The 60948-nt window shown below is 44.7% G+C and overlaps 2 protein-coding genes across 3 annotated transcripts; one reads left to right on the plus strand and one right to left on the minus strand.

The window, feature by feature from the left end:
- Positions 1-16128: 16128 nt before the first annotated feature.
- On the minus strand, positions 16129-44182 carry EPDR1 (ependymin related 1). The gene is given in 4 exon segments (XM_060632239.3): positions 16129-17797; positions 19190-19398; positions 43533-43849; positions 43852-44182. Coding segments are annotated over 4 exon segments (1020 nt in total). The 5' UTR covers positions 44149-44182; the 3' UTR covers positions 16129-17600.
- Positions 44183-47850: 3668 nt separating this feature from the next.
- SFRP4 (secreted frizzled related protein 4) lies at positions 47851-60628 on the plus strand. 2 transcript variants are annotated; one of them, XM_060632236.3, is made up of 6 exons: positions 47851-48590; positions 49939-50019; positions 50122-50187; positions 52312-52510; positions 55595-55658; positions 58030-60628. In XM_060632236.3, the coding sequence occupies exons 1-6, from the start codon at positions 48146-48148 to the stop codon at positions 58213-58215; spliced, it is 1041 nt and encodes a 346-aa protein (XP_060488219.1). In that variant the 5' UTR covers positions 47851-48145; the 3' UTR covers positions 58216-60628. The 2 variants fall into 2 exon arrangements, with proteins under 2 accessions (XP_060488219.1, XP_060488220.1); XM_060632237.3 differs by lacking the exon at positions 58030-60628 and adding an exon at positions 56449-57336.
- Positions 60629-60948: the final 320 nt, after the last annotated feature.

Genomic DNA, 60948 nt, shown 5'->3' on the forward strand with positions numbered 1-60948 from the left:
CTCATCTCATGCCATTCTTTCATTTTCCTACCTCCAACTCTCTTTTCCAGCCTGTAATGGAAGCTTTAATAGAGCATTCTTTTAGTTCCTGTAATGAATCACGTTCTCTTGTACCACAGGGCCTTTGTAAATGCTGGTCCTCTGCGTGGAATACTCTTCCCCTAAAGTGCACTTTAATTGGTCCTTGCAATCCCAGATAAAGCATCATTTCCTCTGTGAAGCCTTTCCTGACATATCCAGGCCAAGCCAATTCCTTAATTATACGCTATAATAAAATCATATTTCTTTCTATTCTAGAACTAATCTCAATTTATAATTTTTCATTCATTTGTGTTATTTGATAAAAATATTTCACCCACTGGATTGTAAGCTTTTTTTAAATTTTTTAATTGTTTATTTATTTTTGAGAGAGAGACAGAGCACAAGTCGGGGAGGGACGGAGGGAGAGGGAGACACAGAATCTGAAGCAAGCTCCGGGCTCTGAGCTGTCAGCACAGAGCCTGATGCGGGGTTCAAACTCACAAACTGCAAGGTCATGGCCTGAGCCGAAGTCAGATGCTTAATCAACTGAGCCACCCAGGCACCCCAGATTGTAAACTTTTTGAATGCGAGACTCTTAGTACAGCCCTCAGGATTTTAACCAAATAGCAGTTATGGCCAATCATAATCATGTCTGGTGTGGAAAGAGACTTTATGTATTCTCTGACCATTAATATATGCCTAAGCAACCCCATCAAAGTCACCATGGTGTTTCTCCATGATTTGGTACTCAAGATACACCCTGGCACATCTCCAGCCTATGAACTTGCTGGCTCGGCTGATACAAGATAAGCCATAAAGCTGATTTTCTAGCCACTAGCTTTTAATCTTTGGAAGGGCTATAGACTCCTTTAAGAATCCAGTTAAAGCTATGGATATTGCAGTGGGTTGAATTGTGTCTCCTCCAAAAAGATATGTTGGAATCCGAACCCCCAGTTACCTGTGAATGTTATCTTATTTGGAAATTAGGCCTTTGCAGATGATCAAGGTTAAAATGAGGCCATTATGATGGGCCCTGATCTAACATAACTGATGTCCTTATAAGAAGAGGAAATCTGGACACAGAGACAGACACATACAGGGGGAAATGATGTGAAGACACAGCAAAAGCAGCATCTGTAAGTCAAAGAGTACCTGAGGACCCCAGAATCTAGGAGAGAGGCTTCTAGCCCCCAGAACTACAAGACAGTAAATTTCTGTTGTTTAAGTCACCGAGCTTGTGGCCCTTTGTTAAGGCGGCCCCAGGAAACTAATACAAAGCCCCTGTATCACACAACTCTGCACGTAGCTTCAGGGTGGCCACAGACTCACTAAAGCCCAGGTTAATAGTTCCTGCACAGACATTGTAATATTCCTGCACCCAAATCCCCTGGGATAAGGGCAAAGAAAGAAGAGAGAGAAGAAAATTGGCATCAGTAACTGTTTGCTACATGTTCAGCCTTAGTTAGACACTTGGCATTTGTTTCTCCATTGAACCCTCGTAGCCACTCCGTGTAGTAGATGTTAGTATGCTCATTTCAGATGGAAGGAAATCGAGACCCTGGGAGACTTAACATCATGCACAAGTCCACGCATCTAGAGAGCAGTTGTGCTGGGAATATGGCCTGAGTTTGTTTTACCCTGAAACCAATGCTTTTTCCATTCTTACCCTGCCTCTTAGCATGAGTGATATGTGAGATCCAAAGCACATGATGTGTGGTTTCCGGGGTTATGAGGCTACCGAGAGACCAGGGTTATACATGTGTCAGTGGCTTCGAGGGAAACAAGAGAATAGCTTTTTTAAAAAAACTAAAGAAAGACTCTTCCTTTCTACTGTTTTCCTTTCGTTGTGTGCCACTATAATTTCTTTTGAAATGAGGATTTTGGTGTAGAAGGATTTTTGCCTTGCTAGGCAAAGATAGAGACAACAAAGGACTGATTAAGTCGTACTGATGGTAATTATCAATAGGAAGTTTAGGATTTTTAGGGATGGGACAGTAGTATGGATGAGACAGCAAAGCAAGTCAATCTCTCATTCATCAAAAAACTCACCCACTCAGTGGCTGGCTCCATGTTCTTCAGACAAAGTCTGGCCACACAAAGCCTTCCATCTAGAGGGGGAAACCAAGTCATAGCAGTCAATACAATAAAGTTAAATGTTGTATTATAAGCAAAAAAGAGTGTACTATATAGCAAATAGTGGGGTAACTACCCACTTCTAGGTGGGTAGAAAACTGGACCTAAGTTTATCCCAACGTCTGAGTAATGATTACCCTGGTACCAGGAGATGAGAGAGAGGTGGTTCCAGGCAGAAGAAACATGTACAAAGGTCCTGAGGCAACAGAGAATATAATACAGTTGAAGACCTGAACACAATTCATCACATCCTGAGTGTGGAATGGGAAGGGCAAAAAAGTAGACAGTGGAGGGGGTTGCAGGAGCTAGACCCTAAAGGTCCCTGAAAGCAGCTGTGTGATAGAGCTGTCTCTGGTTTCCTCCAGAAATCAGGAGCTGTGGGAAGCCATCACAGATTGGCAACAGAGGACAGAGTACTAGAGAGAGGGCTATTGGCTATGGCTAGTCAATTCATCTCTCTGGGAATCAGTCGCCTCACCATAAGAGGTAACAAGGGCCATCGTAGAGACTAAATGACTCGTTCCATGGAGTACTCCGAGAATTATACCTTTGGCAGCATCAGCTCCTGTATTATAATAGTAATACAGGCAAGAGCTGCTAGAGGCCTGTGTCACTGGCAGGTGCTGTTTTCCAAACACGACGCCTTTCATTGCACCTGTCTCCTGAGCACTGCTCCTTGATGGCAAGTGCGGCAGTGGTGCTGGGCCCACAGCCCTGCTGGATCATACACGAGTTTCCAACAGGTGTGGCCTATTGGTCAGAGAGTGAGGTATTTCCTTCTACCATCCTCACAGTCAAGGTCCTAGTTGGTCACAGGCAGGCTGTCCACAGGCAATTCGTTGGGCAGGGGCAGCAGGCCGAGTCCAGGGTATGAGGCATTTAATGGTGAGCTGTGGGCCAGTGGCCCAGGGAGGCCCACACTCTCTGTCAGGTTGGAGCTCACCAAAGCTAATCTCACTTGGGGTTGTGGGATGGTGAGCGTTGTTGTAATGGTTTTGCTGAACGTCTGAACGCATCTGAATCTTTATGCCATAATTCCCTGTTTTGCAGCTTTAAAAAAAAAATGTTTATCGATTTTTGAGATAGCACAAGCAGGGGAGGGAAAAGGGTAGGGGTGGGACGAAGGACCCAAGGCAGGCTCTACCCTGACAGCAGCGAGACTGATGTGGGGCTCGAACTCAATGAACTGCGAGATCATGACCTGAGCCAAAGTTGGATGAATGCTCAACCAACTGAGCCACCCAGGTGCCCCTGTTTTGCAGCTTCTAAAAAAGCTTAAAAGCTTTTGGGTTTTGCTTCATTGAGGCCGGAAGGAAGTAATACTTAAAATTATCACCCTGCTTCACTTGCCGTAGAAAAATGTCAGAAAATTCAGTTTAGTTAAGGCCTTCCCTCTTGTCTCCTTCAGGTGCAATTTTAGAGCCAAAATACTTGTGGGTATGAGTGACAGCTCTTCCAAATGTGCAGTGCCATGGGACATGAAAGTTAAGGTCACATGTATGCTGCTCTCATCTCCAGCATGGGGCATCTGAGAATGGGGATGGAACCCAGAGATGTATGGGAACCAGATAAAGCAGATTCTCCTTGTTCTGAAGATTTATTTCATTAAAGACAGAATCTCATATGTGCTGAGTGCCTGCATGGCACTATTGTAGTTCTTTGCCCAGACATTATCTTTTACTCTGATAAACCGGTCAAGTAATTATTAGGAGTCTCATTTTTATGGCTATGGAAAATGTCACCCTGAGAGGTCGATAGATTGGACCAGAATCTCACATGGGTGGTTTGACTTAAAAGCCCACAGGTTCCCTGTCCCTGGTTGTAGTTCAGCTTCGTTGCTTTAGGCCCAAAGCTCTACATAGTGGTTAGAGCCTGACCTGTGTGAATCCTGGCTTTATCACTTCCTGGCTCTGTGGCCTTGACCTAGCTACTGACTGTTGCTGTGCTTCCAGTTCCTTAACTATAAAATAGATAATAAAAATATCCATCTACTAAGACTGTTATGAGTTAAGTGAATTAGGACTTATAACATTCTTAAGACAGTGCCTAGTGATTAGTAAATGCTATAAACAAGTTGGCCATTACTATTATTATAACTAGAAAGAGTAGCTTCATCAGGGGAAATCATCCATACCTGAGTTCAAATGCTGATTAGGTCATTCATTACCTGGGACAAGTTATTGAAACTCCCCATGAGCCTGAGTTATCTCTATTTACTTCTTTAAAGGGTTTTGTTAGTGTTAAATGAAATCCCATTTATAAAGTGTGTAATAGATGGCTTCACGAGTAATAGGATATTGCCCAAGGTCTCTGGGATAAAAGTAAATAAGTATATAACAAATAAATACATTTTTTTAAAAGACAAAGAATATTCAATATGCAACCATGAAATCTCATTCCAAGAAATCTTCCCTAAAAGAAGAAGAAGAAGAAGAAGAAGAAGAAGAAGAAGAAGAAGAAGAAGAAGAATCCTCCCAGGCAGATACATGAGAACTGTTGGTTTTTAAAAACTGTTTTCCAGTAAAAGCTCATTCCATTATTTGCATCTGTCACACCCCCTCCCATTTCCCCCACAACTTCACTAAGGATAGGGATGAACTGAATAATACCATCTCTGTCCCATGATTATCTACCATTATTATTGGCATCCTGAAGTAGAGTACATCCAGAGAATTCTAAAGAAGACTTACAGTCATTAAAATCTTCAACCTCAAAGTTTATTCAGCTTATCCTCAGCTACAACTGGGATAATGGAAAGATGGGGATTCGGTGACATTCCTTGATGGGGCTAAGCCCTAAATCCTAAATTGTAGCTGTGGTTTTGGGCCCAGAACCCTCTAGAGGCTCTTTCTTCTCAGAGTTTATTGTTTTATAAGGTTAGTTCAATTAGCAAATGTATATTTATCTTTTACTTATGTGAATAACTACAGCGAATGTAAGAAAAGTTTAAAACAGGGATCGCACTTGAGAAAAATGAAGTCTAGCAGGGAATCCGTGAATCAGTCTCACATTAAAAGTAGTAAATGACTGTCCGGGTCTGGCTGGGTGGGGTATTAAAGCCAAAATATTTGGTATTATTACCAAAGTGTCCCTTAAACACTGGCGGAAATGTGATTAAAAGCTTTTCAACATAATTTTATTTTTTTAATTGAGATACAATTGACACGTGACATTATATTAGTTTTAGCTATATAACGTAATGATTTGTTATTTGTACATATTGCAAAGTGGTCACCACATGTAGTTAACATCCATTCTTTTCTTGTGAAGAGAACTTCTGAAATTTGCTCTTAGGAACTTTCAGATACATAATACAGTGTTATTAACTCCAGTAACCATGCTGTACATTACATTCCCATGACGTATTTGTTTTATAATTGGTGGTTAGTACCTTTTGACCACCTTCACACATTTCACCCCTTCAGCCCCCACCCCTGATCTCTGTATCTATAAGTTAGGATTTTGGGGAGTGGGAGGGATTCCACATATAAGTGAGATTATATGGTATTTGGCCTGGTGGAAGGCGCAAGGGATCTCTCTCAGACCTCTTTTTTTTTTTTTTTTTTTTAATTTGTGTTTATTTTTTTATTTATTTTCAGAGAGACAGAGAGAAAGAATGGGGAAGGAGCAGAAAGAGAGGGAGACAATCCCAAGCAGGCTCCACTGTCAGCGCAGAGCCCCATGCGGTGCTCAAACCCATGAACCGTGAAATCATGCCCTGAGCCAAAGTCAAGAGTCGGACACTTAATCTCGGGCCTCTTTTGTAAGAACATGAATCCCGTTCACCTAATTGTGTCCCAGAGGCAACTTCCTAATATCATCACCTTGGAAGTGAGGATATCAACATGAATTGGGGAGGAAACAAATATTCAATCTATAGCAGGCCAATTCTCCATTAGTAAAAGAAGGTGGGGGACGCCTGGGTGGCTCAGTCGCTTAAGTGTCCAACTTCGGCTCAGGTCATGATCTTGCAGTTTGTGGGTTCAAGCCCCATGTCTGGCTCTGTGCTGACAGCTCGGAGCCTGGAGGCTGCCTCGGATTCTGTGTCTCCCTTTCTCTCTGCCCCTCCCCTGCTGGTGCTCTGTCTCTGTCTCTCTCTCCCTCTCAAAAATAAATACAAACATTTAAAAACAAATTAAAAAACAAAAAAAAAAAGGTAGTGGCTGGCTTCAAGTGCTGGTGGCTCTCTAAACTTTGTCCTCAGCACAATTCCATGCAAAGAAAAAAAAAACTCAATTGGATAACCTATTACGCAGCATCACAGGCAGACATGGCCATGCGCATATGTACATTGTAACTAATCAGTGTTCCTTATAGTGCTAATAGTTCACACACACACACACACACACACACACACACACACGCACACACTACTCTTCTAGACCGAGGAAAGATTTTCTCTTGCTTTCTTTATCCGGTTCTCTGAACCTGATATACATTGAATCGTGACCAACACTTGACTAGAATATCCTTGATTCCTTCTTCCTCCTCACCTTCCACATGTAATCCATCAACCCATCCCACTGGCTCTACTTCCAAACACATCCTGACTCTGGTCCCTTCTCCCCAGCCCACCACTGCCACCTCTGTGCAAGCTGCCACCATCCCTCCCCTGGGCAACCACGACAGCCTCCGCTGTTCTCACTTTCCCTCCCACTCCCCTATAGTCCACTTTCACAAAGCACACAGAAGGATCTTATTTTAAAATACAGGTCAGATTTTTTAAGTCCTCTGATGCAAACCTTCCATCAGCTCCCCATTGTCCTTGTAATAAAGTCCACACTCCTTGGGGCGCCTAGGTAGCTCAGTCAGTTAAGCGTCCGACTCACGGCTCAGGTCACAATCTCACAGTTCGTGAGACTGAGCCCCATGTCAGGTTCTGTGCTGACAGTGCAGAGCCTCCTTGGGATTCTTTCTTTCTTTCTCTGCCCACCCCCCTCTCGTTTATTCTCTCTCTCTCTCTCTCTCTCATAATACACAAATAAGAACTTTAAAGTCCACACTCCATGCTATGTCCCCCAAGCATCTGGGATCTGGACCTTGCCTGCCTCTTCAGCCCCATCTAGAATCACTCTCTTTGAAGGTCTTGCCCACAAGGCTGCATCCACTTGGGCCTATACATTTCCTCAAACAAGATGAACTCCTTGCACACAGACACTGGATCTTTCCATGACCAGTTGCTTCTTGATGTTAATATGTCTAGTTAAAGGGCACTTTGTCAGAGTCCTTGGCATGACCATCTGCATTGGAAGTAGCTATTTATTCACTCTGTTCCATCACCCTCCTTTTGTTCTCTGTGTCGTTCTTGTCACTCTCTGGCTTGTAAATGGTCCGTCTGTGCCTGCCTGCCCGCTCACTGCCAGAATGAAGCTCCCTGAGGTGGGACAGTACCTGTCTTGTCCCTCATTGTATCCCACTGCCTGGAAGGAAGTCTCATACACAGGAGGGTCTCAGTAATGCTTAATGAATGAAGGGGTTCCTGATAATTTGGACCAGTGATGCAGTTCAGAAAATAGCTGTTTCCCAGTAGGGGAGACACCAGCTGCTTTCTGACTGATCAGGCCAGACCTTTGGCAGGAGTGGTAGTCATTGGTGGGAACACTTTTCTACCTTATTCATACTTACTCTGTTCTTCAAAGCCTCAGAAGTGAAATGGTCATGACCCTTGCTCAGCCTAGCGCTCTAATGGCTAGTTAGTGGTAACTCTTACACACCTTGGCAAACTCCTGATGGACACTTCTTGTTTCTAGTACTATTGTAACTTTATATTTTTGTTTGTTTGTTTGTTTAAGTGGACATTTGACCATGAAATTAGGGGAAAGAGAAGAAGGTGCCACCACAACCCAGCTGGCAATCAAACAGAGGTGGTAGTGACATAGTTTTATATTCAGCCCATGTTCAAAACTGGTGGTAGAGAATTGTGTTTTTATGTGTTCATATTAGCCTTTTCTTCATTTAATAAATGTGACTCTTATAAGTAACATGCTAATAGCATACACCTACCAGATAAAATAATACTTTAAAATTGTTATCAGTTATCCTCCCAAGTCAAAGGCATTTGAAGTGCACCTCAGTCTTCTCATTTAAGAGATGGGAATAATGGTAATAATAATAGTATCTAGCTTAAAGGTTGTTGTAAAGATTAAATGAGATAATCAGCATAAAACTCTGATGGAGACCCTGACAAAAAGTAAGTGCTGGTTAATGTTCTCTAAGATTGAGGTTAATATTATTTTGATTTTCTCTATCCTTGGTGCATTGTATGTAAAATGCCAAGAACCATGGGAACCATAAATATTAAGAGAAGGTCACTGTTATTTTACAAACTAAGGTTATCATATCCTTAATTGTACCTGAGTGTGGCTAGGGGGCACACAATTCTGCCTGTGGGTATGAAACAATGGAGAATAGACATGTATCTCAGAAAGCAGGCCAGTTAATGGGCCAAGGTGAGCCCCTAGAGGGCACCAACTTCATGGGTCATTATAAACCACATCTAATCCTTTTATGACTTACAAGGTCACAAAAATTTGATTTTGTTGATTCGTGGAGGATTGGTCAGACTCTCAGGGGAAATTCACCAAAGGTGGGAAGTATCTAACATTCTGGGTGCCTATTACTTGCCAAGCCATCTGTTACACACTTTATAAATGGGATTTCATTTAATACTAACAAAACCCTTTAAAGAAGTAAGTAGAGAAAACTTAGGCTCATGGGGAGTTTCAATAACTTGTCGCAGGTAATGAGTGACCTAATCAGCATTTGAACTCAGGTATGGATGATTTCAAACCATCGTCCTTTCTATTATACCACACAGCCTTTCTCAGATGCTGAAATATAGTAAGCAACTTAACTTTGGTAAGAGGCTGGTATATATGTTAGAACAACAATGCATTATTTTACAGTGGTGTTTTCAGCCATTCCAGTGAGTGGAATACTTAAATCTGCCACTTAGGACATTCACGAGATTTCTCGAGAAGTAAATTTCCAACCAGAAAGGAATCCACCAAGGCTGTAAGAATATTCCAGGCCACGAAGTGTACTAAATTCTGCCTGACCCATACACCTGGCTAAATCTTCCTCTTGGTTTTGAGCGTTCTTCTTCGTGCAGGTTGGCTATGGCTCTGACCTGCCAAGGTCTAAGGAAGGTAGCATTAGGCACTGAGGCTGATACTTTCTTCCCATGCTCTTGCTCCTTTCCTTTGGGGCCAGTGGGTCTGCTCTCTATGCCCTTTTGCTCAACTGGGAATGCTAAGATTTATGTGAGCTGCGGTTCCTAATATAGTAGACAGACTTAATAATTTAGTTTGCTCCGGGTTGAAGCTTCTTTGGCTTCTACTTCCTCCAGCTGGTCCAGCCTACTTCCCTAGAGTTCTACAGAAGTACTTGGAGGCCAAATCCCCAGCTCAATAATGGTAATGATTCGCTTGGCCCTGCCTTCTGAGCTCGCTCCTCTGTGGATCCTTGACAGAAAGAAGGAAGTAAAACCTGGGTATTCCTGGATCTTGGCCAAAGTAACAACACATGACTTTAATCTTATACTTGTCCCCAACATTCTCCATGTATCTGCCAGATCCCATCATTTTCTTTCCTGGACACAGTTAGGTAAACACTGCCAAATCCTTGGTCTTTGATTTCCTTTTTTTAATATATATGTATTTTTTATGTTTTTATTTTATTTTTAGGAGAGAGACAGGGCAAGCAGGGGAGAGGCAGAGAGAGAAACAGAATCTGAAGCAGGCTCCAGGCTCTGAGCTGTCAGCACAGAGCCCGACATGGGGCTTGAACTCACGGACTGCGAGATCATGACCTGAGCCGAAGTCGGATACCCAACCGACTGAGCCACCCAGGCGCCCCCTTGGTCTTTAATTTCCTAACTAAATTCCATGTAAACCAACTTCTTTCTGCTAAAACATTTTGTCCTAAAACAAAACGATGACATTCCAGTGCACCCACCCCATTCTGGCAGCACCTGGCGGGGGCTGCATTCCTGTGGCAATCTTGCTTTAGTTGAACTTCATGATTTCTCCAGTTTTTCAGCCCTGGGCAGGCAGACCTTCTCCTTCTGTGGCTTGAATCTCTGAAGAGCTCATTTATCCATTCGTTATGAGTTGGTCCTATTCTTTCTATCACAGAGTTTTAACCTTATTTCCAAGTTGGGAGGCAACTAAGTTTTAGCCCATTTATGTCTGACTTCATTCAGTAAAAGTGTTACTTCTACTCTTCCAGAGACATATGGGATTCATCTAAATGGACAATTTATTAACAAACTTATTTTTTAACAGACTGCCTGTACTGAATGACTATATATAGCAAGAATCTGGAAAAAACTTTATCTCCATTCCAGGAACATCCACTGCAAATACCATACTAAATTCTTTTATTATCCAAACTATATAAATTATCTAAATTGTTTCCCACTTTTCCTAGCCCTTGACTAAGGAAATACAAAGTTCTCACACCTAAACTAGGAAGATAAAGGGGTTAAGGAAGAGTAAGATAGACTAGTGAGTTTTCAAAGTCATGTGGTAACCCGTTGTGATCCAAGAACTGTCTGCATAATAATACAGTTCCATAAAGATTAAACTGAAAAGTGTCCCACTAGGTTCAATTATTGCACATCTGAGCACACCAGAATACTGAACATTAGTTGCTCTTAGTAGACAAAATAAAAATCATTTTACATTTAGTGAACTGAAAAGCAATATTCCCCAGACCAGTAGGTTTTCTCCTTCAAGCTATTTTCCTTCCTCATTAAATGGCAGCATCTACTATTAGGTGCAGAGATCCCAAGCATGGGAATAATTCTGAATTTCTGGTAGAAGGGGCCAGTGGTTCATGGTTCAAGGAAGAACTGTCACTATGGAAATGCTAACTTAAAGGGGAGCTATCTGAACTGAAAATCACTAAAGTGTTGCTTCAGAAATGGCTTGAGCTATTCTCATATTTATTCAATACACATCAATAGCTTTGGATTGAGAATTTATGATGATAAACCAAATGATGTCTCCTCTTTTTCCTCCTCTTCCTTCTCTTCCTTTCCTTTTCCTCTCCTTCCCTTCCCCTTTCTCCTCCTCAATCTATCATTATTTTTCACTTCTCTTTGCTATTTGGGATATACATCGTGTGTGCTAGAATGTATAGGATTTCTATAATCATGATATGTGATGATATTACATAGGACACATAAGGAGTATTGGGACCCATCTGAAATTTTTGCAGTGCTATTGGTTGCTTTTTATGTAGCATGAGTTCTGGTGATAAGAACTTGTGTGTAGTTGCTGATTTGAGGGGAAATTATAAAAGCTGGTTAAGTGAAGGGCAGTTTAACCAAAAAGAAACTTCATAAGAGCATACAGCTTTGTTGGGCTTGAGACATCACTTTGAGTTCATCATCACTTCTATGATGCTAATGTATACCATAAATCATTAAAGTTTCCTGAGATTGTGCAAGACAGACCAATCTATGTATTCACTTTATTATTATTCCCAAGCCCTCAAAGAGGCTAGAGCTACTAAGAAAATGTCGTTTAACACTTTAGGCTCAAAAGTTTCTGCCAAAACAAAGAGCCTTGCTGAAAAGAGACAAACTTACGACCGTTGATCACACATACGTATTGACCATGTGATTACAGAATGTTTCAGAAATAACTTTTTTTTTAATGTTATTCATTTTTGAGAGGGAGTCAGAGCATGACCCGGGGAGGGGCAGAGAGAGAGGGAGACACAGAATCCAAAGCAGGCTCCAAGCTCTGAGCTGTCAGCACAGAGCCCAATGTGGGGTGCAAACTCAAGAACCATGAGTTCATGACCTAAGCAGAAGTTGGACACTTAACCGACTGAGCCACCCAGGCACCCAAGAAATAACTTTTATCTGAGTCTATTGCTCATCAAAAGTTTCAATGTAATTTTTTAAAAACTTGGTTTTTCCTGAAATTCTGCATATCCTGATGGAATTTGATGAAACTTGTCTTTGATGAGAAACTTATCTCATTCCATAAGATAGGACAAATATGGCATGACTCCAAGCAAAGACACCATTTCCACCACAAGGAGTAGAACAAAACCAAGAGACCCTACAATGATGTAATATATATATAATATATATATTAGTTAACTATAAACTTCAGTAGTTTAGGTTGGTGCCTCCTGGTTGGGAAACTAGTACCCAGATTGAGTACAAGCAGATTGAGAAGTTACCAAATGAAGTACCTCAGGTTCAAAAAACCATTTCACAAAATAACCCTTTGACTTATTATTTGTTTTTTTGATAATTTTCTTTGCTGAAACTATAGAGCTCAGCTGAAAATTACACTGATGGCAGTAATGTTTTCGTAAGAAGAGTACCTATTTTGCCATCAAAAATTATCCTAAGAGGGTGCCTGGGTGGCTCAGTCAGTTAAGTGACTGACTTTGGCTCAGGCCATGATTTCATGGCTTGTGGGTTCAAGCCCCATGTCAGGCTCTGTGCTGCAGCTCAAAGCCTGGAACCTGCTTCGGATTCTGTGTCACCTTCTCTCTGTCCCTCCCCTGTTCATGCTCTCTCTCTCCCTCAAAAATAAATAAACATTTTAAAAATTTTTTACAAATTATCTTAAGGAAGGATAAGAACACTTAACTATGTGGGGCGCCTGGGTGGCTCAGTCGGTGAAGCGTCTGACTTCGGCTCAGGTCATGATCTCGCGGTCCGTGAGTTCGAGCCCCGCGTCGGGCTCTGTGCTGACAGCTCAGAGCCTGGAGCCCGTTTCAGATTCTGTGTCTCCCTCTCTCTGACCCTCCCCCGTTCATGCTTTGTCTCTCTCTGTCTCAAAAATAAATAAACGTTAAAAAAATAAAATAAAAAGAACACTTAACTATGTGATTTGAACAAATGCATGTTAAAATAAATAAAGAGTATGCCATTGGGAATAAGGTAGCTGCCGTGGCAGCTTAGCACACACACACACATATGTTCAGATTACCTAAATACTGTGTATGTTGTATTCATTGAAAATTGTTACTAATTTACAGAATAATTATAGCCCACTTTTCAATTGCTGAGACTATATTATGTTTTCCACCATTAAGTATGAAATATATTGTAAATATGCGTTAATTTTTGCTCTAATGGAAACAATGTAAACTTTTAAATTGGGATTCCGTAAAAGTGAGCATCACTTTCCCCCAAATTATAGGCCCAGCCTTTTTTCATCACCTGTAGCTGAGCTAATAATTCTGCTTTAAAACAAATAAAAATCTGGGAATGCAAGCTGGTGCAGCCACTCTGGAAAAGAGTATGGAGGTTCCTCAAAAAACTAAAAGTAGAACTGCCCTACGACCCAGCAATTGCACTACTAGGCATTTATCCAAGGGATACAGGTGTGCTGTTTCAAAGGGACACATGCACCCCATGTTTATAGCAGCACTATCAACCATAGCCAAAGTATGGAAAGAGCCCAAATGTCCATCGATAGATGAATGGATAAAGTAGATGTGGTATATATATATATATAATGGAGTATTGGCAATCAAAAAGAATGAAATCTTGCCATTTGCAACTACATGGATGGAGCTGGAGGGTATTATGCTAAGCGAAATTAGTCAGAGAAAGACAAAAATCATATGACTTCACTCATATGAGGACTTTAAGAGACAAAACAGATGAACATAAGGGAAGGGAAGCAAAAATAATACAAAAACAGGGAGGAGGACAAAAACATAAGAGACTCTTAAGTATGGAGAACAAACAGAGGGTTACTGGAAGGGCTGTGGGAGGGGGGATGGGCTAAACGGGTGAGGGGCACTAAGGAATCTACTCCTGAAATCATTGTTGCACTATATGCTAATTTGGATGTAAATTTAAAAAAATAAAAAATAAAATTAAAAAAATAATAATAATAAAATAAAGCAAATAAAAATGTATTTTGGTCATTATCCTAGCACAGTTCTTGGTAGAAAAGATTATTGATGCCAGAATATCCATATATAAAGCCAAGTTTGTCTTTTAAAGAGATGCCTTTAAATCTCATACATTATTCATGAGACTTTGAGGCAGCTCTTTGCCTTCTCCAGCTGATGTCATTTTAGCTCAATGAGAACAGCCAGGACACCATTCCTGCATTGAAGTTGCTTTCAACTGAAGGAGGAAGACAAGATCTACATACTTGGAAAAAGTGAAGAACACCCTTTGTATTACAGGTGAACACACAGGCAAAGAGATTTCAAATCACAGAGGGGTGGGGCGCCTGGGTGGCCCAGTCCGTTGAACACCCAACTCTTGGTTTCTGCTCAGGTCATGATCTCACAGTTGGGCTCCATACTTGGGATTTTCTCTCTCTATCCCTGTCTCTCTTTGCCCCCCTCCTGTGCTCGTGCTCTCTCTCTCTCTCTCTCTCTGTCTCTCAAAATAAATAGACTTTTAAAAATATATAAAAATAAAATCACAGAGGGAACACTGAGCGGGTGGAGTTTATAAAGGAAATGCAGCAAGAGGTAAGTAAATGACCTTCCAAAGGGTGTGGAGTTTAGGTGCGGTGGCAAATTAAGAGTACTTTGTCAGAAACACCCTCAGAGATCCCAACTCTTTGGCCTTCTTGACACATTTGAATAATTTTAAAACGTGCCCCAACTTTAGGAAGTGCAACATTATCTCCAAAAGCAAGACTTCCTGCCAGAAAGTCACCCTGATAAGGGAGCAGTGGGGGACAGAGAGGCCAGGCCTCCTCGCCTCCCCGTGGGCCAGCAGGAGCAGGAGGGCTGGTTCTGACTGGGGATGGGCCTTCCGAGTAGAAGCCAGAGGGTAGAGAACACGCCAGCACTTTCGTGGGTCCTGGCAACTTGTCTCGGGAGACGTAGAAGTGGCTCCCAGGTGGCCTGACCGTCAGAGACACATGACACAGGGTGTGCCCAACATGGCGCCGGGTCCTCCTCCGGCTCGTCTTCAGCAATGCCATGTCGACAGATGAGACCCTCTTGTTTTTGACTCTGATGTCCCAGAGAGTGGTGACTAGGGAAGGCCTCCTGCCACCCAGGGGGACCCAGGCCTTGCTTCTCAGGCTCGGGTGGCAGTTGGGAAAGAGAGAGCAGTGTGAGTGCTGAGGCTGGGAAAGGAGGGAGGCCGGATCCACGGGGCCGGGGGCACCACACTAAGGAGCCTCCCCCTCACTTTAACACAGTGGGGACCCAGAGGACGGGGCACCAACAGAGGTGAAGTCAAGTCCCGCAGATGTAAAATCCTTCTGCAAGAGGGCCTTTGTATTCATATCGGCAGAATGGCCTAACTACTAAAAAAGGGCACCCGCTTTGTCTGTCCCTGCACAAAGTAAAAGGAGTTCCTTTCCTTTCTCCTGCCAGTGGGGATGTGCACTGGGGCGGGCAGAGACAGAGATCCCGGGCTGAGAGGACATGGGCAGTTCGGCAAGGACTGGGGACCATCCTGTGGGTGGAGAGATAAGAAGTGGGCAGACGCTGTGACAACGGCTTTACCAGGCTGGACCGGCTGGAAGGCAGCTAGAAGTCCCCATCTGCGCATTCCAGATGCCGGCCTTGCCCGGGCTTCGCTCTGCTCTGAGACTCCAGGGGCGTGGGCCCTGGAGATAACGGGGTCTCAGTACCGCCTTGGAACTGACTGATTGATGGACTGAGCAGAGGATGGCTTTGAAGAGAAAAGAGCAGGGCAAGACAGAAGCTATGAAGATCTCGCAAAGGCCAGTGAGCAGAAGAACCTGGACCTGGATGGAGGCCGAGGGCACGCGCAGGAGCTACGCTGACAAGACTGGGGACACTGATCGCCTGTGAGGATAAAGGAGAGAAATGGGCCAAGAACGCCCCTGAGGCTTCCAGCCCAGGCAACTGGGCTTTGAGGGGAAGAGCAAGCCTCTGAGAGAGGATAACGATCACTGGAAGCACGTTATTCATCAGAGCAGAGTTTGAACCCCCGAATAACCAAGAGAATCCACATATATGACAAGAGTAAATATATGAAAGAACACGAAATGCGATTAAATCTGTTTATTGAAATAAACTGTAGTACAGATTGGTTTCAGCATGTTATAGATGTCACATGTTTCTCCTACTAACAGATGATAGCCAGATGAAACACGATAGCAGAAGAATCTAGAATAATAAATTTTATTACTGAGACCCTCCCCAGAGGTCAGCAAACCCAACCCAACCCTTGAACAGATGAGGAAACTAAGGACCAGACAGGCTGGCATCGTCCACTCTACAAATGTTTAGGGCACTGACCATGTGCCAGGCACTTACTCGGTGCTGGGCATATAAAAGCTAACACCACGTGGTACCCGTACTCAAGGAGCTCGTAGCCAGGCTAGTGGGCAATAGTGTCCAGTAAGCAGGAAATTAACACACGGCCGAGGCAGTGTTGTGAGAACAGCGTGCTCAAGCTATCGGGGGCACCCGATCCAGGCTCAGGAGCAGCTCTCTGAAGGTCAAGTGCGAGCTGAGCTGGCAGGGATACACGGAGCTCAAAAAGACAAAGAGGTTGTGAAACAGTGCCCCGGGAAGGCCCGGGTGAGGGAAAGCACAGTGCGTTTCGTTAACCCAAGGAGTTCAAGTACAAAGGAACTCCACTCCTGGATTTTGAAGACAGCAGTCTCCTGACTTCCAATTCAAAGCTATTTGGAGAATACTATCCATCTTTCTAGGTCCCCTGACAAATATGTGGTGATTCGGCACATACATATCAATACTCTTGCATAGAAAAAGCATACGTGGCTCATGCTTGCCCAGGTAAGATTTTCAAACCCTCTTGTTTACAGTGTCTCTTGGAGGAATCATTACTTTGCATTACAGCCTCTCATTTCCTCCCCAAATTTCCATCAGTGGGGTCATGCCATAAAGCCCTTACGTCTGGAAGGGATTTTAAGGAATCACTTTGTCAGTGGCCATGGGAGCAGGAGGCGGGGCTGGGGGAGCAGTCACCACCCCGGTGCGGGCAATAAAGGAGCTGTTATCTGTAGAGCACATAAAAATTTATAGTAAAGCTGACCAAAATCGTCCTGCATTTTATTACCACCACGTGGCAGCAGTCCAGCAGTCCTCAGTCAAGTCAGTAGCGAAACACTCCTCCCTGCCAAGGCAAAGTGCTCCTGCTGACCCCCGCCCGTGCACGCCAGTGCGCTTGGATACACCTGCACAGGCAGAGAGCACACTTAAATACACCTGCACACGCAGAAGCACACAGCGCCCGCACAGGCTGTGCACCTGTCTGAAACCCCCAGGGTTGCCCTCTCTTCCCATTCTTGTCACCATTCTCCAGTCCACTCCCTTCTGTAAACAAAGCTTGAATCGTCAAAAAAATCATATATACAAAGAACCCCTTATCGATGTGCATCTTCCTACAATGATGACATTTATCTCCAGTGAAGGTTCTCGTTTCTCAAAAGCCTCAAATCCCTCTCAAGGTGGGGATGACGTCGGAGGCCACCACTTCTGTGCTCACGGGCTTACCAGGAGCAATCCTCACCCATCCTTTCCGGCTGGGCCATCTGGCAGGTGCTCGGCGGGATAAACACCGAGGGGTCTTTAATACCCAGCTGTATGTCAAAAAACCGCGTGGACAATATCACACTGTAATTTTTGGTGAAGGTTTCCTGGACGGGATAGCAATCCTTGACTGTATAAATGCCAATCCAGGTTTCATCTGTAAGAGAAAGAGAGGGTGACTTAAAAAATTTTTTTTTAATCTTTATTTTTGTGAGAGAGACAAAGTGTGAGCAGGGGAGGAGTAGAGAGAGAGGGAGACACAGAATCCGAAGCAGGCTCCAGGCCCTGAGCTGTCAGCACAGAGCCCGGCGCGGGGCTCGAACTCACAAACCGTGAGATCACAACCTGAGCCAAAGTAGGAAGCTCAACTGACTGAGCCACCCAGGCGCCCCCTGGGGGTGACTTTTTAACGTAGAAGGTAAGGCAAAATGCCTGTGTTGTTTGCTTTCTTTTTCTCTCGTGGGAAAATATACATAAAATTTACCATTGTAACTATTTTTAAGTAGTTCAGTGGCATTAAGTACGGCATTAAGCCATCACCACCTCCATCTCCAGAACTCTTTCATCTTCCCCAGTTGAAACTCTGTGCCCTTTGACACTAACTCCTCATTCCCCTCCCCCAGCCCCTGGCAACCCCCGTTCCACTCTCTGTCTGGGGGAATGCGACTATTCTTGGCATCTCATGTAAGTGGAATTATATGGTGGTTTTCCTTTGCTGACTGGCTTATTTCACTCAGCGTAATGTCCTCAAGGTTCATCCACATGGTAGCGTGTGACAGAATCTCCTTCCTTTTTAAGGCTAAATAATACTCCATTGTCTGTTTACACCACGTTTCGGGGATTCATTTACCTGCTGGGGGACACTTGGGTTGGTTTCCACCATCTGGAGGAATTATTATTCATTCATTCATTGTCATTAAGTATGCTGCTATACACATGGGTACACAAATATCTTCTTGAGTCCTTGCTTTCAGTTCCTTCGGATATACACTCAGAAGTGGAATCGCTAGGTCATATGCTAATTCTACGCTAAACTCAGCGGCGGGGATGGAGGGAACTGTTTTCGCACTGTTTTCGACTGTTTCCCGCAGGCACCATAAAGCCTGTGTATTCGAAACAGCTTCGGGGTGGGCATATGGAAGCACCACCGAGAACAGCTTTCCGTCTATACGCAAAAGCAGACACTCAGAATGACAGGAGAAGATCTGGTCACTGTAACTTCAGGAAGTGATATGGGGACTCGAACGTATACCTTAGACAGACATCTTCTGTGTCCTAGATCTCAGGGTCATTAAACGTCAGAGCCAAGGCTAAGCCCCTAACAGCCAAGGTGGCAGAAAGGTACAGGTGGTGCTGGAAGGCAGAGGTGTTTCAAATGTGATGCGTATACCCTGGAGCTAAACCACTAGCAGATTAAGCACGTGGGGGGGGACATTAAACAATTTGATTAAGCTTGTCAATTTCCTTAACTACCTTCCTTAGTGAACTTAACCTTTTTTCCCATCATGCTTTCTGGGACGCAGCACTTGGATAGTTTTTGAAGCCTTACATGATCTAGCTGACTTTCTGTCGGACCACTCCTGGACGGTGATCTGCTCCTGGGGTCCCCCTATGGAGTACTGGTCCTCAAAGGTGGCATTCTGAGGAATGTCTAGAGGGTCCCAGGGGTCTGTCAGGGTGATCTTGGAGCACTGCTTGGTGGCTTGTTCAATCTGAAACATCACTCCATCCTTATAGAGCAAAATATATTCAAATAATCTGAAAGACAGATATAGAGAGACCATATCAGGACTTTATTGTCAGTCGTCATGCCTTTTGTCAGCACACCGTCCAAAGGGCTGCAATATGAATTACTCTTGGAATAGAACAAGCAGAAAAAAACAGTTTGGCTTGTTAATAAATAAATAAAAAACATTTATTTATTTATTTATTTATTTATGAGCACTAGACACTTTGATAACCTAAATACAAAATAATTAAAACTAAGAGTTCAAAACTGAATATTGAATAACTGAGCACCTATTATATGCCAGACTCTGTGCTTAGGCTACAAAATGGGGAAGACGGGGCCCTGGGTTAACGGCTGGTTTGTGACATTGTAGCACAGGGACGCAAGAGGATTTGACCCTTGGCTTGGTTCAGTTCTCCTTGCAGCACTGAATCTGGCATTACTGGGGTGCCCTATGTAGGGCATCAAGAAGATGCTGAGGTCAGACCACACACCTGTGCCCCATTGTCTCAACTGTCAGTCATGAGTAATGGGTTTTGGGGTGAGGCACAGCAGTGTGAAAATGGGGCCCTCCTCCCACATCTGGAGGAGGCTGAGACAAGCAGGCAGAAGGTGAGGGGACCCCAGAACAACTGGTTTCCACACAGTTTGTCCACATGCTCTAGGCCTCGTCTCTCCTGCCCACATGCACGCCCCATGTGTGGAGCGAGCCAGAGGTGTTCCCAGGCTGGGCCAGGAGTCTGCAGACGCGCCCTGTCTCCCAGCACACGGCCTTGTCACCAATCCTGCATCAATCTTAAAGCTAAGCAATCCTGGTGCTGGGTGAAGCCAACGGTGGGGGATGGGGGGAGGGGGGGTCCTCTGAAATGTGTTTGATCATCAGTCTGAGACTCGGGCCACTGCTGCTGGTCCAGCAGAGTGAGGCTGCAGGCCTTGAACTCACACAGTGAAGAGCCTACAGAGGGTGCTTTCGATGGGCAAATAAAAGACAACCAACATATTATCTGTGGTATGTGAGGCTCACTCCACATCACAGCCTACGTCTGCCTCCAGGGCAAATGTTCACCATCCCAAGTCCGAGCTTAAAAAGCATTTTCTAGAAAAACTATTATAAATGATCACTGTCTATGTGGTCAAAAAATAGTACCACTATTTTAGCGTTATGCTTCCGTTTTCTACTGAGCCAGTATGGAAATGTACACGACCTCATTTTATAGATTTAGGTATACTTATCCTGCTTCGTTCCAGGAAACACTTGAAATGGCTTATGAGGGTCAAACCCAAGCACAGACTTTTAGAAATGGGAGTGATCACAGAAAGAAAAGGAAGTGTTCATTTGCTCCGACAGTGCTCCCATAAACGTGGAGCCAACCTCTCATTATAATACACATGCAGGGTTCACACCCTACTGAAAGCCCTTCAAAGGAGATGGGGTTGGACTGTCACTGTCTTCTCAGGCCCAGAAAAATCCCTGGCACATCAGTCTAAACATTCGCGTAAGGACACCCCGAGTGCCTGAGTGACTCAGTCTGTTTAGCCTCCGACTCTTGATTTCTGCTCAGGTCATGATCTCGTGGTTCATGAGTTTGAGCCCCGAGTCAGGCTCCACACAGAGCATGAACCTACCTGGGATTCTCTCTCTCTCTCTCTCTCTCTCTCTCTCTGCCCTCCCCCAGTTGCACATACTCTCTCTAAATAAATATTTATTTAAAAAAAAAAAGGAGTACAAAGACATCCGTATCAATTTTAGAGCACTGTCCATTCATAAACACGGGACTCTGTACAGAGATCCTGTTCTACGATCCTCTCTGACAGCGGGCCCCACAGAACACCGTGTGCCCTCAGAGGTGACTGTCTTCTTTATTCTTCTCCTCACCATCAGCACCCGCCCCTTGTGCCTTCCCAAGTCCCAGGCATTAGCCTAGACAGCCATTCGTCACTTTTGCTGAAACCCCGATGGCGTGCTTCTCAAAGCGTAGTGACTGCCCCCTGGAAGATATGCACCATGGGCGGAAGAGGTGCGGGGTCCTTCCTGAGAACAGCCCTTAGCTCCCAAACCCACAGGTCGCAGAAGGTGGGAGCCTGGCAGCCATTCTGGCCATACATGGGCGGGCTTCCCTCCACGGAGCTTATGGGACCGGAGGTGAACATCCCGCCCAGGGCAAGACCATCAGATCCTCACCCACAAACATGTGGAATTGCGCCTGCACAGGTCATATGTAAACTCAGAAGCTCTGGGAGGCTTTTTCCAACATGTGAACTGAGCAAGAGGGAAGAATGAAGCAGAGAGAGGCACCAGGAAGCGGGGATTCCAACAGCTGGTCCCCCCGGATGCATTCCTGTGTCCTCTGTTGTAATAAACTTTCCTTTCTTCTGCTTGGAACTTTTTGTGTGACTCATAACCAGGACTCATCTCTAAGATAGTTGAGGACTCCGCGGTTTCCACCTAGAGCCCTGGAGAACAGCCACTGGGACAGCTGTGTTATGTGTCATGCGGTGTCATGGCGGACCCCTGGCCACCTCCGCCTGCCCGGGCAGCCACCAGCTGGGGAAGGGAAGGGGCAGCGGGAAAGGAATTCTGCCAGCTGCGCCGTTGTCCCGAGGCCAGCTCTGCCCATACACACACAGAGGTAAAATTTAATTTCAAAATGAGAACTCTAGACTTGAAGGAATCGTTACAAAACGTTAACCTTTATTACTTCTGGGTGGTCTGAACACAGGTGTTTGTTACAGTGTTCTCTGTAACTTTTCTGCTTTCAAAATATTTAGTATTTTAAAAAGAGGCCATAATCTGATACCGAGGTTATGTTGACAGTGCCTTAAGTAAGACAGAAAATATTAATTCAACGGGAAACCAAATACAACCGTATAACTGTTTTTTTGTTTTTTGTTTTTCAAAATCCCATATGGGTAGAAAAGCGAGTACTGATCCATAGGCAGTTTTGGAAAAGAAGCTTTTCACAGTGCTGTTGTGGCTTGGGTGTTTATGGGAACACATTCATAGTTCAGACGTAAAGTTCTCCGTCGCAAATAGGATACAGGCTCCGGAGCCTGATAGAGCCCTTAGGTCAAAATGCAGAGATCAGCCAGGGTTGAAATGAATCATCTGCCTGGGATGCTGTGCGGGTTATTACCTCCGGAGACCCAAAGGACTGACTGTCTTCAACAGAAACTCGATCCCAGGAAGCAAGATCAAAGCCTGGCTCTAAAGCAAAGGAAGTTGTAAGGATGGGAGTCACAAATGACACCCCCGGGGTGCAAGCAAGGTGAGGTGCTGGAAAGGGCTTGGAGGACAAGGCGGGCAGGCCAGGCCTGGGTCAACAACAGCCTGCAAACTCCTCCTTGCTGGCCAGACCCCAAGCAAAGCACAGTTCCCGGGAGGGCCCTGCCAGGCCTGGGCTGTGAGCGAGGTCAGGCCATCCAGGCCCGGCCAAGGGGTCAGCAGGCTGAGCTCTCACAGCAGCCTCAATGCAGACGCAGGGCCCAGGCAGGGCTCCATTCTGCCGCTCGCCTCGTGGGACCAAGGATTTTTGTTGCTTCTGACAAAATTCTCAGGCTACATTGACCATTTCTGTTGTTTCCTGAAAATCCATTTTCCTAAATATTAGCCTCTACCACCCGCATGTTCTCCAAAACACTGAAAACCTGCAGAAGTTTTAGATCTTTTGAAAATGGATGTCTGGTTTTTGTAAAACGATTCACATTCAAAGTTAAAAAAAAAAAAATCCAAACAGTACAGAAATGGAAAATGAAGTAAAAATTGCCCAGAAACTCGAACTTACAGAAATAACAACTCTTTGCCTCTGTGGCTAAACATATAGTGATATTTTCACTTAAATTTCTTAAAATTGTGGTAAAATAGAACATAAAATTTACTATCTTAAGCATTTTTAAGTGCATAGTTCAATAGTGTTAGGTACATTCATATTGTTGTGCAACCAGTCTCCAGAATTCTTTTCGTTTTGCAAAACTGAAACTCTATGCCCATGAAACAGCTCCCCATTTCTCCCCCGCCCAGCTCCTGGCAACCACTCTTCTCCCTTCTGTCCCTATGAACTTGACTGCTCTACAGACTTCCTACAAGTGGAATCATTCAGTAGCTGTCCTTTTGTGATTGGCTTATTTCACTGAGGATAATGTCTGCAAGTTTCATCCATGTGATAACACGTGTCAGAATTTCCTTCTCTTTTTAAGGCTGATATTCCATTGAATGCATATAGCACATTTTGCTTATCCATTCATCTGTGGATGGATCCTGGGTTGTTTCCATCTTTCGGCTATTGTGAATGATGCTGCTATGAACATGGCTGTGCAAATATCGTACTGAGTTTTCATTATGTGTACTAGACACGTTTTACAAAAATGAGTGAATCTAATGTCTTTTTTAATGGGCGAATATAATGTTCTCTAACCTACATTTTACCTTAATTTCTTTTATTTTAATGTTTATCTTGAGAGAGAGAGAGAGGGAACGCAGGGGAGAGGCAAAGAGGATCCGAAGTGGGCAACAGACAGCAACAGACCCAACGCAGAGCTCGAACTCACGAATCATGAGATTACGACCTGATCCAAAGTCGGATACTCAACCGACTGAGTCAGCCAGGCACCCCTGAAATATTTTTTAAATGCAGAAGAGTTGAAGGACTAGTACAATGATCACCTTTGTGTCTACCACTTAGATTCAATAATTGTTACATTTTGCTATATTAGCTTTTTCTAAGTATTTGCCGAAAACAAGGACTTTCTGCCTTCTGGCCACACTACCACTATCACACCTAAGAAATTAAAATTCATTCCCAGGGGCGCCTGGGTGGCTCAGTCAGTTGAGCGCCCAACTTCGGCTCAAGTCATGATCTCACGGTTCGTGGGTTCGAGCCCCGCATTGGGTTCTGTGCTGCCAGCACAGAGCCTGAAGCCTGTTTTGGATCCTGTGTCTCCCTCTCTCTCTGCCCCTCCCTCGCTCGCACTCTGTCTCTCTCTGTCTCGAAAGTAAATAAACATTAAAAAATTTTTTTAATAAATAAATAAATAAAATTCATTCCCTAATGCCAGCTAATATCTGGCCCATATTCAATTGTCCCCCAAAATGTATTTTAAACTCTTTTTTAAAAATCAGAATGCAGGGGCGCCTGGGTGGCTCAGTTGGTTGAGCGGCCGACTTCAGCTCAGGTCATGATCTTGCAGTCCATGAGTTCGAGCCCCACGTCGGGCTCTGTGCTGACAGCTCAGAGCCTGGAGCCTGTTTCAGATTCTGTGTCTCCCTCTCTCTGACCCTCCCCTGTTCATGCTCTGTCTCTCCCTGTCTCAAAAATAAATAAAAACGTTAAAAAAAAATTAAAAAAAAAATAAAAATCAGAATGCAGTCGGGGCGCCTGGGTAGCTCAGTCAGTTAAGCGTCCGACTTCAACTCAGGTCACGATCTCGCGGTCCATGAGTTCAAGCCCCCCGTCGGGCTCTGGGCTGATAGCTCAGAGCCTGGAGGCTGCTTCTGATTCTGTATCTCCCTCTCTCTCTGCCCCTCCCCCGTTCATGCTCTGTCTCTCTCTGTCTCAAAAATAAATAAACGTTAAAAAAAATTTTTTTAAATAAAAATAAAAAAAATCAGAATGCAGTCAAGTCTCAAGCAATATATTTGGTTGTTACATTTCTACTGTTTTAAAAATCTGGAACACTACTATCTTTTTTATTTTTAATGTGGCCTTTGACTCTCTGAAGATTCCAGATCCGCACATATTCCCCATTCTACATTTTTGTCAGTTTCCTAATTTAACTTGTTCCTCTATATCCTGTCATTCCTCCAAACTAGGCGTGGATTCTAAAGTCTTGATGTGCTTTGGCTAAAGATTCTTGGAAAGAAATTGAGTGGGCTGTGTACCTCCTGGTGCATCACATCAGAAGACAGGTGATGTCCCATGCCACTATCAATGCTACCAACTCTGATCACCAAGTCCTGTCCTTACTCCAGATGCCTTCAGCATAGAGGTGCTTCCCTTCGCAGTTAGCAAGTAATTGATCAGCAATACTTGGTGAAGCTGGGGAACAGCCCATTAGCCAATAATTGTCACCTCATGGTTTTAGGTAAAACCATTTCCTGAATCAATTGTCGCTGGAGATTGGTAGATTGGTACCAATGGTATAACAAATGACATCTATCTATTTATCTATCAATCACCACCCAGGACGCAAGGATTTTTATGTACTCAATGCACGACAAAGTCATTATTCCATTTGATGCTCAAATTGTCCCAAGTTCCCTCAGTGGGAGCTGCTTCCAGCTGGTATTTGTGGCTTTGATGTGCCCCCTTAGTGTTTGAATGCTGTGTATACATATGCATGTATATGTGTGTATATGTATGTGTATATATATATGTATGTGCCCGTGTATAAATATGCATGTATATGTGTGTATATGTATGTGTATATATGTGTATATATGTATATGCTTGTGTATATATGTATATATGTGTGTGTGTTTGTGTATATATGCACATGCATCACATGTGTGTTTATGTACACACACACACACACACACACACACACACACCATGTTTTGCTTTAGTGATCTCCTACTCGTGATCACTTAGATTATTTCCACAGTTTGTTAATATTAACAAAGCTGAATATAAATTGTAGGTAAACCCTTTTGGCTTTCTCTGTTTACAACTCTATGAAAAGTTTATAGACTGGAATTGTTGGATCAAATAAAATTCCCATTTTATATTTTACAAGATATTGTTTCCCAAAAGGAATTTTAACTGGATGTAGAGCTTCATTCGTTTTTTTTTTTTTTTTTTTTCATTAGAAAGGTACTGGCGGGCGGTGCCTGGGTGACTCAGTTCAGCATCTGACTTCCGCTCAGGTCATGATCTTGCCGTCTGTGTGTTCGAGCCCCGCATCGGACACCTACTTCGGATTCTGTGACTCCCTCTCTCTGCCCCTCCCCTGCTCATGCTCTTTGTCTCTCTCTCTCTCTCAAAAATAAATAAACATTAAAACAAATTTTTTTAATTAAAAAAAAAAGTACTGAAAATTTACCCAACTAAGAGCACCTGGGTGGCTCAGTCAGCTAAGCGTCCAACTCTTGGTTTCGGCTCAGGTCTTGATCTCAGGGTTTGAGAGACTGAGCCCCACACTGACAGCATGGAGCCTGCTTAGGATTCTCTCTCTCCCTCTCTTTCTCTGCCCCTCCCCTGCTCTCTCTCTCTGTCTCAAAATAAATAAATAAACATTTTTTAAAAAGTTTGCCCAACTATACTAAGGCAGGGGAAAATCTTTCTGTCTAGTTCAGGGTAAGGTTTACAGACAGCATGAACTGCACTGTAAAAAAAGCTGAGGTGAAGAAATCCAGGTTCCCAATCTACTACTGGTGACCTGCGATCATAATTTTAATCTCCCTGTTTCTCATATGTAAAGAAAGACCAAAAATTTGAAGCTCAAAGTTTTTTATGAAGATGATTTGAGACAGCAGATATAAAATTGTTATCTAAATGCAAGGGATTATAGCTTTGTAGAAAAGTCTGGCAGTGGGTACGTTTACTATCACCCGTTAATGTTTAATAGGGAAACTACGCATTTGACTTGTGTACGTAAGACCAGATCGGCTGTGTAACAAAGAAGGTCTAGTTCATCCAGGTGGGGTGAAGGATGAAGGGGAGACCAATCTTGAATGCGATAGCGGACCCCTCTGTAGCAGCCCTGCAGGCATCTGACCCTTTCTCTCTTGCCTGCCTCTCAATATAGAGGTTGAGGAAGTACACTCATCTACTCACTTCCTTAGTTTCCCTTGGAGCTGGGGGTACAGTTGGTTCTGGCCTTGGAGATATAAAAGGAAGTCTGTTGGGTGAAGAAATGCCCTGGAGATTTCTCTTTTCCCAAAAAAGCAGACTCCCTGTCCTGCTCTATGTCCTTCATTTCCTGTCTTTGAACATAAGGATATAATGCTTAGAGTGGAGATAGCCATCTTAAAGCCATGAGGCAATAAGTCAGTGCGCCATCTTGCAACTTTGAGCCAACATTCTAGAGTAAATGGATGGAGAAGAACCAGGGGCCTTGATGATACTGTTGAGTCAGACCTAGGAACAAGTATCACCAGAATTCTGAGGTAAACTACAACGATCCTCATAGTTTAAGCCCCCATTAGTCAATTTTCTGACACGTGCAGCTGAAAGCACCCTAGATGAAATAAGTAAAATCCACTGCTTTATAGTTATTATCTATCAGATGCTTTTTTTTAACAGCTCTCTGGGAGCCCTTCATTCCAGAATGAGCAGGGCCCAAGGATTTGGCTAATCCCAGGACCCACAATACCAGAGCCTGACCTGGGTGTGGACAAACCTTAATAGTTACTGCCCGTACAGCCAGGAGGCAACTGTTTTTCTGTCTTGAATCAGAGTAGTCAAGGGGAAAAAAATACAGTCTGAGGCAGAGGTTACAGACTGGCAAATTCAGCTGGCTGACACGTTATTAGCTTTTTCCTTTCTTTCTTTTTTTTAACCAGATGAGAAAATACGAGGCTCAGAGAATAACTAAGTAGTAAATAATGTGCCGGGATTGGACTCCAGGTCTGATCTCCTATCAGATTCGTCCTAATTCACTAACACTGTGATTCTTCCCATCCACGTATAACTGCTTGGCCATCCAAGATATCTTAAATTACAGAAAAGGGAGTGTACAGATATTATATTGTGATTTCAAAAGGACTTTGGCTTTTATGGAAGAAATTGGACCAACTCTGGATTCGTTTAATATGCAATATAATATATTAGCAATTCATGCCAGCTCTGTGACTCGAGGCCGGAAGAATGGAGCTTCGGCCACTTGCCATTCTGGCGTGTACCGGGATTGAGTTACACCCTACAGTAATTATGAGACATAAAAGAAAAACGCTATTTCAGAATTGTTGTGTTAGACACAAACTCATTGTGTAGGCTGATACCAACCACATACAACAAAAGGAATATTAAATTACTTGAGAATGCAGCCCTAGGAAAAGTAAAATCAAAGAATAATTTTGCGTGCAATTTAAGAAGCTGTAAGGTGACGGGCCTCCACTGCTTGGATTCTAGTTCAAAAGAGGAAAAGCCTGCTCAAGAAATTGAAGCGGTTTTTTTTTTCCCCAAAAAATGTTTCAGGAGGAATACTGGCACAGGCATATATTCTTCCCGCTGATGGAAGATAATGAAAAATTATCATGAGACAATAGTTCAAATTGTCTTTTTTTTTTTTTTCAACATTAAAAGAAAGATCCTCATTAGCACCAAGGTACCCATGTTGCCATGGTACATAGTGATTTCTGGAACTACGCATCAGAAGGTATTAAGAAGGTTGGGAGGGTACAAGGACAGTCAGGTTCATACCGTCAGCACTCCGCTTTTCAGTAGAAACTTATCAGTTGCCACTGTGTGTAAATATGAACACAGACATTCTTCCAGCTAACGTTAATGACTCTAAAATATAAATCTTATTTTTTATCTTCACTGGGATTTGGGATGATACTGAATTTAAGAAAAAAAAAAGAAGAATATGTGACCACAAAGATAGCTCTCTAATGAAAAACATGATTATCAAAATAGAAAATGTAGCAGAGATGATACAGAATGCTTGGGCTATAGGAAACAAACAAACAAACAAACAACAGAACAGCACATTAAAAGGTATGATTCCAGAACTCTAGGAAAAAATAGGAAGGGATGAAAAGGCTAATGGAAAGATAAGAAATCAGGGCGCCTGGGTGGCTCAGTTGGTTGAGCAACCGACTTTGGCTCAGGTCATGATCTCGCGGTTTATGAGTTCGAGCCCCGCGTCGAGCTCTATGCTGACAGCTCTGAGCCTGGAGCCTGCTTCGGATTCTGGGTCTCCCTCTCTCTCTGCCCCTCCCACACTCATGCTCTGTTTCTCTCTGTCTCAGAAATAAAGAAACATTAAAAAAAAATTTTTTTTACAAGTTAAGAAATCTGGGGGAACATGAGGCACCTGGGCGGCTCAGTTGGTTAAGCATCCAACTTGGGCTCAGGTCACGATCTCATGGTTTGTGAGTTCGAGCCCCGCGTCGGGCTCTGTGCTGACAGTGTGGAGCCTACTTCAGATCCTCTGTCACTCTGTCTCTCTCTGCCCCTCCCCTGCTCTCTCTCCCTCTCTTTCTTAGAAATAAATAAATATTAAAAAAAAGAAATTTGGGGGGAACAGATTTAAGAGAACCAATACATGTAAGTAGAGAGATATTCTACAGGAACAAAGAGAATGTCTTCCCTCTTGCTTGGAGAGTATCAAGGCTCCAGAAACAGCAGATGAAATTTCCTCTAGAGCTAGACATAGCCTGGAGATGTTAATGATGTTCCAGGATAATAATAGAAACAACCGACAAAAATTAGGGCAGAAAAAAAATTATTAAAACTAAACGAAAATCAGTTTGGTATCAGACTTCTCTTCTAGAGCTCTAAATGCCACAGCAAATTTTAAACAAAAAATACCATTATTACCCAATGAACTGCTTATTTATTTTGAGAGAGACAGAGACAGCATACGTAGGGGAGTGATAGAGAGAGAGAGAGAGAGAGAGAGGGAGAGAGGGAATCCCAAGCAGGCTCTGCACTGCCAGCACAGAGCCTGACACGGGACTCAAACTCAGGAGACTGTGAGATCATGACCTGAGCCAAAACCAAGAGTCAGGTGCTTAAGTGACTAGGCCACCCAGGTGCCCCTATTATCCAATGAATTGTATACACCCCAAAGTTACCATTATGCAAAATAGCAATAAGTAGATGTTCTCAGACATTCAAACTTTCTGGAAGTATACCATGGCACCAGTACCCTTGCGGAGGAAAATTAATTGAATACATTTTCTAGCTGACATAAACATGAATCAAAATAAAGGATTCAGGTAGATAAGAATATTAGCATAAAAGAAATTGCAGCAAATAATAAAAGGAATAAAATAATCTACGTTTCTTTTGTGGCAAAGCTACTTAGAAGTTTGTACAAACACTCACAAAATAAAAAGTCCTCTGTGCTTAACAAGTGAAGAAGTTGACCTTATAGAGGCTTGACTCAGCCTAGTGAAAGAAGGAAACACTAGAAACCATCCAAACACTTTAAATTCTTTTCGACATAGTGAGTGGGACCTAAGTAAACACGCGTCCTTTACAAAAGAAATTGTGTTCTGGTGACAGAAAAGTGGATTCCCAAGTTTCACCCTCTAACTCCTTAGGGGAACTGAGACATCAAGAGGGTGGCTCCTTGGGGGTCCTCAGGGCAAGCCAGACAATACATGGCGCTGGATGGGGCGGTGGGGGCGGAGGGGGGTGAGGGGGGATCATGATCCAAAATACAGTGTATGACAAAGGGGATGGGTAGAAGGCTCAATTCAGAGAGAGAGGACTCCCACATGCAGAAGAAACACATACGCCACATCAGAACACGGTGCTCAACATGGCATTTCAGTGGATATTAAATCTGGAGCAGATTCTCTCCCCAGCACCTCTCCTCCCCAGAGGGTGAGCTGGTAAAACTGTCTACTGGTCCACTGCCCTGTTCCAACTCAGAGAACTCCATGGTTTCTCTGGCATCTTCCTCAGAGGAACATCTGCCTTTCACAACTTGATTGGATAATCAGCTCCTTGGTGAGACATTCTGGGAAGAAGGATTTATAATTCCTGGGAATATAAAATGTATCTCGCAGTAAGGGACTCGGTGAGGTGGTGGGGGTGGGAGGACTGTTTTAGAAGCTTTGGAGTCAATGCAGATGGTCTCGCTTACCACAGTCCTCCCTGCAAGTATTTTCAAGCCAACTCAGGAGGCCTGGCATTCATCAGGGGTGAACCTGGATGCCATGCCAACTAGCATGGTAGTTCAGGGTGCCTCATACATTCCTCCTAAGTTACATCTCACCTGTAGCTGATGATGCTATGCCAGCCCAAGAAATTGATGTGCCCTTGGCCCTGTACCTCCACCATCTTCCCATCTGACAGCATCTTCCTTGGCAACTTCTGAGATGCTCCAGAACAGCAGGTTCTCTGGGTTCTATGATCTGAGTGTTTGAGTCCCTCCCCTAACCCTACCAAACTGATATTGAAAACCTAATGCCCAAGGTGATGGCAGGAGGACTGAGGTCTCTGGGAGGTGATTAGGTCTTGAGGGTAGAGGCTTCATGGATGGGATTAGTGCTCTTATACAAGAGGCCCCAGAGAGCTAGCTGGCGCCCTCCACCATGTGAAGATACAATGGAAGGTCTACGACCAGAAGAGGGCCTTACCCAACCATGCTGGCACCCTGATCTCAGACATCCACCTTCCAGAACTGTAAACAATGAACTTCTGTTGCTTATCAGCCACCAGGTCTCTGGTATTCGTTACAGCAGCCTGAACTAAGACACTGTAGGAGCTTGGAGGAGTTACTTTGGTGCCTCCTCTCGGGCAAACTGACAGTTCTCACTCATTGGCAGAGCTCACACTCTGGAACTTTCCCAGTTGATCTAGTGTCAGCCACAACAAAAGCAGCCTTCCGTGAATGGGGCAGCACAGCCTTTTTGTCCAGCGACAGCTGCCTCCTATTTAGAAGCCCTCTGTCCAAAAGCTTCCCCATTGTTTGGAGGGTCTGAGGGCCAGGGGGGCACCCTGCTGGGGGTCAGATTCCTCACACGGCCTCTCCCTTCAAAGAGGCACTGCTTCTGAAGGAAGCCATCAGCGCTTGGGAAATTCTCAATGCCCATATGAGGGAAAATTCTCCAAAACCGGGACTGGGGAGCAAGAGAAACACTGAAGATAGTGTTTGATGAGGGAAGAGCTGGGGACTAGCTCATGGATGAAAGGAACCCGGAGGATCCATTTCTGGAGGTACTGGTATGCTCTCCTAGGTGGGATCCACCTCAAGCCTGCTTACAGACCTTTTCAAAATATGGGTGGGCACTGCCATTTGGTGTCAAGAATTGTTCTGGACAAAAGAGATACATGATGTAGAATACGATAATTAATAAACCATGAAACCATTCCATAAATCCACAAGTTGATTGTTAAACATGTAATCCTGAGGGAAAAGAAAATACAAATGCAGAATATTGGGAAGAAGAAAAGGATATTGATAGGTAAGGTGGAGTTGTTTCAGAGTTCGGAGAACATCACATACAAATGTATTAGGGTGATAAATATAATCTTGATGAAATGGAAGATTTTCTAGGAAAATATAAATAACCAAAACGAATGCAGAATGAAGCATACAATTAAGTGAATAAATAACCAGAGGGGGGTAAAAAAAACTCTTACAGAGGTCTAGTGAGATCTTAGATCTTTGATGTTTAAGAGATCAAAGAGTTACTTCTCCAAAAGGAGTTGGGTCCTAATGGTTTCGGGAATTAATGTTTTCCAACCTCAAGGCTATACAGCAATAGAGACATATAGAAAGCTTGCCAATTCTTTTATCATTTTACAAAGCTTTTTCTACATTAAAATACAGAAAGAAAATTAAAAACTAAAACACAAGCTGAATTGTGGCTGTGGATTAAAACCACATCTTAAATATTAGTGAGTCAAATCAGGCAGACTATTAAAAGACTAATACATAACGATAAATTAGAATTTACTTTAGGAAAGCCAAGTTGGTTTAACGTAAAGCAATCTATTAGTACAAACCACTAGGTTGGTGAAGTTTCATATCCATCCCAATTAGAATAAATTCTTTATAAAATAGGTCAGAAAAATATTTACTGAACATGATGGAGTGTCTTAGTTAAACCAACAGCCCGTAAGAGACTTACATGTAAAATTTCAGAAACAGTCACAACACAGTGAGAGTCACTAGGGCTGTGACAGCACCACAGGCATGTCATTTTGCCCTTGTTTTTTCTTTATCATATTAGAAATCATTAAAAAAATTAATTAGGCTCCTGGGGCGCCTGGGTGGCTCAGTCGGTTAAGTGTCTGACTTGGGCTCAGGTCATGATCTTACTGTTCATGAGTTCGAGCCCTGCATCAGGCTCGCTGCTGTCAGCCCAGAGCCTGCTTTGGATTCTCTGTCCCCCCCTCTCTCTGCACCTCCCTTGCTCTCTCACTCTCTGTCAAAAATAAATAAACATTTTTAAAAATCTTAAAAAAAAAAATAGCCACCTACAGGCATGAGTGTGGGAAACATGACCACTCACATTCTGCCAGCTAAAATATCTGCCAGGTGGAACAATTTCCTGAAGGGCAAAGTCGTCACAACTTAAAAATGTGCAAATCCCTTTTCTATCATTTTCTTACCTAGGAATGTATCCAAAATGTGTTAAAAAAATGGTACACGTAGAACTGCACACAAATACAAGGTTATACATGTAGTAGTCTATATAGTCCTCCCTGCAAGTATTTTCAGGCAAACTCAAAAGGCCTTGCATTCATGATGGCTGAACCTGGACGCCTCGCCAGCTAGTCTGGTGGTTCATGGCCTCATAAGTCATGGGTTCGTGGTTCATCCCTCCTAAGTTCCATCTCACCCATACTTGATAATGCTATGTGGACAATAGAGAGGAAAGATACATAACTATCCCATAATAAGGGACAGCTTAAAGAAGCTGTGCTCTATCCATTAGCTAGAATACCACACAGTCATCAGAAATGGTTCTGCTGGGGCGACTGGGTGGCTCAGTTGGTTGAGCATCCGAGTCTTGATTTTGGCTCAGGTCATGATCCCAGGGTCGTGGGATCATGCACTGAGCATGGAGCTTGCTTGAGATTCCCTCTCTGTCTCTCTCTCTCTCTCTGCCCCTCTCTCTCTCTCTCTGCCCCCTCCCCCACTTGCGCTCCCTCTCTTGCTCTCGCAAATAAATAAATAAACATTAAAATAGAAAAGAAAGAAAGAAATGGTTCCGTTGATGGGTACTTACAGCATGAGAAACATGCACAGCATTTTGTTAAATAAAAAAAATGCAGACCATGTTTCCCTCTTAATTTCAAAATTTCATACACAGGAGTAGGAAAAGAAATCCAGAAGCACATGCATCAGGGTTCTTAAGTCTATATGGCAGGACTACAAGCGATCTTTATTCTGCTCTTCTGTGTTGTCTAGATTTTCCACCATGAACACGTATAACGCTAGTCGTCCCAAAGCCATCAAAACGGTGTTTACTTGCTCAACACACATTAACTGAGTCTTACGATATACCAAGCACTTCCAGGTGCCGGGGTTTGGGTGATCGGCCAAACCAATAAAGTTCTCTCACTGGCGGAGGAGAGATGGACAATAAACACCAAATGAACTGACCAGACGATGTCACACAGGGATCACGCCCTGAGGAAATCAGAACAGGATGTGACGGAGAGTGGCTGGTGGGGGGCGTCGCAGTAGGTTCCTCTGAGGAGATGGTGAGCTGAGACCCGAAGGAGGAGACGCCAGTTCAAAGATGAGAGAAGGGGACTAGTCCGTATGGATGAGCTTGCCCAGTGTGTTGTTCAGTGAAAATAAGCCTGTTGTGAAACAGTATGTGCTACGGTATGCGTGCTGGGCATCTAAAAATCTCCTAGGCTATTCGGAAGATGTAGTCTTACTGGTTGAGCAGTTATGGGTAACTTTTTTCCTCTTTGCCTATCCTTCTACAATAGATATATATGTCACCGTTATTAGTCATCCCCTCATTCAAATATTCCCCCCAAAATCTGATTCTGTGGTGCTAGAGATACAGCAACAACCCAAGCAAAAGTCCTAACAATGGAGCCTTGTTTGGGGCAAGGGGAGGCAGAGGAGATAAGAAAACAGGTTGAAAAAACATTAAATAGTAAGTCAGATAGCGGTAAGCATCTTGAGCATGTAAGGCAGTGACGCGGAGTGTAGGAGAATGTTGGCAGGAGAGACCGTCGAATTTGGGAAGGGGCCATGCAGCTTTTTAGGGAAAAGGCCTTCTGTGCACAGGAAACAACAACACAAGTGCCAGCAGCGGGGGAGCGAGCTGGCAACCAGGGAGGCTGCAGGACAAGGTCAGGGACAAGGGATGGAGGGGGTGGGAAGCAGACCCCTTAGGGCGGCCAGGCCCGTGTAAGGACATTTACCCTCAGACACAGAAAGGCGTTGGAGGGTTTTGATCAGACAAGCGATATGATACAATATTTTTAGCAGAATCATCATTCAAAGGTGGCGTGCTGAGAACAGAAAGGGGGCAAAGGTCGAAGTAGGTGGACCCATTAGGAGCCTAGTGCCAAAAGCCCAGGCAAGAACGATGAGGGTTTGACCCTCAGGTGGTAGCGAACATGTGGTCAGATGGTGAGTCTCTATCAAAATTAGAGTCAATAGGATTTGCTTTATGGATTACTTGTGGCATGTGGGAGAAGAAGAAATCAGAGATGGCCCTAAGAGCTGGTCCTGAGCAAATGGAGTTGCAGTTAGCTGCACTTTAGAAACCTGCAAGAAGAATGATTTTTGATTTGCTTGTTTGTTTGTTTTCAGGGGAGGCATTGGTTTGGAGTATGCTGAGTCTGAGATGATGGTCAGAGATCCAAAGGAAGAGGTCAACTCAGGATTTGGATGTAAAGGTTCAGGGGAGAGGACACAGGACTCACGGGGGAACTCAAGGCTGGAGACACACGTGTGGGAGTCCTCCGTGCAGAGATGCCATCTAAACCATGACCTAGCTGAGGGCACCAACAGAGGGGTGTAGACAGATAAGTAAAGGGAAGGAGGGGCACCTGGGTGGCTCAGTCGGTTAAGCGTCCGACTTCACCTCACGTCATTATCTCATGGTTTGTGGGTTTGAGCCCCGCGTCGGGCTCTGTGCTGACAGCTCGGAGCCTGGAGCTGCTTCGGATGCTGTGTCTCCCCCCTCTCTCTCTCTGCCCCTCCCCCACTGATGCTCTGTCTCTCCCTGTCTCTCAAAAATAAAAATAAAACATTTAAAAAATTGTTTAAAAAAAAGAAAAAAAGTAAAGGGATGGAAAGCCTGCGCCCTGGGACATTCTACCATCAGTGGTCTGCAAGAAGGGGAGGAAGAGCAAAAGGAACTGAGAAGAAAAGGAAATGACGTAGAAGAAAGGACACCGGCAGAACGTGGGGTCCTGAAGACCCTGTGAAGAAAGATATCAAAATGGAGGAAATGAGCACCGTAAAAGGAGGACTGATAAAAGATCATTCGATTAGTAACGGGTTGCACTTGAGCAGAGCAATCTCAGCAGAGGTATGATGCTCTAAGTTTGGTCGGAGGGGGTTCAAGGGAGCAGCGGGGAGGGGGCGCGAAAATTGGATTTAGCGTGAGATTTGCTTTAAATAGAAGGGGAGCATGGTGTTTCAGCTGGTGGGATAAAGAGAGGAATTTTTTTCTTTAAAGATGGGTAAAATAAAAGAAATTATAAAGGGGAAACTAGAAGATTTTTACTGGAATTGGGGAAATAGAAGACAATCCCATTCATTCCAGGAAAAACAAACCACTAATTGGTAGAATATTTTCAGATCTTCGGGCACTGTGCCCCCGACCGCCATCTTCGAGGGCAGAATCAGGAAGAAACAGCTCAAGGTTGACGGAGAGAAGTAAAGACGCTTTCACAAAAGTTGGGGGACCACCTCTGGCTTCTAGTTATAAGTTGGTCTTACACCCCACCAGCCCTATTACTGTGTGGGGCTTGTCTTCCTTGGCACTAAATGCTCCTCACTGCCTGCTTCTCCTTTGCCTCCCAGCATCAACTCTCTGAAATCCAGGGTCAACACACCCACTGAATTAAGACTCAAAGCAAACTTTACAGGCTTCCAAGAACATCTCTTCCTTGAAGAAAAACTCACTTTTGCAAATCAGCATGGTTTATTTTCGAGGATCAAAAGGCCACAAGCAGTCAGACTTCCTGAGCTAATAATAAAAGAAAATGCTGGCTCTTGATCTCAGCAGAGAGCAAGAGGAGGGAATAAAGGCAAAAAAGAGTCATTCTGAAATTCTGAAAGGCATGATTTCTTAAGATGGAAGGCCTCATCTATGCAAAACAAGGTTGGTGATGAAATAAATCCACGGAGCCCTTCATATGAATTTACCTCCCCCAGCCACACAGAAGCATTCTGAGGATTTACAACCATACCACCCTGAGAAATCCAAAAGAAGGCAAACATATAAAAAAACATAAACTAATCTTTGCCTTCCCCTCGTTCAACAATGTCGTCTAAAGTCACAAGGGAGGGCCAAGCAAGAGAGCCATCTGCATGGCCCGGCCTAGAGTGCAGAGCCCAGTGCGGTGAGGAGGGCACCCATGTCGGGAAGGGACATCACAGCAATGCACCATCAGTGACCTACTCCAACTGAATAATGGGAGCCAGTTTTCTCTGAGAAGGGGCCTACGAAAACAAACCATGTGGTAGCGGGGTGGAACTGGAGGTTCTAGGCAAATACATATATGGATCAGAACCGGAAGCTTAGCAACGTATGTACATGTAAATCTATGTGTATGTGTATGAGTGAGTGACTGTGTGTGTGTGTGTGTGTGTGTGTGTGTGTGTGTGCATGTGTGTGTGTTCAAATCTACATCCCCTTCCTTTGTCCACTGAGAGGGGTCTGGGAGCACAGCCACCTAATAGCCATGAGCATAATGAAAGCAGAAATCTTGGCACCCAAATATTATCCTCCAGTAAAAGTAACCAGAGCTTCTTGAGAAATGGCTCAAATCTTGGCTTATTCCAAGACTCTAGCAGAGAGAGTACAGATGGTTTGGGGATGTCTTATGGTGGCAAAAAAAAAAAAAAAAAAAAAGCAAAAAAGCAAAAAAAGTGCTCAAAGAATGAGAGGTGCTTGTTAAAAGAACATAAAAGCCAACTTAGAACGGTGCCCACTGGCCAGATCTGGGACAATGTGAACATCAAACCAAACAATGAGAGCAAATGCATCACAGTGAGAATCCTTGAAGGTGTGCTGATATAAGTAAGTGAATAAATTCGGTGTCATGAAAAATGGGATGTGTACGTGGTTTTAAAATATCTCCCTACAAAATACTTATTCATTACAAAGTGAAAAGGTGTCACTTGACGCTGAAGAAACTTTGCAGCCATCAGTTAACCAAGCGACAAGCGATCAAAGAGAACCAAGTGATCACAGGGTACAGCAAGAACAGAGTACTACCTCTGTGATACTCCTGCCGCGGGTGAATAACTAGAATATCAACGTAAGGAAACTTTCAACCAAAAACCCAAATGTGAGGAACATTCTACCAAACAACTGGTTTGTCGTCAAAAGTGCAAGAAAGACCGAGGAACTGTTCCAGACGGGACACCTAAATGCAACGCTTGAATAGAAACTGGGTCCTTTTTGCGATACACAACATAAAAGAACAACTGCATTTCAGATGGTAGAAATGAATCCGTGTTAATTTCCTGATTCTTAGGGCTGCGTTGCAGTCACGCGGAAGAATATCCTTGTTTGCAGGAAATCATGCTGAAGTATCTGGGGGTCGTGGGGATATCAAGTGGGCCACTCACTCTCGAATGATTCAGGGGGAAAAAGTGGCTGTGTACTATCACTGTGACCTTTCTGTAAGAGCGGGATGGTTGCAAAATAAAATAAAACTCGATATTTGGAGGGAAAAAAAAAAACCCTTATCCTGTTGTTGAAACACAATGATCGTTGGAGTTACCTAGTGTGATAACAGCCTTTGGAATTAATCTTTCAAAGCAGATACGTGGAGGAACACTCTGGAAGCAGTGCTATTCATGCCCTGGTGTACTCGGGGCTCCCACTCAGAGGAGAGCCTTCTGAGTTTGCAACCAAAGCATTTAAGGGTGGCCCCTCTTTCCTCTACCCATTGAACATAGGTATAGGTGAAGAAGAGAAGAAAGAAAAAGCATTTTGGTTTTATCTACACAAAGGGACAAGCTGAGAAAAAAATTAGAATCCATGTCAAGTTCATTGTATCATGGTAGAAACAGGAATCAACCTGATGTAATAAAAGCACGATTAGTATCATTAAATCATTAAATGATTAGTATCATTTCATCTCTAAGGACGAAGGCCTAAGAGTATTTAGTATAAACATTGTAGATCATTAAAATTAAATTCAAAGATGAAAAGCTGATATCCTGAGAAGTAAGGGATCGCATTGCAAGTGGTGAAGCCAGGGCTAGAGGCCATGTCTGGCAACCCATGACTTTCTCACTGCATGTCCGTGCTCTCTACACAACACTGTGTGGCTTTCTCTAAAAATACAAAACAGAAATGATATTCTGCTCTCCAAGAATAGAATTCTCAGGGAAAACTGAGACTGACATGAACTGATCAGAATTTGAATGAGAATCTATTTTCTTTTCATCTTTTACCCGTCCCCCCACCCCGCCAAAATCCCTGAACCTGTAGGACTGGTAGTCAAATAGTCTTCTAAGATATGATCCCTACCATACCCAGGCATATTCTCTTAACCCCTCTCTGCTCACTCTGTATCAGTAGCACCATTAATTCCAACCGCCAAGCCACCATTTTGTAAGTGGGCGCGGTAAGCTACTGGTGGCCCAACAAAATTCATTCAGTATCCCACACTGCTTCTTCCACAAAATTCAACACATTCGCTGAAATATGAAAATAATCTTCTTTCTTTTCCTGGGTCTTCCAGATGTAATACTTGTGAGTTTAGCCAAGGAGTCAGGAAGGATTGTTGGAAGAAGAAAACAAAATAGTATCAATTACTAATATTTCCCATTCTCTGCTGAGGCTGTCTTATCTGAAGCTTATAAAGTTGTTTAATCTTTTCCATCATCTCAGGGAAAAGAGAGCCTGGAAAATCCTAGTCATTCCACAGTAACTATCAGTGGGATTTTCCATAACTATCTGGATGCAAAATAAAAATCTTAAGAAGTTGATCCAATTCTAAAACTTACTTCTCAGCTTACTAATAAATATGAAGAGACAACCCATCCATATTTTCTTCAAATAACATCTGGTTTCTTGGCCGGACTGCTAATACCTGAAAAAGTTTCTGAGTTTATTCCAGCAAATCTACATTTAAAGACCTTAAAAATGCATTTACGCACTTAAACATTCTTTTCTACCTCTGACGTAAGGCCAGAGATGGGACTGTGAGACGGAACCTCGCCAGGAAACTGGGAAGATGGGGAATAAAATTGCCTTCTAAAAACTAAACTGTGAAATCAACAATTGATAGGTCAGGACAGAGAAATGAGAAATCACCGCATGGGGACAAAAACCTCTAGGCCAGCAAGATTTGGCTGCAACCCCACTAAAGACATAACACACACACATAAAGGCTATAGCAATCGATCATGGAGTCAAAGATGAAGAAGGGTTGCTAAGACAGCCTGAGCAGTACTCACCAAGACTCCATGCGGAGTGGAGGGAGTCTGGACCAGCAGGGCTGGGGTAGCAGAGAACCAGTGACAAGACATCTGTCTGGTGGAAATGAACGCATCACTTAATCTCAGCCCCATTACCCTGGGCTGGCCTGTCTCCTTCAGGATGGAAAGCTCAACATTGCGCATACAGCCTGGCCTGGAGCAAGCAATCATTAGATTCAGTGACTTGGCTCCCACTTTTTGCTCACAACCTCCTGATTATAATTTGGCTTGCCTACAGGGAGAGAATGACCTCGTCTTGTGGATCTGAGCATTCTGGCCCTCATGCCAGCCATAGCACTCACTCAAATATACGTTTTAGCTGTTAAGCCTGCTTCCTGTGAGTCAGCTCCCAAAGGAAGGGCCCTTGATCAAGTTTCTGAGCCCACGGGCTGGCAGCGAGTCTCTGGGCCAGGGTCAATTGACCAGGCGGGCCACGTACAGCTGCAGCCACCTACTGAGCACCTGGTATGTGTCATACACTGTGCCGTGTGCTTTACATACTTGAACTGGTTGAAACGCCAGGACACTCCAGTAAATTAGACACCACTGATATTCCCATTTTGTAAATGAAGAAACTGAGGCTCACAACGCTTTAGCAATTTCCCCCAAAGACCCGCCTCAGGACGCTTGCACTCCACCCAGCTTTATCCACCTCTGAAGCTTAACCTCTTACATGGTGAAAATACTACCTCTGTGGGAATGGACCCTTACCTTTCTCCTGGCCACACTACTCTGCTTCAGCAGTGTACTCTGGGCCATTCCAGTCGGGCTGCAACACGACCTTGTTCATCAATACACCACTACTGTGCCAGCCTGCCCATCAGGGCGCTAAAGGTTAGCGATTTCTCCTGGATCAGAAGCGCACAAAGCCAACCCTATCTCCGTGAACGGCGCCGGTATCTCTTTCACGCCATCAGAAGCCAAAAATGGCCACCTCTCCTTGACTCTTCTCTCTCCTCACCTCCTCTGTGGGTAAACCCCTTCCATACTTCCCTAACGAGTCCGCTTCTCACTGCCTCCATGGCCGCTACCCATCTTCCACCCGGACCTTGACCAGAGTCTCCTAGATCACGTGTTTGCCTCCACTCTTGCTCTCCTTTATTCGAAACCATACGCCCAGTGACTAGTCCCTAACGCAATTATGACATTACACTGTTTGAAAATCCTTCAGTGGGTCCCAACCTCTCCACATCCTCTGTCTGCAGTCCTAACAGTGATCCGTCTGCAGTTCTTGGAATGCATCCAGCCCTGTGTGCTCCAGAATGTCCCGGAATATACCCGCAACCCCACCCCACCCCACCCTACCCCCCCCCCCCCACCCCCGGCAGTCTTCCCTTCTCCGGTCACTGGCACTGGCTTTGAGACTCACTCATGCTTCAGCTCCCACAGGGAGCCTGGGTTAGCTGCCCATCTTATATCCTTCATCTCACCAAGTGGAAATTTTCCTCGTGTGACTCCAACCCCGGACTGTGACCTCCCTGAGGCCCAGGACCCGCGCTGTTTGAACAAAGTGCTTGCCATGAAAAAAATGCACGATGAATGAATGACAGCCTGGTAATATAGCACAGGTGTCAGAAACCACCCAGCTTCCTCGAGTCCCAGCTGTGGGGTCTTGAAAGAAACATGTTGAATCTCCCTAGACCTCAGATTCTCTGTCTATAACACAGAGATCCATAAAGCTTCCACTGGTAAACTGTTGTAAGATTTTCACGTAACACATGGAGAGTCCTCAGCACTGTGCCAGGTGTATAATAAACGCTCAAACATTGGTTGTTGCTACTATGTCCTTTGAGACGGAACCAGAATGTTCTTTAAAGGCCTCAGAGATATTCCCAGGCCCTCATGGTGACTCAGCTGCTCCAGATCTCCTCAGGACTCATGTTTTACCTTTCCAAATGCATTAGCTCCCATTCTCGAATACACTGCTCTGAAAGGTTCTGTTCCCTCGGTACTTCCTTCAAGATTTGCCCCAGATCTTACTGCTCTGGGCCCTTAAACCATGGAGGTCACATGCTACCTCCTGATGATGCAAATGCCACACAGGGGGGCCCGCATAACCCCCCCCCCCCCACACACACACACATATGAATTTCCACAGGAAAGCTGTGGAGTTGACAGGTAGTGATCCCAAAATAGAAATCAGGTCTTAAACGGGGCAGGAGCAACAGGAGGTCTCAGGAAGAGGACGTCCATTGTCGCAGCAGACGTGGAAAGGTGAATCATGGGACCAATGGCCTTGAAAAAAAAATGGCATCGCTCCTCCCTGGAATATTGTGCAGCTATTTAAAATAGCTCGGCGGGGGGAGGGGGGGCAGCCAATAAAATGGCAAATAAGAACGCGTAAGTGAGCTTGTATAAAGAAAGATCATGGTTTCTAACCACAGTGTGTGAAACTTGCTTTAGAAAAATTTAACGAAGTTGACCAAAATGTCACTTGTTGTAACGGGGTGATGATATTTTCTTTGATTCCCCACACCTTTTGCAGTGCTGCCCTATGCTTTTAAAATGCAACAAGAATTCTTAAAATATACACATCCTGCGCGCCTCCCTCGCAGATGGCTCCTGGAAGAGAGGAGATAGTGCAGGTGACACGCCCTAGGCTGAAGGGGGCTCCGAGAGCCTGACTCAGCAGCGTGCGGACCTGGGCGAACCTGGGCCCCGGGACGCCGGGATGCGATCCCACCCCTATCTCCTTGTTCACCCGCCACCGCCCCGCTGGGGATCTCAGAGCGCAGTGGGGCCAGCCCTCCTCCTAGCCCCCCAAGCGGGCTGGCCCCGGCCACCCTCCCCGCGAAGTTTCTCCTCGGTAAGAGGGAGGCGCCGCCAGCGGCTGGAAATCTAGCGGCCCGACGCGGCCCCCGCGACCTCGCCCCCGCCGCCCGTCCCGCGGCCCCCGTACCTCTTGCAGGGGATCAGCGCCTTGCGCTCGTCCAGCACCCGCACGCGCTGGTTGAGCCCGTCGTAGGAGAGGAGGGCGCGGCTGTTGCGCCCGGTGCTCTGCCGGTACAGAACCTGGCGGCCCTCCCACTGCTGCGGCGCCTGGCACGGGCGCGGGGTCCCCGGGGCGCCCCCGGCCCCCGCCCCCAGCGCCGCCGCCCCCAGGGCGCAGAGGCCGCCCAGCGCCCAGATCCAGAGGCCGCCCCGCAGCCAGGCGCCCAGGGCCCCGCGGGCCACGCGGAGCGGAGCGCGCCCCAGCATCGCCGTCCGCCGCGCTCGCCGCCCCCCCCCGAGGGCCGGCGCGAGCCGCAGGGGGCGCTGAGCAGTCCGGGCGCCGCGCAACCGTCCGCCGCGTGCGGGGCCGTGCGGGCGTGTGGTCTCCGCGCGGCCTCTGCCCACGTCTGGGATCAGGTCGCGCGCGGTGCGGGAGCCGGGGCCGCGGCCCGGGAAGGCTCCGGGGAATCGCGGGAGCTATTTCTGCCTGGGCCGCTGCCCGCTGCGGCTCGTGTTTTCGCTTTGCTCTCTGCTGCCAACAGGAAATGCAGTGGCAGCGGTGCCACTAGCATCCTGAAGGGCATCCGCGTTCTAAAGGGGGGGCGGGGTGGGGAGCAGGACGGTGAGAAGAAATTCGTTTCCTCCAGTAACTGAAGCGCGCAGCAGATAACCACAAACTAGGAGATAAGTTCAAGTTCGAAGTCGGGAAGGCAGTGCCGCTTCACTTGCTGTGCCCCCCACACCTTGCCCCTTTGTCAAAATTGACACCTTCTTCCTCCAAGTTAGAAATCGAAGGGTCCCTTCCGGAAGGAATGATAGCAGTCATGCATCGTGGCCATTTTCAAGCCACCACTCTTAGTCTAGCGCCTGGGGTATTAGGGGATAAGCCCTTGCCCTTGGGCATAGGACTCAGAGACCTTGTCTTCAGGATATGCTTGCAGTGAGACTGCAGCCCTCACCCATCACCTGACTACACCACAACCCTGGAGGTGTGTGAGTCTGGGAGTTTAGCATCAAGAACAAAGTTAATTGGGTTTATGGCTTATGTTTTGTTTGTTTTGTTTTTTAGGTAGGCTCCATGCCCAGCACAGAGCCCACCAGGGAGCTCTTCGGAGAGCTGGCACTCACAATTCTGACATCAAGACCTGAGCTGACACCAAGAGTCGGACACTCAACCGACTGAGCCACTCAGGTGCCCCTGTTTTGTAATATCAGGATGTACCACATGGAATCAAGAAAAAAGAAGCAACATTAAAAAAACAGAAAAAGACCCTCGCTTTCCAAGTTTGTAGCATCTTTTCGGTTGCTCTGTTTCAAGGACGAGGAAGTGAGCCAGTTGACGTGGGAGAGAACATTCCTGGATGAAGGACAAGGGGACAAGAGAAAATGGGTGAAGCGCTGGTGTTTAAGGAGAGTGATTTGGAGCCAGATCGCTCAGGGCCTTGAAAGCCAGGGAGAAGCACCATCAGGTGTAAGTCTTAGGAAGCTCACTCTGGCCTGAGTGTAGAGGATGGGTGGGGGAGAAGGAGGTGGGAGAGGCTGTTATGACCCAGAGGACAGATACTGACATCCGAACTCAAGTGGTGGAAGGGAGAGGGTGAGCGGAGCTGGGAACTACAGAGAAGGTGGAAGAGCTTTCTGGTTGGGGCCACTGGGAGTTCAGTCCTGAATGAGGAAAGAAGACAAATCAGTTTAGGATCGGTTGACTGTGAGATGCCTGTGGGATAGGCAGGTGGAAATACCCCAGGGACCGTTGGATAAGCACTTCCAGAAACCAGCAGGGCCAGAGGTCTGGTTTGGGGAGCTATTGGCATCTAGGTGGTAATTGAAGCCAAGAGTAGAGCAGCAGGGGAGGATGGGGTGGGGGGTACTGCTGTCAATATCTGGAGACATTTTTGATTGTCATAGTGGGGTAGGGGCTGAGCTTCCACTGGCATCTAGTAGGAGGAGGCCAGAGAGGCTACTAAACTTCCCAGAATGCACAGGAGCCAGTAAAGAATTACCTGACCTCAGTGTCAGCAGTGCTGAGGTCCAGAAAACCTGGAGATGGGGGTGTGTGAAGAGCAGGAAGAGGATGGTTATGGAGCCCTAGCAGAGAAGCAGGCCTTTAGGGAGGCTGAAAAGGAACCATCAGAGAGAAGCCACTGACCAGGGAAGCTTCCTGTTACGTGAGCTATTGGCAAATCACTGTCAAGTACAGGGTAATGGATTAAGTGCTAAGGCAGGGCCTGAAGAGGGAGGCCGGTGAGGGAATCTCCAGATGAATCCTTCACTGCTGCCCCACCCCAAGCAGAAAGGCTACAGACCGGCTGCCAGTGGACCCCCTGGGGACGCCAAAGAGCTTTATAGAGAAGGCCTCTTACCTTCTTCTCAGCCTTGCTTAAAAGACAGGCCATGGAGAAAGGGAAATTCCTGCAGCATTGGGACTTGGGACTTGCGGTTAAACAGAGGCAGCAAGTTTCAACCGGCTGCGCAAGGAAGAGCCTCTCCAAGTTTGCCTCTTCAGCCGCCTGGCAGGAAAAGGGTCAGGAGTTCAGCCGTTTCTCAAAACTGTACTTTCTTCCCTTGTAGGAATTTGGGCTGCAAATATTTTTCACTAAGCCAGGGGGTTTCGACTCACTGGATTCTACTGCTGGGAATGGCTTCCGATGTCATCCAGGTTATCCCCTGTGCTTGATATTTCGCTGGCCTGGTTTGGCATCTTGGGAGCTTGGGTCCCGTTCTAGCTGAAACTGGCATACCTCTCGAGTTGGCGACTGGCAACGCTGTGTTTGGACGCTCTGGCTTCCCCTAAATAGAACCTGACTCCTTGGATGAATCTCGAAATAATATTTGTGTCATTTGTCCTCTCCACTTGCCATGTTTAATTTACGTGCCCTAAAAAAATAATAATAAGACGGTGTATTTAAAGTGCTTAGCCCCATACCTAGCCCATTGTAAATGCTCAATAAAATGTCAGCTGTAGTTTCTGTTCCTTTTATTTCTTAATCCTGGTCAGAGTCAAACTAAACTATCGTTGTGGGTCACAATGTGACGACAGCTAAGCTGTGACCAAGCTAAGCTTTGGAAAGAAAACAAACAAAAAAACAAAACAACAACAAAAAAACCAAAACCAATTACCTACTGTGTGTTCAGGATTCTAATTAGACTATGTTTTTAAAGATTTACATTTAGAAACCACATTTTCATATTCCAACACCCCATGAAAATACCACATACCGGAATTCTTACTGCCTGGAGATTAATATACTTGCAACAATAAAGCCTCCTTTTTGTTTTGTTTTGGTTCTTGTGGAGACCTGAGCCAGTCGTCGGTTTTATCACTTCTTCCTAATAACAAGAAAAAAGAAAACAAAATATACACGCTTGCTTTCCATAGTACACAGGTTCTCACTCAATTCAAATACTTTCTTTCCAAGCACATCAAAAATCAAGAATTTAGGCTGCTGGGTTGGAAATCGCTTTGGGCATGAGGGGGGAAATTTTTTTTTTTTTTCATATTGTCATGTCCGGTACTCTTCCCCTTCTCCCGGGTTTCGTTCACGTTGGACGGAGGAATAGGGAGTGAGAAGAAGGAAGGGGAACGTCGGTGGATGGAAAACATTTCCACACTGGAAGATGCTATTATTACACCTCTGGCAGCTCTGTTCCTGGAGCAGGTACAGACCGAATGCCATTCTGGAAAAAACCTGAGCCCCAGCTACTGGCTTCTAGACACAACAATAACAAAACCCAACTCCATGCAACTTGGGGGAGGTTTGTTTCTACAAGGTGTCCATCCTGTTCCAACAATGGCTCCCGGGTCCCACACCGTGGTCTCGCCGCTCAGCGCTCCTCACGCCCCCTCCTGGAGAAAGCAAGCGTGTTTCAGAATTAAAGGGCGGCCGAAGTTTTCCTTCCCCTTCAACTCTGTACTCGGGGAACCTCTAAGGCAGAGGGCGCAAAGTTCAGCTTGGGCCCAGGTCGCGTCCTTCCCTCTCCCAAAATCCTCTCCTGCACCCTCTTGGATCCGGCGTCCCAAACGACTGCCAGAGACTCTTTCTCTTGGTGCGAAGAAAAAGGACTGGCCAGACTAAAAAGGAAGGGACTTTGGGGAAATGCAGGATTCCAGCCCTGGGCTGCGGCCCGGAGGAGATGATGTCACCGCTCCGGCGAAGCGAGGGCTGGGGGGTGGGGGGTGGGGGTGGAGGGGGGGGCGGCCGAGGGGGAGCCCGCGCCGCGCCCGCCGCTGCCAAGGGAGCGTTCGGAGCCCACGTCAGGGGAGGTGTCGGGATAAATAGGGTCCCGCAATGGCCGGGGCCGGCCGCGCTCGGAGCTGCCGGGGCCGGGACTGGAGCTGCCCGGGCGGGTCCGCGCCCCGCAGGCTGAGGGCCGGCGCTGCTCGCGCTCGGTGCGCCGGACGCCGGATACCCCCGGCCGGCCCGCGAGGCCCCGCACCGCCGCCGACGGCAGCGCGGGCGGAGAGCCTCTCCGGTGCCCCGCGGGACTTCCTCCCCGGGGAAGGGAGGGCGAGAGCCTAGGGGGGCAGGGAGCCGAGGGCCCCTTCTGCCTGTCGGGGCGGCGGAGCGCCAGGGCAGTGCCATGCTGCTCTCCGTCCTGGCGGCGTTGTGCCTGGGGCTGCGCCTGGCGCTGGGCGTGCGCGGCGCGCCCTGCGAGCCGGTGCGCATCCCCATGTGCCGGCACATGCCCTGGAACATCACGCGGATGCCCAACCACCTGCACCACAGCACGCAGGAGAACGCCATCCTGGCCATCGAGCAGTACGAGGAGCTGGTGGACGTGAACTGCAGCGCGGTGCTGCGCTTCTTCCTCTGCGCCATGTACGCGCCCATCTGCACGCTGGAGTTCCTGCACGACCCCATCAAGCCGTGCAAGTCGGTGTGCCAGCGCGCGCGCGACGACTGCGAGCCCCTCATGAAGATGTACAACCACAGCTGGCCCGAGAGCCTGGCCTGCGAAGAGCTGCCGGTCTACGACCGCGGCGTGTGCATCTCGCCGGAGGCCATCGTCACCGACCTCCCCGAGGGTGAGCCTGAGCCGGAGGGAAAGGAAGGACCGAGGGGGATGAGGGGGCATTCTTGGCTGTGGCTTCCACGGGAGAACCCACCGGGCGACCCCTTCTACCGATGCCAGTGGGTGGGTGGGCTGTCGGTCCCCCCCCCACCCCCCCACCCCCCCCCCGCCACCCAATCTCACTTCCGACAATTGGAGGAGGTGGGAAGGGCGGTGACCTGACGTGGGTACAAGTCTGCTCTCCCTCCAGAAACGTAGGGGGCGGAAGAACACTATGTCCCATAGAGAATGTAAGGGGGGGGGGGCGGGTAGGGAGGTGCTTCTAAAGAGAGCCATTAGCATTTTCCTTGACAATGATAGAATAATAGCAACGAACACGTATATAGGTGGGGTCCGAGCTAGCGTTCAGCGCTTTCCGTGTACGGTTTAATGCTTAAAACAGCCCCATCAGGGTTCTCCACTTAGTGCTAGCTCTTGAAAACTCTTTTCGGGGGGGGGAAAAAAAAAGCAGTAGCAGGCTTCACTCCCCAGGAGGAGTGCAGTTTGTAAATTTAGTCCTTCTGGAAAATTGTGATGTCTGTTTCACGGTCAACATCTTATCTTGCGGCATCTTGGTTAACTGGATATCAACTTCCGCTTCTTTTTTTCGGTCATTTTGCTGCTTTTCTAGGACGAAGGAACAAATTTAAGTCCACTTCTTGAAGTCAAGCCTAAGAATATTTTTGCATGCTTTTTTTATCCCTGACCCAGGTTACTGAACTTTTAAAGAGATTATGCTGTTGCCTTAGTGTAGTTTCTGAGGTTATGTCTCAGAGCATTGTCCGTAACGTGAAGAAAGAGAAGTATAAGGAAGGGAAAATCGAAACTCTTCTCTAATTCAGAGCTTTAGAGAAAAACATATTTGTTGCTTAAATTATATAAATGATAGAGGGTTATGCCTTGGCCGGTGGGGGGTGGGGGGAGTCTTATATAGCTGTGGACTGTTTCTGCACTGGGAAATGAGAGGTGGAGATTTGGAAATATTCAGGATATTTTGATTAGTGTCAACTGTCCACTTGGAAAAACCAACATTTTAAAATGGATTTGGGTGGGAAAGTTAGCTGTATGTGTCAGCCAAGTCAAATGGACGGGCATTCACATCAATTTGTGCTGGATGGGCAAAACCTCACTCAAAAGTCTTCTTTTCTAAGCCCAAGAATGTCTGTATGAAAGAAGTAGTTGACAAGCCGATGCCACTTTTACAATGTAGTATTATTCTTTGGTAACGCCGTGTTAGTTTATTTCTCCAGATGGTTCTTTATTCCAGGGGGTGAACGGGCTAAGTCACTGACCACACCCATGCGGCTGTGTGTGTGTTTCAGACGTTAAGTGGATAGACATCACGCCAGACATGATGGTACAGGAGAGGCCTCTTGATGTTGACTGTAAACGCCTAAGCCCTGGTGAGTTCTTTCTTCTCGAAGTCCCTTTTTTTTTTTTGCCTCCTCCCCAGAGTGATTTCCGAACACTTTTCCGACTCTCTGCCTCTCTTTCGTCTCCTTCAGACCGCTGCAAGTGCAAAAAGGTGAAGCCGACTCTGGCGACATATCTGAGCAAAAACTACAGCTACGGTAAGTCGTCCGATGAAGCCGTTCACTCGACGAGTTGGCCAATTACAAAGCCAGTCACGAAGCCAATCCCAAAGTAAAGAAAGCCAATCCAACGTGGTTCACGATGTGGGTTCTGGAAGGCACAATAACAACTATAAAATGCCTTGCCCTTCTGGGTAAATCAAGCAAAAACAACGTAAATTACCCAGGGAGAACAGCGATGTGGTTCAGGGCTCAAATGTGACATCAAGGTCCTCTTGGTCTCGGTGAGAGGTGCCACTCAGCCAGGACAGCCCAACTGACTTTTTCTCTTCCTGAGGTTTCCTTGCTGCAGGAAGGATGGGTGAGTGATCCATGGATTTGATTATCTGAGGCCCAGAGGCCCAGGAACTAAGACCTGCCCATGTTTCTTTTTAGTTATAAACACTTATAGATATTTAACACCTAAAAGGAACTGTAGAGAAATAGGTTAATCATGAGACCCTCTGGCTATAAGTATTGACATCGTTTAAATGCCCTCCTCTCTTATTTGAAAGAACAGTCAACACGGCTATTTTCAGTTTTTTTAAGTAAATGTAATTCTACTGTTCTCATTTGAAAGTAAATTTAATTGAAAATATGTTCTTTTAAAATATCTGAGTTGTTTTATGTTCCTTTGCATTTCTTTTTTTTTTTTTAATGTTTATTTATTTATTTCTGAGAGAGAGAGCAAGAGAGTGAGCAGGGGAGGGGCAGAGAGAGAGGGAGACAGAATCCCAAGCAGTCTCCCTGCTATCAGCACAGAGCCCAATGCGGGACACGAACTCACAAACCTTGACATCATGACCCGAGTTGAAACCAAGAGCCGGATGCTTAACCGACTGAGCCACCCAGGCACCCCCCCGCTTTGCGTTTCTTAAATTACTTCTGCTGGAATAACAGAACTGTCTTGGCAAAATGGTCATTTTATTTGTTAACTTTGTTTTCCATATTTCAAACTGAAATTTGAAATCATAAACCTTATCTTACATATCGCATGTGAAAGTAGGAAGATCGTGGCAATATAAAGGGCTGAAAAAATAACCTCTTAGTGAAGTTGTTAGATTTGAGATTATAGCCAATGTGGGTAACTCTACCAAAAAAAGAAAAAAAAAAAACAACTGACTTTTCCGGTAGCTTTTATTGTTGTCGTTTGAAAACTGTTCTTTGTAGATATTACGTTAATCTAAACGATTTTGCCCCTCCTCTGACACTATCCAGCCCTAGTTGCTAATCTGAGTTTCACTGTCTTGCTGTCCATGGTGTCATTGCCACATAACTTCTTTGAGGATGAAACCATTTTCTATTTAAGTCCGTTGCCTTCTTCCTAAACAAGCTCTCTAGGACGGAATCCAAGACAGAGATCCATGCTAGGCTGATTACAATTCCATGGAAGGCAGTAATAGCAAGGGACCAAAAGGGCCAGAATTTTAAGCTTGATCAGACAATGATTACTTAACAGCTATCCGTAATAACAGTTATACATCTGCTCGCCGCAGACCTCGCTTTGACAGTCTGTGAAATTAAAGGATTAAGAATAGTGATCTTCAGAGACTCTGTCCAGGTCACAAATGTTACAGCTTTAATAACTTCCTTTGGAAGACAGGAAGTCCCAGCATCAGACGGGCTGTTGGACCATACAAATTGTAAAGTGGCTTGTGACTCTGAGAACATACGATTCTCACTTCCGATAATCACAAGGCAGAGTCTACTTTTTTCTATGAAATTTTTACTGACGTTCTATGTAACTGAATCTCCTGATATGTTCTCGGCAAACAAACGTCCAAACAAAACTGACATCAGGTTTTTAAGGCTGAGAAAAACCTGCAAGGTTCTCTTTTCACACCCTCGCTGTAGCCCAGTGAGGAGCAGCCGCTGACCCAGAGGCAGAGCCCAGACCGAGCCCGCCTGTCGCTTTGCTCTTACGTCTTGCAGGCTGATCCAGAACTTTAAAGACAATGCTGACAGTATGATTGTGTGGGCTTTTGGCCTGCATCTGGGCAGCTTGGACATGACCATAATTACAGGAGGGATTCTTTAAGAGAGGCTCAGGGCTTGGCGTGAATACACCATCCCTATTTGTCTGCAGAGGCCTCATCAACACTTCCATCAATTTTTAAATTGCAGTCATTCACGCCAAAATAAAAGCTGTGCAGAGGAGCGGCTGTAACGAAGTAACGACCGTGGTGGACGTGAAAGAGATCTTCAAGTCCTCGTCACCCATCCCTCGGACGCAGGTCCCGCTCATTACCAATTCTTCCTGCCAGTGCCCCCACATCCTGCCCCATCAAGACGTGCTCATCATGTGTTACGAGTGGCGCTCCAGGTAGGCACGGAGCGGGAGGGAGGAAACCGCACACTGCTTAATGGAAGCATGAATCCCATTTACCAGTCGTGGTGTTTTTTGTTTTTTTTTTTTTTTTAACGGCACCAGTTCTTTTTACAAAGGCAGTTTAAGGGGCGCCTAGGTGGCTCGGTAGGTTGAGCACCCGACTCTCGATTTCGGCTCAGATCATGATCCCAGGGTTGTGGGATCGAGCCCCACGTCAGGCTCTGTGCTGAGTGTGGAGCCTGCTTAAGATTCTCTCTCTCTCTCTCTCTCTCTCTCTCTCTCTCTCTCCCCCTTCTTTCTAAATAAATAAATAAATAGACAATTTAAAAATAGTTCAGTAAATAAAAATACACTTTCAACAGATGCCTCTGTTGCGATAATCACATAGCCTAACTATCATTTAATTCCCCGTGGCATTAAGGAACAGTAGGAATATGAGTATTTGAATGGGATGCTTAAAAATCAATTTCAGAATTCGTTAAAGGACTTCAAAAATCATAGGCAGATAAATTACTATGAGTGAAAACAATTCTTTTCAAATGATTCAAATCAATCTTGGTGTGGCAAATACTTAATTTTTTTAAAGAGCTCTTTAATGATCAGGTAAAGACGGCCATTTGAGACGACAGGTCCACATTTTCCTTACACACAATATAAGTACATGACATTTGTTTGATAGATCATTGCATACACACACACATTCGCACTCACGCTCACCCACATATATCCGCGTACCTCTAGCTGGGAGTGTGTTTCCCCACATCTCTTTTCTTGGCATATTTTTATATATTGGTACATTCCTTAGAATGTAAAAATCAAACTCTTCAGACCAGGGTGCGGGATGGGCCCCCTAACTGGCTACAGTATACATCTCCAACAGAATCATTCATATTTTATATAACCAGTCTTCCCTTTAATTCCCTGCCATTAATGCTCATCTGTTTCTTCTGGGTACAGCTGTGGACTGTTTTTTCAAAACACCTTTTGCAACTGACCTCACTTGAATACCTTCCTGATCTGTATTCTGTCTTTCCTGATCTGTACCCTCCCTTGGGTACCCTTGGCTTTTTTTTTTTTCCTTTAATGTTTATTTATTTATCTTGAGAGAGAGCAAAGGAGGGGCAGAGAGAGAATCCCAAGCAGGCTCCGTCCCGGTCAGCGCAGAGCCTGACTCGGGGCTCGATCCCACGATTGTAAGATCATGATCTGAGCTGAAGTCAAGAGTTAGACACTCAACCGACTGAGCCACCCAGGTGCCTCATGGGTATTCTTGGCTTTCAAACTGTTCTCCTTATATCTTGTCTCTCTAAAGAACGAATGTTGACTGAATGTTGCTGGGCTCTTCTCTCGCATGGTGTTTGTACCTGCTACAGGACTAGGTGCAGTTCTGGGAATGTACCAGACTGCTAGTCATCAAATTCTATTTGGATTCCCATCATCCTTTCTGTTCATTTATAGATTTAATGGCATTCTGATGAAAATACCAATAAAAAATATTTTCGAATGATCGGGAGTTGTGTCTTCACACAACGATCATTTGGAAGCACAAACTGGCAAGGGCGTGTAAGGGACATTTTGAAAATAACCGTTTGGAAGGAAATCGGTTTCTGCCTTAGGAGAAACAGAAAACTGGAACAAAGCTAGACTGCTAAAACCATGTGGCGCAAGAGTAGACATGCAGATAAATAAAACAGAGGAAGCATTCTTGAGACAGATGCTAATGCATAAAGTAACGTATTAGGAAGGAAAAAGGGCAAATCAATTAGACGTGAGTATATTAGTTAGTAAATGTTGCAAATGTTTTTATTTGGAAAAATAGTACATATTTTCACTTTATACTAATACCATAAAATGAATTTCAAATGGATTCAAGAGATATTTTTTAAAACTTAATCATAGAGGGTAAAATTAGGTGAATAGATAGATGTATGAAATCTGAATAACAAAATACTTTGCAAACATGAAATTAATGTAAAAAATTACAAGAGGAAATGTCCATACATACCTTTGATGACATTATATCATGGACACAAAAATCACCAAAGAAAGCCAATAAAAGTTGAGAAAGATACTTGCAATAGTTATGGCAAAGGGGGAGTAGCCTTAAAGAGTTCATGTAAGTTAATATTTAACACATTAAGACGACAATATATAAATAATATGTACATAAATCTATATGGACACATTCCAGAAGAAATACAAATAGTAAATAAATTTACCTCTTTAATTCTCCAATCCAGAGTAAAACATGATCTGAATGAAAGTTCAACCATTCTGAAAACGATTTAGAAAACTTTGAGAAAGTACATACTCTTGGACCCAGTAATTCTACTTTAAGAAATCTGTCCTAAGGAAATAATAAGCCAGTGCACACTAGTAAATATACAAGGATATTTAACAAAAAGCTGTTAATAGTAGCAAAGCAATGAAAGGGATTCAACAGTAGGGAAAGGTCTAAGTATCATTATTGCAATATTATATGGTTATTAAAGCCGTATTCTAATTATATGAGAAAATGCATATAATAGAATGATAAAAAGAAAGGTACAGTGTGATCTAAATATATAGTGTGATTTAAGAATATAGGTACAAGGCAGAATAAAAGGAAATGCTAGTAAAATATAAATGGGGGATATGTGGATTGTAGAGTTAAGGGTTATAAAGAATTTTGATTTGTAGGGGCACCTGGGTGGCTCAGTTGGTTAAGCATCTGATTCTTGATTTTGGCTCAGGTCATGATCGCACAGTCGTGAGAAGGAGCCTCACGTCTTATGCTTAGCATGGAGCCTGATTAAGATTTTCTTTCTCTTCCTCTGCCCCTCTCCCTGGCTTGCACACTCTGTCTCTGTCTCTAAAAAAAAAAGAAAAGGAAAGGAAAGGAAAGGAAAGGAAAGGAAAGGAAAAGAAAGAAAAGAAAAGAAAAGAAAAGAAAAGAAAAGAAAAGAAAAGAAAAGAAAAGAAAAAAAGAAAAGAAAAAGAAAACAACGAATTTTGGATTTGACAATTTTTTTGTATTTTTTTTAACCTTTTCCTTTCATAGTCGGAATTGCTTAAAATAAATTCCTTTTTTTTTTTCAGGATGATGCTTCTTGAAAACTGTTTAGTTGAAAAATGGAGAGACCAACTTAGTAAAAGATCCATAGTAAGTATAATTAGCAACCCTGCACATATGGATTTAAGCGCAGGTAAAGAAATTCTATAGAACTGGGGATTCTTCCTTCATCTTCTTCCATCTCCAGGCTCTCATAGGAGGTTGAAATAGCATCAGTATTTGTCTTTTGAATAAGTAGTTAAGAACAAAGTTATTCTCACTTCAACCTCAAAGATGATTTTGTTACACTCAATCTTCATCTAATGGTTATTTCCAGATTAAATTAGCGTTTGTTTGTTTTTTTGGTTTTTGTTTTTGTTTGTTGTTTGTTTGTTTTTAACTATTTTAGCAAACAGGCACTTGAGCAGAGTTCACATCCAGTGGGATTAAAACAGACATATACATGTAAGGATGTGAACCCACAATTCTAAAATCCATGCTACTGTCTCTGTACAAAGCATAATCTCTCCCCATATTTAAAATAGTTTTGAGACTTTTGTCAAAATAAATTATATATACCAACTATAATCATTTTGTGGCCAAATCCATGATTTTTGGTGGTATCATCATGGAAATATTCGCAATGCAATTAGAGGATTAGAATAATTTTTTGCCCAGAGATATGCTGTCACACCAGAACTAAAGAAATCAGGTCATTGGTTTGAAATGTTTTTAAAGCATTCCCTCTCCTGTAAATACGTTTAGATAGATGTAGGAGAATTTGTGCTGTCAGGTTCACAAAAGGTCCTACTACTGCCTGTGCGAGGAAGAAGTCTATGTTAATACTGACTTAATGGAGAAGGTAGTTTGAACATAGCCTCGTCTACTCTGTGCATTTCAGAATAACATGACTTCCATCTGAGCTGAAAACCGTGGAGCTGTCAGGAGCACGCTTAGCCTTACTGGACAGAAGATTCTAGCAGGATGGGTTATCTGGTTTCCAAGACTACAGTGGATTAGAGGCATCAGTGTAGAAAGCAAGTCCACCATGAGAACCTGGGAGGAGAGAAAGCTTTCAAGAATCAAAGCTATTTAGAGGCCCCTGGGTGGCTCAGTGGGTTGTCTGACTTCAGCTCAGGCCGTGATCTCACGGTTTGTAGGTTTGAGCCCCGCTTTGGGCCCCACACTGACAGCATGGTGTCTGCTTGGGATTCTCTGTCTGCCCCTCCCCCACCAGCGCTTTCTCGCTCTGTCTCTCTCTCTCTCAAAAATAAACTTTAAAAAAATAATTAGGGGCGCCTGGGTGGCTCAGTCAGTTAAGCGTCTGACCGGCTCAGGTCATGATCTCGTGGTTCGTGGGTTCAAGCCCCGCATCGGGTTCTATGCGGACAGCTCGGAGCCTGGAGCCTGCTTCAGATTCTGTGTCTCCCTCTCTCTCTGCCCCTCCCCTGCTCACACTCTATCAAAAAATGAATAAACATTAAAAAATTGTTTTTAAATATTAAAAGAAAAGAATCCTAGCTGTTTGGGCCATTCACTTTTGCAGCAAATATTCTAATAAACTTCAGTAAGAATTCGAAGATATCACCATATATTAGCAAATGTAAGATGTTTACTATTTTAGAACAGATTAGAGTTGTGCCCTGGGAAGGTGGGGACAGTGTTTCTCATTTCATTGTATTTCTAGTGCCTAGAGCAATGTCTGGCCTGTGGTCATGCTCAAACTCTTTGCTGAATGAAATATAACAAAGTAGGGGCATTTGTACAATAAAAAGCAGTGTCTATTCAAGGAGCCTTTTTCAGTTTTTTCTTACATGCAGCTACTTAAATAAATAGTATTTCTTTCTATAATAAGAGGTATATCTTTTTCTATCAAGGAAACAACTACCTAGAATGCCTCATTTCTCCTGGGTTCTGGGTAGCTAGCACTTGAGTGGATTACTAGACGTGAGTGGGGTCTCTGTTTTCCTTCTGATGTAAGAGAATTAGGTGAGCCCATCCATAAATGTGGGAATAGACCTTTGGACTTCCTAGTGAGGCTGGATAAATTTCTGCTCTTAGCCATATGTCAGAGCGTTTTTAGAAGGCTTTGCTGTGTAGGGATGTTGCATCATAGGACCTGTGGGCTGGGGCCTCGGGCTCTGGAGTCAGACTGGGTGAATTTGAATCCCAGCTCCGACATTTATCAGCTGTGTGACCATCTATAAATAAGCTCTGTGTGCTTGTTTCCTGGTCATGACCATGGTGTCCACCTAGAAGGGCTGTTGTTTCAGTGAAACGAACGCTTATCAAAACTTCCTCCCATACTGAGCCCTTCTAGAATCATCTGGTATATGATAAGCGCTCAATAACGGAGGGTAGCTATTTGCTGTCACGATTCATAGATTACAGTGGGGAAAAAATTGCATTAATTCTGATATTAGGGCAACAGCATGACATGATGAGATGCATCTGATGGTCATGTGTGCAAATTGCCTCCCAGCAGTGGGAAGAGAGGCTCCAGGAGCAGCGGAGGACAGTTCAGGACAAGAAGCGAATGGCTGGGCGTACCGGTCGTAGCAACGCCCAGAAACCAAAGGGAAAGCCACCCTCTCCCAAACCGGCCAGCCCCAAGAAGACCGTCAAAGCTAGGAGTGCCCAGAAGAGAACAAACCCGAAAAAAGTGTGAGCCACCTGCTTTCCAGAATGGAGACTGCCTCTCAGAATGAGGCCAGGCACCCCCCAGCCAGCCTGGGGGGGCGAGGTGCCCCTCTCCTCGCCTTAACGACTGCAGTCCTCCCCATAGACACACCGTACAGCAGTTTTCTTAGTGATACGCTTCAATTTTTTCTTTTTAAGCCACCACAAAACCCTAGTGGTATGTATGTCCTTTGGTATGGAAGGTATATGAAAGCTGAGAGCTGGTGGACAAAGCTTCTCGCGGCATTCAGAGTAGACTTCGTGGTGCGTGGTCTGTGAGATCTCTGGGTGGGGAAAGGATGCTTTGGTCCTTACCATTTGACCTAATATGTGCATTGTAAAATGAATGCCATATTACAAACAAACTCCCCCCCCCCTTTTTTTTTACAATATGTTGTATTTCAGCTTGACTTCTGTCGTTAGAACGTTCGTCATGTTTCAGAATGTGATTGAAAATGCAATGATTCTAAGGAGGGAAGCAAGAGGAATGAAGAATGAATGTCTTAAAAGATCTTTCTATGTTTACTGTTTGCACAAGAAATTCTGTGATGAAAGGGAATTTTCAAACAATCTAGAAAAGTAGGATATGGAAAACTGTAATGTTTGTTTTTGGTTTTGTTTTTGTTTTTTTTACAAAGAAGCCTTTCACCTAGAGTTTTTAGCTAGACACACTCTAGAAACTAAAATAATAATGATGATAACTAAATAAATAAAAGGGAAAGGCAGACATACCACATCCGGATCCTTATTTTCTGGTTACCACGCCGTTGGGTGGAAAGGCTCTGCATTTACATTCCTTGACGCTTCTCGTTAGTAACCATTACATGGCACCAGAAACAGAGTGTGTTTCTCCTCTGATGCTTTATATGCCAACGACTCCACCCCCAAGAATTTCACACGGGTGTATGTGATGCTCATGTCATTTCCCAGGATGCCCTAGGCATCTTGATGCCAAGCCTGAAAGAATTTTCTCTCTGCTGGTAGCTGGTGCTTACAGAGGTGCTGTGGGCCCAGTGTGGGAGGGCCAGGACTCCAAAGCCCCTGGTTCTCAGCCACTGCCCCACACCAGCTCTGCCCCTGGAAAGGCAACTACGTTCACTCTTCCATTCAAAGATGTAGAGGAATGACCTGAAAGCTTACATAGAAAATCTCCTTTAGGTTTACCATTGCCCCTGCTTCTCAGAGAAGGAGTAAGTGACATGTTGCACTCACACAAGATCATTAGACACATGATCTAATCTCACCTCTGTAAGCCACTGGGACGCAGAAATGAGGTGTGTGGGTAACCCAGGGGAGAGTGGAGAAATGGGGTTAGTAAGAATGCCGGCATGGGCTCCCCTCTCTTCCTAAAAGTGTAACAGGACGCCTGTGTCACCACCACCCCAGGGCGGCAGAGTTAAAGGAATCCAGTAGATGGACTGACACAAGGGTACCAGGAAACACTCGGTGTATGTTTCTGCTATATGAAAGGCCAAACTTCCTTGGCCCTTAAGGACTGCTGGATACATGTTTAGCAGAGCATCCAAAGAAAGGCCATTAAAAGGCCCTGGCAGCCTAGCTTACCTCCTTAGCATTGTAGGGCTTCTTCGGGGAAGGGAATCAGAAATGGAACTCTTCGTGGGAATGGAGAAACAAACACATATGAAAAAACAAAAGTAAACACTATTTTCAGTGCAATACTGAATACAAATAAGAGTTTGGAGATGACTACATACTCAAGCACTGTTTACTTAAAATATTTAACTGAAATCATATACTGAATATTACACAAAACTTGCTACTTCATTAGGAACAACGATACATTATATGATACTTAACTGTGCACATTTATACATCATACAATATGTAATCGGTGTATCAGTTTGATTAATCGATAAAAGAGTTAAGCAGGCCTCCAGTTATTATGAAAAAGTCAAAAACATCAGCCCACACTAAGAGTAATATAACAAGTATGGTAGTGGTCTTTGTGTGAGGATCAGAGATTTATTTTTCTCCCTTAAATATTTTCTCCATCCAAATACATGTGAGAGGAGGTAAATATTAATATGCGGAGAGGAAAGCTGAGGTATTGAAATGAGAATTATTTGAAGGTTGGATTGCTTATGTGAGGAAAAAATAGCATTTTTGCAACATTTTGATCAACAAATTTCATAATTAAGGACAATGGGAGGCATTTACTTTTTCAATAATTTTGTTGGTCTTTCAATAATAAACATGTATTTTCTAGAAAGTATTTAATACGTGCATAGAATACAAGTAGTGGAATTATAATCCTACCTAATCCTATTCATCACTATGCAGAGGTGATTGCTGTTAGTATTTTGGTGTACAATTGTCCAGGTGTTTCTTATGCATTTATATAATGATTTGAGTAAAAAAAAAAAAAAAAAACAAAAAAAAAACCAGGAGCTTATTATACATACTGTTCATTAACCTTCCTTCTTCACTCAGCCTCTTATTGAGATGAGTTCTCATGTCAATAAAGCTGATGCCACCTCATTTATAATGGCTCCGTTGTAGTCCGTGGTTGCTTTGCTCTACCAACCCTTACGTTATGAGGCATTGATGTTGTTTCTTAACTGAACATACTGAATAACTGAGTCAACATCTTGATAACTAATATCTGTGCACATCCTTCATTGGTCCCTTGGGATAAGTCAGTTTAAGTAGCACTGCTGGGCCATGGAGTTATGTTCACTGAGGAAAGTCCTTGATTATGGTG

This window comes from Panthera onca, chromosome A2, assembly GCF_046562875.1.
Source record: "Panthera onca isolate mPanOnc1 chromosome A2, mPanOnc1 haplotype 2, whole genome shotgun sequence".
NCBI classification, from domain to species: Eukaryota; Metazoa; Chordata; class Mammalia; order Carnivora; family Felidae; genus Panthera; species Panthera onca.

What these genes read in the sequence shown, in the direction of transcription:
- SFRP4 (XM_060632236.3), top strand. Translation starts at nt 48,146, where the DNA reads ATGCTGCTCTCCGTCCTGGCGGCGTTGTGCCTGGGGCTGCGCCTGGCG. An exon ending in GAGCAAAAACTACAGCTACG is followed by an intron (nt 50,188 to 52,311) that starts GTAAGTCGTCCG and finishes TTTAAATTGCAG; the next exon opens with TCATTCACGCCAAAATAAAA. An exon ending in TGTTACGAGTGGCGCTCCAG is followed by an intron (nt 52,511 to 55,594) that starts GTAGGCACGGAG and finishes TTTTTTTTTCAG; the next exon opens with GATGATGCTTCTTGAAAACT.